Below are 63199 nucleotides of genomic sequence, written 5' to 3' on the forward strand. Positions count from 1 at the left end.
ATGAATCTTCCTGCAGGTCTTTTGATTTGCCTTTCTAACAATCCTACAAGCAGCTGTCACAAAGTTTTCAGCTTGACCTCCACAGTTCCTGTTAACGTCCATTTCTTAATGACATGACCAACTGAGGAAACAGCTCCCTGAAGACACTTTGCTATCTTCTTATAGTCTTCATCAGGTCTTTTAGTTTTCAGAGTGCTAGACAGCTGTTTAGAGGAGCCTATGGCTGCTGATTGCTGGGACAAGGTTTCAGGAGTCAGTTGAAATTAGCATCACCTGGCCTTTCCTAACGATGACTGTGAACAAGCCAGACCCTAACAAGCTCATTAAGGTCTAAGACCCTGGGAAAAGCTGTCTGAGAGCTCAGATGTCTCGGGGTGCCCAGACTTTTTCATGGTGCTTGTTTAATTTTTTCACTCTCAACTGTACAAAACAAAAATAAAACACTGATCTTGCTGCATGTTTCATCTTTAACTTTATGTCTCTGGGAGATCAGTTCATCTTCTACTTTCTTAACTATTCACTGTAAATTAAATTTCGATCAGGGGTGTCCAAGCAAGCAATCTTCCAAATGACGTCACGTCTTCATCATGGAAAAACACCACAAAGTATAAATCAAAGTCCAGAGAGACAAACAGCTGTGGGAGGGGGCGGGGTCTGGAGCAGTAGCTGGATGTTTTTCAGTTCTCCATCTTTATTGATCTGGTGGTTGTTGATTTATAGGGTGAGTTTATGACTGAGCTTTGGGACTGTTTCTCACTCTTTAACCTGTTTCCCAATGCAACAGATACATTATTATTTTGGCACACTGACGATCAGATGAATCTGAATCACTCATTAATTTCACAGGAGAAAAAACAGACAAAACTCACAACATGAACTCAAAGCTCAAAGTCTACATCTGGATGGCCAAGAAGTCCTCGGGGGTCCTGGGTTTAGTGGCCTGTCGGACTCTGGCCAGTATCAGATCCCCCAGACACCTCTCCAGACTGCACTTCCCTGTCAAGAAGACAACAGCAGAGGACAGGAAAATGTTTTCTCTGGTCTATTTGATAGTGAACTGTAAAATTTATCCAACTAAACTATTTCCAACTGTAAAACTAAATTAAGGGTGGTAATAAACTGACTTGAGTCCATGTAAGACCTTGTTGGGTTCACCTCTCATAAAGTCCACATTTACAGGTACCGGTCTTGGGAAGTTGTGATGAAGATGTTTTCATATCAGTCTTGGACTGATATGAAAACTAACCACCAACAAAAGAAGGAGACCATGAGAAACACCACCACCAAGGCACTGGACTGCCGCCCTGCGCCCGCAGCACAAAGAGGGAAAGAGGGCAGTTAAAACACAGCCATGAGGTGCTAATGATTATTAGTTTATCACTGATTAGTGTTCTTGACATTTTAGTCATTTTATTTTTATTTTGCTAAATAAATCCTTTGGTTAACACGTCTTTGACCCTGTGGTTGCATTTGAACTTGTGTGACCTCAGTAGCCCAGAGCAGTCTTAATAACTTCCATGGGTGAAATTCCCAGGGTGGCGTAACAGCAACTTTCCATGCTCCCCCACTGTGGATATCTCCTGAGGCATTCATATATATATATATATATATATATCCACTAATTAACCCTGATAAGGCACACCTGTGAAGTGGAAACCATTTCAGGTGACTACCTCTTGAAGCTCATGGAGAGAATGCCAAGAGTGTGCAAAGCAGTAATCAGAGCAAAGGGTGGCTATTTTGAAGAAACTAGAATATAAAACATGTTTTCAGTTATTTCACCTTTTTTTGTTAAGTACATAACTCCACATGTGTTCATTCATAGTTTTGATGCCTTCAGTGAGAATCTACAATGTAAATAGTCATGAAAATAAAGAAAACGCATTGAATGAGAAGGTGTGTCCAAACTTTTGGCCTGTACTGTATATATATATATTACTACAAAATTCAATACATCTTGTGGCTTAATTTCATAAGTTGTTTATTATAATTTGCTGTCATCTTTAGGATCTGGAGAGGACTACAAATAAAGATGACTTTTATTGTTATTGACCTCACTAATCTTACAGATGTTTAAATTTAATGAAGTGCTCCTCTGGTCTGAAAAAAAGAGAGCAAACAAACTAAAAAACTGCACGTCAGAGAGTAAAGATACATCATGCTGGTGGAGAGTGGCACATGACCAGTGATGTGTGTGTCGTACTTGGCAAAGGTTTGTAAGTCTGGTGTGATCATAAAGTCATTCACCATTCTCAGGGAGGAAAAAAAACACATGCAGTCATTAGAAAAGAGCTGCAGTGCAGAGAGACTGCCCTCTGCTGCTGCAGGTGTGCTATTACAACTACAGTCTGCTGCAACCTGTCAGTCTTTAGTCTGTATTCAGGATACACATCAGTTGATACCACAGTGACGACTGCTCCTCCTGGGGTCCACACAAAACGTAAAAAATAAGACATTAAGGGGCAGTTTACATGACAGTTATCACATTATAGATAATTTACTACAGTTCCCACCAAACCCTTTCAGTCCAGTCCCTCTGGAGCCAGCAGTAAGCCTTCAGACATGGTACCTAGACCCTCGGTGTGTTCAGACAGTCCTCTTAAATGTGGGCGGGGTTGTTGTCACTCACTGCTCCGTCCAGCACTCGCTGTATTTCCTCATCAGCGGTGACACAGATGGAAGTCTGCACCTGGTTTATCGTCCACAGAACGAGGCCAGTGTTGCCAAGTCCGCTCATTATAAGCGACTTTGGGCTTGTTTTTCTGTAAAGTTGCTTACAAATATTGGTAGTCGCGGGTCACAGTTTTTTTGGGCTTGTTTCTAAAGCGTAGTTGCTTATTTGGGCTTGTTCCCAGCTCCATAATAAGTTGTCAAGCAGATATTTTCGATATGTTATTTAAACGTAGGATAGTTTGTCTTGCCTGTTCCCTCTGTCCCTCCCCTTTCTCCATACACACAGGAGACAGCAGAGTTTTTTCCCACCCGCATCCTGCTTCTAATTGGCTCTGACCCTGATGGCAACGAGTACCAGCCAATCAGAGGCAGAGCAGGGCAATGTGTTTTTTTTTCTGGTTAGGAAAACGTCCCAAGATGAGTGCATAAAAAGCAATAATAAATAAAGAATTTGTGAATTCAGGGTGATATTTATTTGTGTGTGCAAATCTTAATTATCAGAGGTTTACTGTGTATATAATGTACTTGGTACATCAGTCTATATTTGATATCCCATCTGTTTTCTAATGTTAAATAATGTTAAAAGGTGGTTTAACTCCCTCTTGTGGTCATTGTCCTGAAGCTCAGGGGGGAGAAAAATAAATAAACTGTGTACCGTGGGTACAGTTTTGCAAAACTGCGCACAGTTTACTTATCTGACCACATGGATGTAAATTGACAATCTGTACCCACAGTTTAAAATCCGTCCCCACGGACTGTAAAACCGTGCACACAGTTTATTTATTTTTCCCGGAACCTCGGGGGGCTCCGTAGAAAAAGTTGCTTGTTTTGGGCTTGTTTTCACAGGCCTCTGTGGGGTATTCCATTAACGTAGCTGAGAATATCCAGACTAAGGTGTAATCTTTAAATTTGACTAAACGCCAACTCCCAATCTAGCTCCAACCCGTTCCATCAAGTGAAATCAGCTGGCTCCAACTGACGCTAATTCAAGCCTCACCTGTTAAGCCTCAACTCATGCACGCGCCCAAACTAGTCGAGTGCCGAAAATGTTACAAAATGTCAAAAAGCAAAGGAAAGGAGTGAGTGGAGGCTTTTTCTACGGCGGAGCAAACGCTCCTTATGGAAGTGTATGAGGACTATAAGGACATGATTAGGAACAAAGGCAATACTGCAGCAATTAATAAAGCAAGGCAGGTGGCGTGGCAGACTATTGCCGACAGGCTAAATGTGTAAGTGACAAAGAAAATTCAGCATAATATCATGTTCTATAAATCCCACATCAAAGGGACAAAATATATGTAGATAAGAACACCTGTTAAATCTGACAGTTCAAGTCTGCCTAATGAAATTAACCACATGTGTAAATTAATATTAGTGACAGACTGTTAATCACATTTATCTACTGATTCCTATGTACATTTCAGATGATGCACTTAGTCAAACTATTTTATGTGAATCATCACATTTATCACATCACTGATTGTAGATTATGACATTTCTGAAATGATCAGTTTATAGGAAATAATCACATTACATTTATCTATTGATTGTAGAAAATTCCATTTAGCAAATCCATCAGTTCAGTGGAGATGAGGAAAACTATTAAGTGAATGCAGGTGATAGTGAATCAATGATCTATTTCTCATCATGTGGGAGTCACCTGTGAGCTCTATCTCTTATTATATCAAAATAAGGAAAATCCCCTTAAATGTATGGAGTGTGCTATAGGATGAGGAACAGACAGAACACAATGGTGTGTGTCCCATTTTAATGTGGTTGCTTTGTGTCATGGTTAATTCATAAATAAAAAAAAGATAACCATATGTTAATGTGAACAAATCAAGCCCTATGCATGATGTATGGTGATGCTAGAAATAATCAAAATGAATAGAAAATACACCTTTTTACCTCTCTGCAAACAGTTGCCTTACTTAGCCTCTCAGCATCACCAACACTATACAGGAATGTACCGCTAGCAAAGAACCTCAGTGCAGTACAGACTGACTGCACAGTGGTCAGAGACTGGCTGCAGCATGTGACCTTTATAGTGTGTGGTTCCAGCAAACTGCATAGATACACTATGCTCTGCCTGCTGAACCGGTACCTCTCCCACAGACAGGAGTCTGTCTGTATCAATGGGCTGGTCCTGTCCTGGAAGACCCTTGGGGCTGGTGGTGGTTGGAAGGCCCTCTGAACAATGTGGGCCTCCTCATCAACAGGATCCTCGATGAAGGGTCATGCCATTATTTCCTAATTTACTCTCTCTTGCTCTGTCTCTGTGTCTCTGGGTGTGTCCCTCTCCTTCTCTGGCCGTTGTCAGTTGACCTTAATTGGCTGTGAATTTGCTAATCAATTGGAAACAGAGTGTGGTGGGGATGGAGGGCAATCACATATTCATGTACAATCTTTTTTTAATGCCTCAGTTTCATTTTATTATAGTTTTGTTTTTATTAAACTGATTTTGGCTTTACTGTTGTGTTTTTTTTAATTATCTTATTTTTGTTACATTTTAATTTGTTTTTTAATAGTTATTTTTTTTTATTAATGATGTTATATATTTTATGATCTACATATTATTTTATCATCACATGACAGTTGTGAGTGTGTAAAGCACTGGCAGCACTGTCTTTTAGGTGTCTGTTCTTGTCTATTGAACATTTGTTGATCATAGATGGAGCTAATCCTCACCTTAATCCTGCTACACACCAGGATTGCCCGGCAGCATAAATTACCATGGTTACTAGGCTGGGATTCAGGTTAACCACCTTGATGGAACGGAGTTGTGGCTCAGTTTGATGGAACGGAAACCGGAGTTTAGCTCGATGTATCAGGCTTAGCCAGAACCATGGTTTCCATGGTTACCAATGTGAGGCTAATCTTAGCCAGTTTGATGGAACAGAACTCTGGCTCACATTAACCAGACTTGGCCATTTAAGCCTGGATTTGCCTTTAGCCTGCTTGATGGAATATCCCCCTGGTTGCTTATTTGTCTCGCGAGATCTGGCAACACAGAACGAGGCTGCACGCCCACATTTTCACAACAAAATAGAACAGGCTGCAGTGAGAGTCTCTCTCCATGGGATATTTAAAAATAGCAGCTTTGTGCATTTAGTCCTTCTCAGGCAAGCTCAGGGGTTTAGTGTTGCTGTAGCCCACAGGAAGTGAGGATTAGAATATATGACCTTCACATAATCCGCTCCAAATTCATCTATATTTTTAAAGTCATTACTAAAAGTGTGTGTCATATAAAAACTAAAGTGATGGTCAAAGTTGTCACAGTGAAATTTAAGGTGTGCTGATGGATTCACGTCATCAACTCATGCATTGAGTAACATTACAAGTTAACGTTCCACCTTAAAAGTTGCCGGCAGTCGGCCCAGTGAATGAAGTTATTTTTTTCTCTTTCATTTTATAGTTGTAGTTTACTGATGTATGAACAGAGGTTACATAAAACCAGAGTGACCGTCCTCTACTGACCAATCAGACTGCAGGGTTTCTAGCTCCACCTTTTAGTACCAGATCTGTGTGCTAGGTACCCCAACAGAGGGGGGACCAAACATGGGGACACTAAGGAACGCTTCTGTTGGTACCATCCACAACTTTTCACTGTGGGAACGGGGAAAAATGTGTACCGAACTATATTCGTGCCGGACCGGACTGCACAGTGGAAATGACAAAAGTCCTTTCAAGTCATGAATTCCAAGTCAAAGTCACGTCGAGTCTTTCATCAGTGTTAAACAAGCAAGTCTCAAGCCCATAAATCTGTGACTTGAGTCAGACGGGAGTCAAGTACGTGACTCCAGTTCCCCACCTCTGAGTACAAATACTCCCAAAGAATACTTAAGTACTGTAACAAAGTAGTTTTACTTCTACTTTATAAAAAAACAGATCATTCATGCTGCATCCCCCTGACATGATTTTAAAGCTTTTGTTTTCCAGGTTTTGCTCTCCAAACATCTTAAAATGCACATATTTAGATCAGGGAAATCAGACATTTTCAGGGGATCATGCCCCCGAAGCCCCCTCAGAGCTCAGGCTCTGTATTCCTGAACCCTGCGTACGGCCCTGTCTATAACTCCAGCTTCCTGGGTGCAGGTCTAAGTCACTGTGATATGGAGAGATCTCCTCAGGTTATCCATTAATCTGAGTCCCAGCACACACACATTTCACACAACTGGAGAGTTTAACCATTAAATCAGGATGCCTTATGTTTTCAGCCGCTCCCTTTTGGCCTTATTTCTTCATAAAACCCATTAAATATATAATCTCCTGCGCTGCACCTGATAGGACATTAAAGGACAGCCCACTGAAGATTACAGAGCTGTATCCCTCTGACAGCTCTGTAACTGTGATTAGCTTTTCCCCAGCCGGCTATGGGCAGACCGACAGACTGTGGGGTGGAGGAGAGACCCAAATGGGACAACAAGACTCAGTACCTGCTGACATGTATCGGCTTTGCAGTGGGAGTTGGAAACGTGTGGCGTTTTCCCTACCTGTGCCAAATCTATGGAGGAGGTGAGCTGAGATTATGTGATGCTGTCAGACAACATTAACACCAGCCTGTGTGTTTGTGCTCTACATGTACTCCAGTTTAAACTCATTCAGCCTGAAGTCTTTCTTATCATAGCTTAATGCAGGTGATAAAACATAGGTATCATTTGTTTTATTAACGTGGTTCAAACATTATCTCTGCAGAGTCTGTTGATAATGAAACTCTGTGAGGTTAACATTAACTTCATGTCTCCAGGTGCGTTCCTCATCCCCTACCTGATAGCGCTGGTGTTCCAGGGCCTCCCCCTGCTCTACCTGGAGCTGGCCATAGGACAGAGGCTCCGCCTGGGAAGCATCAGCGTCTGGAACACCATCTCACCGCTGCTGGGTGGAGTCGGTGGGTGGCCAAGAATTATTAGTGACATTTATTATCTGTCATATTCATCATTATCTGTGGTATTGAACATGTTGTTTATCATCTATTTCCTGTGTGAAGGCATCGCCTCCATGTGGGTGTCACTGCTGGTGAGCATTTTCTACAACACCCTGCTGGCCTGGGTGCTCTGGTACTTCTTTAACTCTTTCCAGAACCCTCTGCCGTGGAGCCAGTGTCCGCTGAATGACAACCTGACAGGTAATAAGAACCACCAGTCGTCCTGTCTGCACCTGAGACATGCATCACAGTGACAGTAATTAAAGACGTGTTGACTAACAGGAGCCTAAAATTGAAACAACTCTGGTTTGAGCAATTAGTATGGTTACAGTCAAGCTGTAAGATACAAGAGGACCTTTAACTCTGAGGCTCGTCGTGGCATGTCAGATCAGATTTAATAGGGAAACTGGATTTTTATTGTTTTATGGCTCAAAGAGATCCTCCTGACCTCGACACCATTCAGCAGACGGTGATTTGAACCCTGCTACAACACCACATTGTACGTGGTATGCCACGACCGTACTGTTTGTACCTGCAGGCAGTGAATCACATCAGCAACAGAGGGCAGGAGGACAGAGATAACAGTGTCCGAAAAGGAGTCGATAGAATTAAGACTTATATGTCCCTACGCCTCTCTTACATTTCTTTTAACTCCTATATTTTTTCAACAAATTCCGAAATTTATCGACAACAAATATACATGTGCAGAGTTTGCATGTTTTCCCCGTGTCAGTGTGGGTTTCCTCCAGGTGCTCTGACATGTTCTCCCTGTGTCAGCGTGGGTTTCCTCCAGGTGCTCTGACATGTTCTCCCCGTGTCAGCGTGGGTTTCCTCCAGGTGCTCCGACTTGTTCTCCGTGTCAGCGTGGGTTTCCTCCAGGTGCTCCGACATGTTCTCCCTGTGTCAGCGTTGGTTTCCTCCAGTTGCTCCGACATATTCTCCCTGTGTCAGTGTGGGTTTCCTCCAGGTGCTCTGACATGTTCTCCCTGTGTCAGCATGGGTTTCCTCCAGGTGCTTCGACATGTTCTCCTCGTGTCAGTATGGATTTCCTCCAGGTGCTCTGACATGTTCTCCCCGTGTCAGCGTGGGTTTCCTCCAGGTGCACTGACATGTTCTCCCCGTGTCAGCGTGGGTTTCCTCCAGGTGCACTGACATGTTCTCCCTGTGTCAGCGTGGGTTTCCTCCAGGTGCTCTGACATGTTCTCCCCTTGTCAGCGTGGGTTTCCTCCAGGTGCTCTGACATGTTCTGCTCTGACATGTTCTCCCCTTGTCAGCGTGGGTTTCCTCCAGGTGCTCTGACATGTTCTCCCCTTGTCAGCGTGGGTTTCCTCCAGGTGCTCTGACATGTTCTCCCTGTGTCAGCGTGGGTTTCCTCCAGGTGCTCTGACATGTTCTCCCTGCGTCAGCGTGGGTTTCCTCCAGGTGCTCTGACATGTTCTCCCCGTGTCAGCGTGGGTTTCCTCCAGGTGCTCCAACTTGTTCTCCCCGTGTCAGCGTGGGTTTCCTCCAGGTGCTCCGACATGTTCTCCTCGTGTCAGTGTGGGTTTCCTCCAGGTGCTCCGACATGTTCTCCCTGTGTCAGCGTGGGTTTCCTCCAGGTGCTCTGACATGTTCTCCCTGTGTCAGCGTGGGTTTCCTCCAGGTGCTCTGACATGTTCTCCCTGTGTCAGCGTGGGTTTCCTCCAGGTGCTCCGACATGTTCTTTCTGTGTCAGCGTGGGTTTCCTTCAGGTGCTTCGACATGTTCTCCTCGTGTCAGTGTGGATTTCCTCCAGGTGCTCCGACATGTTCTCCCCGTGTCAGCGTGGGTTTCCTCCAGGTGCTCCGACATGTTCTCCCCGTGTCAGCGTGGGTTTCCTCCAGGTGCTCCGACATGTTCTCCCCGTGTCAGCGTGGGTTTCCTCCAGGTGCTCCGACATGTTCTCCCCGTGTCAGCGTGGGTTTCCTCCAGGTGCTCTGACATGTTCTCCCCGTGTCAGCGTGGGTTTCCTCCAGGTGCTCCGACATGTTCTCCCTGTGTCAGTGTGGGTTTCCTCCAGGTGCTCTGACATGTTCTCCCCGTGTCAGCGTGGGTTTCCTCCAGGTGCTCTGACATGTTCTCCCCGTGTCAGCGTGGGTTTCCTCCAGGTGCTCTGACATGTTCTCCCCGTGTCAGCGTGGGTTTCCTCCAGGTGCTCCGACATGTTCTCCCCGTGTCAGCGTGGGTTTCCTCCAGGTGCTCCGACATGTTCTTTCTGTGTCAGCGTGGGTTTCCTCCAGGTGCTCCGACATGTTCTTTCTGTGTCAGCGTGGGTTTCCTCCAGGTGCTCCGACATGTTCTCCCCGTGTCAGCGTGGGTTTCCTCCAGGTGCTCCGACATGTTCTTTCTGTGTCAGCGTGGGTTTCCTCCAGGTGCTCCGACATGTTCTCCCCGTGTCAGCGTGGGTTTCCTCCAGGTGCTCCGACATGTTCTCCCCGTGTCAGCGTGGGTTTCCTCCAGGTGCTCCGACATGTTCTTTCTGTGTCAGCGTGGGTTTCCTCCAGGTGCTCCGACATGTTCTTTCTGTGTCAGCGTGGGTTTCCTCCAGGTGCTCCGACATGTTCTTTCTGTGTCAGCGTGGGTTTCCTCCAGGTGCTCCGACTTGTTCTTTCTGTGTCAGCGTGGGTTTCCTCCAGGTGCTCCGACTTGTTCTTTCTGTGTCAGCGTGGGTTTCCTCCATCTGCTCTGACAAGTTCGAAATTCTTAATAAAACCACAGTGATTCAGTTCAGTGTGCCGTGGTTTGTGTTGAAGATTTTATTAAAATATTTCATTTTAATCCTGTTTTGAACATATTCTGTTCTGTTTAACACTGTGTGTAAAATTCTTATGTGTCAAACGTGGTTGAGAAATTCGTTTAATTACAGTAAGGTTGCAAAATGTAAAATAAATTTTAACTATCAGGCTCTGCGTGACATTTCAGGTGAAAGTAGATTTTTATTGTTTTATGGCTCAAAGGGATCCTGCTGTGTGACATGAGATAAAAACAACATGCTTTGCACGGTGACAGATAGAAGAGTGAACGACAGGTAAAGGGCACAAATAGTTTGTTTTCAGTCATCATACAAAGATATTAAATCTATTTCATTTTTAGATGCAACATATTTTGGTTAAGGCGTCACAGCCCCCAGTGCTCTGCTGATAGTTTGTATTTTCATTATGAATATGGGTAACAGGTGTGGCATGTCACATGACTGACTCAGGCACTATGGATATTTAAGATGGCGACTTTCTGTCATGTGTCAAAATTCTGAGGAAGACTCATAGGCTTGAAACGTCACTCTGCATTATAACCCAAAATTAACACCAGTAAGTTTTGGTCGTTGTAGAGTTTTATAGATCTCATGTTTGGATGGACGATGACAATAAAAGGCATTCTGATTCTGATACAAATTAACCCAAACATCAGTTCAAACAGGTGTGTCTTTATCTGGCTTTCATAAGAAACCACACAGTCAGCAGACCGTCAGGAAGCAAGCAGAGCTTTCCAACATTTAGGCGTGACGGCTGCAAAAGCTCGATCGCCACAGGTCTGAAGGTGAGTGGAGGGACAGACAACAAATTTATTTGATCAAAGAGAGTGAACTGAAGAATATGAGTAAAGTAGTTCAGCCACATAAGAGAAAGTCTGACTTCGAGAATGAGAATTTTGAATTGGATCCTGAACTCAACAGGGAGCCAGTGGAGGCAACTTGAACTCAGTTACAAAGGTTGACGCACCCAAAATAAACACCAATAACTTTAAGTCTCGGTCGCTGTAGAGTTTTATAGATCTCATGTTTGTCTCTTGTGTCTGCATCCATACAGGTTATAATGACGAGTGTGTGAAGAGCACTCCAGTGAACTACTTCTGGTACCGTGAGACCCTGAACATCACACCAGACATCGAGATCAGCGGCTCCCTGCAGTGGTGGCTGGTCATCTGTCTGGCCAGCGCCTGGTTAGTGGTCTACATCTGCTTCATCAAAGGCATCGAGTCCATGGGAAAGGTCCGTTTACCTGGAGACATCACTGCTGACAGTGACAGTGAGCTGCAGACAGACAGAGCTGCAGACAGACAGACAGACAGAGTTAATGATGGCTGTATGGTGTGTTTGCATATTTCAGGCTGTGTATGTGACGTCCACATTTCCCTACCTGGTGCTGACTATCTTCCTGATCCGTGGCCTCACTCTGCCCGGAGCTACTGACGGACTGGTGTACCTCTTCACTCCTGATGTGAGTTTGTTGCTGCTACAGCTGATATGAGATGTTATTTCCTGACACAATGACCTGATGTGTTTCTGCTGGCTGCAGTGGGAGATTCTGAAGAACCCTCAGGTGTGGCTGGACGCTGCCACTCAGATCTTCTTCTCTCTGTCTCTGGCGTTTGGAGGTCTCATAGCTTTCTCCAGCTACAACGCTGAGAAGTAAGTTTTATTTCCCCTTACTGACCACCAGAGGCAGCGTTTTAACACTGAATGTCTTTTAGTCTTGAACACGAGCAGCTCGAGTATCTATAGCAAAGTCATGTGTGACCTCGGATGACCCCGGCTAAGGTATAATTTCCGGTTTCATCTTCTTGCTTATGCAGGTTACCCACTGTGGTGGCATTAAACTATCTACGATTATTCGGAGCTCGTCAATTGTAGCCTTGTGATCGCACCATCCAAATTACTCGCCCTCGAAAGGCTGCAACAAGCTGCTCCTCTCCAAGGGAGGAGAGGTGTGTTCACCATTCGACTCTTCACCCTGTCGTCCATCCTCAGTCGTCACCAGCATAATAAGAACCAATTTATCCTATAAACATTAATTTATAAGAACAGTTATCAGAGTGCCCTTGCTTGAGCCTCTCAGAGGTTTCATGCCTCACACCGTGCAGGCTGGTAGAGGTGGAAGTTGTGATGGGTACTGATGGCCTCCCTGTGATGGAGCAGGTGAAACTAGCCTAACCTACTCATCCCAAACATTGATGGTTATCTGACAAGCAGTCTTCCAGCTCAACACATTCTCACTACGACCTCATCACATATTGACGTTTGGTCAAACTGTACACTGCCAAAGGCCATCTCAGGATGGGACGTTGTATGTGGACCACATCCACCACCCCTCCCGCCTGCCCCAGTTGGACTTTTCTTGTCCTGCCGTGTTTCCTCCTGATGCCACTGGGCACTGTTAAACTACAACGGCAACCGGCTGCGTATCATGCCGACACTGAAGGACCGCTTTTGTTTAATTGGTTTCTGACGCCACAAGTCACTGCCCAGACAGTGACGCTCTCCCCTCCTGTCCGTCCATTCTGGTGTCGGCTCAGAGGATGCTGGTGCACCCAATCCACCTATAGCTGAACTGATTTTCGAGGAAGATGTTGTCTCAGCAGCAGCTTCAGGCGCTCTCTTTAATGTAGAGGAGTCCTCCGATGCCTCCGGGCCTGGCTCCCGTTCCTCAGCTCATAGTTCTTTAGACGGGGCAGACGATGGCGCTGTGGGGTCCGTCATTCGCACGGCAGAGGCTCACCTGCAGCTGGTTGTATTGCTGTCAGGATTAAGGCCTGATAGTGTTTTCTGAAGACGCAATCGCGATTTTTCATGGACTTAAGCACTTCCAGCACTTTAATGCATATCATGTAGCATCCTTTTAATTGTCTATGTTGTCTTGTCAATTGTCTGTATGTGTTGTTGTGCTACTCTATGTGCCTTTTAATTGCCCCTCGGGGACAAATAAAATGTTTTGAATTGAACTGAACTGAATCCAGCCGTTTTTCTTTTCTTTTTTTGAGGCCAGCCTATCTTATTTAATGCTTTGCAATGGGGGCTCCACATATTGACACTGCACTACAAACTGCTCAACTACCAAAATGCACTGTGAAATATCAGACCAATAAAAGAGCCTTCTGGGTACTGGGTAATGTAATGTGATCACAATGGTGATTAATGTTTTATTCTGAAAAATAAAAAAATAGATTTTTTGTTCTCACCCACTGCACGCCTGTGTGTAGTTAATTTTTACTCGTGAATTTATGTATATACATATTTATACCTGTTATGCAGCAGCTTTTTGCAGGTTACCAGCAGGTACCCGACCCAGTGCAGGACACTAGACAATGTTCTTTTCTGACAAATCCTGCCCCCTCAGTCGTACCCGTGAATGCCTGACTCGGTGCAGGACAGGCAGAGACAGCATGTCCAACTGTGAAATACTCCTTATACTCCCTTAGTAAAATAGGTATGATGTGGTTGATTACTTACAGAGCTGTGTTTCTGCTTCTGTCTTCATCAGAAATAACTGTGAGAGGGACGCTCTTATCGTAGGAATAATAAACAGTGCCACGTCTCTTTACGGCTCCATTTCCATCTTCTCCATCCTGGGATTTAAAGCAAACAACGCCTACAACTCCTGTATGGAGGAGTACGTATGCACACATTATTCCATAAAATTCTAAAGCTTTTATTTTCCTTTATGAAACCAATGAGGCTGATTTTTTATCCCGTCTGCAGAAACATCTTGGCTGTGACCAACCACTTTGAGTTCTCAGACCACAACATCACAGTGGAGAACTACGATCACTGGATTGAGTATCTAAATCAAACATCTCCAGGTGAGCTGGCCAAAGTGGACCTGAGGCCCTGTGACCTGCAGACATTCCTCGACCAGGTATCGTATCTTTGAAAACACTCAATCGCTCACTTATATCCTGAATGTTTTCCGCTCTCACCCTGCCTCTCTTTCCCTGTAGTACAGAACATCATGTGCAGGTCAAACATGTACAGTCAGTTCCTGATTACTCTCTGGCCTCTCTCTCATCTTCCTCCCACAGAGCGCCTCAGGAACCGGCCTGGCTTTCATTGTGTTTAGCGAAGCAGTGATCGAGATGCCAGGCTCGCAGGTATGGGCCATACTGTTCTTCGTCATGCTCCTCAGCCTGGGCCTCTCCTCCATGTTTGGCAACCTAGAGGGAGTCCTCAATCCCATTAGGGACCTCAAACTGGTGCCTGAGTGGATCCCTGATGAGCTTGTAACAGGTACCTGCAAATCAGCTGAAGCTTTTCTGAAATCTTTGATGAATAATAGAACAAACTTGAGTTGACCTTGCTTGATTATAGGTTTAATACAAAACAAATCTGACGTCAGAGCAGAGACATCATACAGAGTCATATATGTATGTTATATACTATGTATAATCTAGGGCTGTACCCAAATATTATTCGGATATTCGAATATTCATTTCTATGGGTAGGTATTCGTTATGAAAATTTGGTATTCGATATTCGTTTGTTTGTTTGTTTGTTTGTTTTTTAACATTTTTTTTGGTGCTAAATGTAGCCTTTTTGTTGTTGGTAAATGTAGGTTATCAATAAAAATCAAAACTTTTAAATTGCATTGTTAAAAATGTGAAAATATAGTATCGCCTACCAACTGAGCTTGTGTGCACGGCAGGCATGAGCGCATCCGTCTGAGGCTGTGGATCAATGCCAAGTTTTACCACTTTATCACTATTCCCTCTAATTTGTAGCTGTTTTTTCGTTATCTTTTGAATTTAATATGAATTATGGAACCGTTTTTGTCAATGTTTGTTTCCCCTGTTTTGTACAATAAATTATTGTTTAAAGTTTCAACAAGTTTCTTTTGGAGTGCGTGACACAAGTGTGTTTTGAAAACGACCGCGGACTGTCACCTGCTCAACGCATCAGTACCTTTGGATGCCATGACAGTAATAGCCAGTAATGTCAAAATATCATTTACAGACTGATTTAACAGACGATCACTGCTGCCCGACCCGCAGGTCCATTTGCAGGTCCCGCGGGTTACGGGTCGACCCGCGCATCACTACTCAGCTCAGTCTATAAGGCTGTACACAACAGTAAGGCTATAGACATTATATTCTATTCAGGCCGGCAGAACCAGCAGCGCATTGGCTCTACAGTGCACGGCACTGCTGATTAACCATTTTATTGCAGCACAGTGTCCCGGAGTCGTTATAAATTCTGCCAAAGGTCCGAATGTTAAAAAATGGTATTCAGGACAGCCCTAGTATAATCACGCAACCTTTAAGGAGTTAAAAGAACGTTGTGTAACTCTCTGTCCAGACTATTTATCTCCTACAATCTTAACCTCCAGACACCTTCAGCCTCCTCACATAAATCCAGGTGTGACGGACTTTGAGGCCTCTGAAAATATCAGACCATCATATCTTACATTCCTTCATTCCAACATTGTTCTACCAAAGTTCATTCCTTTTTGATCATAAATCACTTTTGTCAAATATTTAGTTCATTGTTTAGAACAGTGTTCTCCTCTTCTATGATTCCTGACACACAGGAAATAATAAAGCCCAGTGTCCATCTCTGCAGATAATGCCATAATATCATATCATACATTCCTTCATTTCAAATATTTTTCTAATCCCCTCTCTGACAACCTTTTTTTTTTCCTCCCACAGCGGTCATCTGCCTGATCTCCTTCTCCATAGGCCTCATCTTCACCCTGGGGTCGGGGAACTACTGGATGGAGATCTTCAACAGCTACGTGGGCTCAGTACCTCTGCTCATCGTTGCATTGTTTGAGATCATTGGAGTCATTTATGTCCATGGAATGAAAAAGTACTGATTTCTCCTCTTCTGTGATACTCTGCAGTCTCATGAGATTCATATACATGAAACATTTCTCTCTGGTCTCTTTATCCTTTGACAGTTTCAGCGAAGATATCTACTTCATGACTGGGAAGAGGCCCAACATCTTCTGGAAGGCGTGCTGGATGGTCATCAGTCCTTTGATGCTCCTGGTGGTGTTGATTTCCTACGTGGTCGTCCAGGCACAGAAACACCCCACCTATCCCGCATGGAACCCAGACTATGTAAGCAAGTCAAAGGCACTGACACAGAGACATATACATACTGTAGAACAGAATTATCACCACCATTACCCTACGCTCTACAGTGTTTGAGCATCTTTAAGCTCACCTCAGTTTTGGTTTTAATGCCCACAAATTCACTTTTTGACTTCACTCTCATCGACCTTGTTAGAGTTTTCAGCCTCAGAGGAACATTTGTTTTATAACCACCTGTACACTACCTGCATGGCACCAAACAACATACAAAAGTTAGAGACTGGCTGGTGAAGAGTCTGGTTTCTGCTTTAAACACAGCACTGATTAAAGTCACTAACAACCTTCTGTCATCGTCCGACTCTCGTTTCATCACCATCCTCATCCTTCTCGACCTCAGCACTGCTTTTGACACCGTGAATCATCCCACACTCATCACATGCCTCAAATCCACCATTGGTATCACTGGCACTGCCCTCACCTGGTTCCAGTCCCACCTCTCAGACATCAAGACATCAATTCATCTCTGTCAACAACTGCAGTTCATCTATAGTTCCTGTCACCCACAGTGTCCTCCAAGGTTCTGTGCTTGGTCCCCTTCTCTTCATCCTCTGCATGCTCCAACTTGGACAGATCCTCCGTCTCCATGACCTCCAGTTTGACTGTTACGCAGAAGATACACAACTCTACCTCTCCTCCAAGACCATGACTGCACTGCTCACTTCACTGTCACCAACTGCCTGACAGATATTAAAACATGGATGCAAAAAATGTTCTGAAACTCAACTGCAGTGGGTCAGAAATCTTTATCATTAGCCCAGACTCCCTTTCGAGGGATTGAAACTCATGCGGCACGTCGCCTACACCATTGTGAGCATTTATACTTGTGTGGTGGTGTGTCTGTGTCACTCTGCAGTTACACCTCCAAAACACTGGTTGTTGGTGGGTTTTCTGTGAAGTGCTGTAAAGTTTAGTTGATTCAAAACACACAGTAAACACACATTAAACATGGCTTAATAGAGACAGTTTCAAACACAAATCAACTTCAGTATAAATCGCAGCATTCACAGACAAACACTTGTCTTTATGTGGACACATTTTCCCCACAAATACAACATGCTAAGGTTATTAGCACAAGCCTATGGCATTTTACATTGTATAAATTAGCCTAGCAGCTAGCAGAGATTTGCTCTGCTCATATGAAGCCAGGATAAATCACACACAAGACTTAAAATGCTATTTTTGTGGAGGCTTTATTGTCTTCACAATTTATTGTTTCTTATCTGTGAAATTAAAGTAAATCAAAGCTTTGTTTCCACTGAGGGAAATGGTTTCAGCTCACAGAGACAGACAGGAGGTCTGCATCACTGTGACACTGTGGAGTTACATTTCTGGGGAGGTGCACGTCAGGTTACAGAGTAGGGTACGGCGCCAATTGACACAGAAGTATAAATCCCGCATTACCCACCCCACTCAGGATTTCACACTCAACACTGATGGCTCTATCATCTGCAAGTCTGCAACCTCGAACTTGTCTTTGACCCCACCCTCTCCCTCCTGTGTCATGTCAGCCACATCACCAAAACAGCCTTCTTTCACCTCCGTAACAAAAGAGGCAGAGCACCCTGAAAAGAGACACTGAGCGTGAAGCATTTTCTCCAGGCGGCCACATATACCCGCTCCTCACAGAAACCTGAAAAAAGACGACGGTGCTGAGAAAATAAAGAGAATCTGCTGATTTCACAAAATGTCAAAGTATTGTTCAACTTTATTTTTTAAATGAAATCCTTTTACAATATTCTGTACATTATATTTTACACTGTGTTGTCTTTGTCTGCAGGAACTGTTCCCAAAAACTGAAACCAAGTCCCACCCAGACTGGGTGTTTGCCATCATCATCCTCCTCTCTGTAGTACCTGTGATTTCCATCCCTCTGGTGGCTCTCTACAGACTCATCTGCTGTGGACTCAAGAAGTCGTCTGCTCGCGCCGACCTAACTCCCTACTACAACAACAGCTTTGAGGCTGAAACACCGCATGAGAACCAGAGAGCTTAAAAATGTTTGCAAGAAACAACGTTACTGAACGGAAAAGGACCTCTGACAGATAATCAGTCACACTGACTTTACTACTGATTTATGTTGTTTACATTTATCAGCAATAAACAGAACCTGAAAACTGGATTAATTTCACAGAGAAATTCTACTCTTTGGAGATGATCAAACACATCACACTGAAACACACAGCCATGTCACAAACCATCACTGCAGAAATCTGAACGATCCTCCAGGTGACGTCAAGTCTTCTTTGTGGAAAACTACCACAAAGTATAAATCAAAGTCCAGAGAGACAAACAGCTGTACGAGGGGGCGGGGTCTGCAACAGTAGCTGGATGTTTCAGTTATCCATCTTTACTAATCTGGTGGTTGTTGATTTATAGGGTGTGTTTATGATTAAGCTTTATCACTTAAGTGTTTTATATCAGATGACTAAAGACTGTTTTCTTCTTTCCCAATGCTATATAATGGATGCCATTTTTGGCACACTGACGATCAGATAAATCTGAATCACTGCAGGTAAAGTTTAGTACTGAGTTTTTGTACATGAACATTTGAAAGAAGCAGGAGTAAGTGCTCTTGTCTACCTTACAGCTGCTGAGGTTTCATGGTTGAGGTGGGGGCTGTAATCTGTACGAGCTCAAAGTCTACATCTGGATGGCCAAGAAGTCCTCCGGGGTCCTGGGTTTAGCGGCCTGTCGGACTCTGGCCAGTCTCAGATCCCCCAGACGCCTCTCCAGACTGCGCTTTCCTGTCAACAGGACGACAGCAGAGGGTTGTTTTTTTTTAACCATTTTGATAGTGAACAATAAAATTCGTCCACCTGAAGTATTTCAAATCGTAAAATCAAATTAAAGGTGGTAATAAACTGAGTTGTGTGAGATGTCTGGATTCATTGGGTGCACCGCACACAAAGTCCACATTTAAAGGGGTTGGTCTTCTTGAAAAGTTATGATGATGATTGTTTTCATACTGTTAATTTATGGAGTCTTTTCACCAGAGAACCGAGGCTCTACTTTCCTGCAGGTGAATCATTTCCTGGTACTAAACAAACACACTTGCAGTAATTACAGCACTCATTTTGCAGAGGCTGCAGTCAGTGTCAAAGTGCATGAGCCAGTTTGAACAGGTGGGTTTTGAGATGGGATTTGGGGATGTTATGCTGTCGGAATGTCGAATGTGTGGAGGCAGAGTTCAGAGCTTGGGGCAGTGCAGCTGAAAGCACCCATGGTGCTGAGGCATGAGGTGGGGATGGTCAGGAGACCAGCAGTGGAAGAAACCAGGGAGCGGGAGGGGTGTACTCCTGGAGGAGGTCAGAGAGGTGGGGGCTGGGCTGTGGAGGGCTTTGAAAGTGAGCAGAAGGTTTTTGTAATCAATCCCATACTGAACAGGGACCCAGTGCAGTTGGATGAGAATGGGGGTGATGTGGTCGGATGATTTGGTGCGGTAATGATTCAGGCAGCAGAGTTTTAAATGATTTGAATCCTGTTGATGAGTTTGGTGAGAAGGCCAGAGAGAACTGTGTTACAATAGTCAATTTGAGATGTGACAAATGTGTGGACCAAGACTTCAGTTACCATGTGAGTGTGTGTTTGAATGCAGTTGAGTCGGGACATGAAATACCCAGAGAGTAAATATCACTTGTTAAAGTCAGAGCGTGTTTAGCATCTGTGTTGTGACATGCCCCCCATGAAAACAGAATATTTAAGCAATGTATCATTTTGCCTTTGATTGGACTGCTAAAAAGTGGGCGGGCTTAGAGTTTAGTGCGTACAGAGCTACAGCACACTGTTGTCTCCTCACACACCTCCAACAGGAGGAGATGAATGAATTAACCCTCACTGGTCACATTATTTTGTTAATGAAAACAAAGGTTTTGCCCACTGATATCCAACACATATCTTCCTGTCTCTCTCCATATTGCTCTGATCACTACCACAACCCACAGATGGTGAAGTGTGTATTATATGATTGATGTGGCGAACAATTTGCCGAAAGTCTTGTTTGATTGGATGAACTTTTGTGAACACCACTGAATGCAGGATGAGTTTTAAACTGTTTTACAGGAAGACAGAAGATGTGGATCTTTATGTAGAAATACTTTACTCATACTTGTTTTGACATATATTTGGCAGCTAGCAAGATAGAAATGATCAGTAACATGGACACAGGATTAAAACTGGCAAAATATATTTCTTACTTCATGGGGACTTTAACTTTTATTTGGTGAGTTGTTGTCATGTTTGTAGGATCATGTGCATTGTTCATGATCCACAGCGCAGCCCTGTGGTGGAGTCGTGTTTTACCTCCAGCTATTGAAATGATGTCATCGTGACATCATCCCTTAAAGGGTCAATATAAACGTTATTAATATATTAATTGGAAGAATATGTGATAACAACAGTGCTTGTCATCGTGTGCTGCCACAGGGTAGTTAGTGTGCATGTGTTTCCTGAAGATACCTACGTTTGTGCAGGTGTGGGAGCAGATCCTTGTAGAGGGGACGATGTTGTGACATCACCAGCAGGAAGGACAGACAGAAGAGCAGCTCCACTGCTTCGTACTGCACGACGCCGCTCTGAGCCTTACTGCCTAAAATCTGTCCTGCACAGAGGGAAAACATTAAAAGATGAGAATCAAGTTTGAACTCGATATTGCTCAAATTGTTATTTCCCAGATGTATGAAGGGGAACTGTTGCCTTTGTTGCTGAGCCTGATGAGCTGATTGGCGTATTCGGCCATATCCAGAATCATCTGCAGGAAGAACATGGGGTTCTTAGCAACCGTCTGACCAAAGGGCAAACTCTGGACACACACGTGGAACCTAAAAACATGAAACAAAAGAGAACACAAAAGACGCCCTGCCCCGTCAGATGTTTACACTGAGATAACAGACGCGACAATTAGTCCTCAGCTCGGTGCAGTCATTGATTAATAACCCTCACTGAGCTCATCTTAATGGATGTTTAACATTTACAGACCCATTTATTAAGCTACAGCCACTGAGCACATACGAGGGGAGGGGGCGGGGGGGGGGCGGTCAGGACTGTGTAAAGATTTCTAAACTGTTTGTGCTTCAGGTGGGTGATGGAAACAAATCATGTGCAGACCAATTGACCTATGGCTAAGCCACGCCCCCTCCACTCACTCAGACAAACTATCAACGTTCAGTGAGCGGCGCTATGGCAGGTGTCACAGTACACGGCATTTCACAGGAGGCAACTGATGATTTTTGGGGACATAACGATCAGATGTCATTGAGAAGTAACCAAAAGGGCCTAAACTACGCATTGGAGGGATATATTCATCATTTTATTGTTGAGAAGGTCGATGAAAAGCTTAAATTACAAGCCAAAATTTACAGGTCACAGTGTACGCTTGTGAACCGCATCTGGTTGCCGTCACCATCAAAGACAACAAGTTAAAGTGCCACTGAAGTTAAGGTTTTTGGCTCAGAATATGAGAAAAGGATAACGGCCTTTTTACCATCTTTACCAAGAGTGTCTCTCCGTTAGTTTGGTGCTACAGTATTTACACTGAATCATTCAGCATAACGTTTGCCAACCTTTGTTATCTCTGCCATTACAGATAAGTTAATGAAGCTAAGCTCCAGAAGTTAACGTTAGCTTAACTAGAGCCCTTTGGACAACAGCTAACAATGATGTACGATCACCAAAGTACAAAACTAGAACAAAATAGGCTAATGAACTCCCAGCAAACAAGGTGACATGATGAACAACGCAGCTAGGAGCTAACGTTAGGCTAACTTTAGCTAACGTTAGCTAGAGATGTTAAAGATAACTTTATATTTCTTTCCAGCAAAGTGACAATATGTTGCCTCAAACACAATGTTGACTTACCTTAGAACAGATGTAGACATCATTGTTAATCTTATTCACGTTGAGTTGATGTTGTGGTCTAACGTTACCACACAACTTTATCCAAAGGAGACACTTTTCTCGGTTGAGATGTGGTTTAAAGTGTAAAAAATACACCTGGTCGCCCAGCCTCTCAGGATACCTTGTGTCAGAGTTGCATGTACCCCATGCACACCGTTTGACCATTTTTAAACTTCAAATCTCAGAAAAAGCTCATAAAACCGAACAAACTGACTTTCTGTAATGCATTTCAATGGACGTCCAGACAGAGAATGTCCCAGTGTATGGGAATGGCTATACGCACTGTGATTGGCTCATTGCGTTTGAGGGCGGGGCTTAGACATAGGTCAATTAATTTATTCAATCTGAATACAGGACAATGGAATCTAAGCATATCATGTGACAACAGTAACAGATCTAAGTACATGATTAAGACTGCACTTCAGTCTTGGGGAAAAAGAGGTAAAAGCAACATCACTGTCTTTACCTGCGTGCATGAAGCAGCACCAGCTTGTAGATGTTCTTGTAGACCGCCTCAAGAGAATTAGTCTGAAAAAGTTAAAACTGGTATCAGCGCCCTGTGGTTGTATGACTCCGCCCACCAGTCCACCCTGTGGTTGTATGACTCCGCCCACCAGTCCACCCTGTGGTTGTATGACTCCGCCCACCAGTCCACTGTGGTTGTATGACTCCGCCCACCAGTCCAGTGTCTCTGACAGTCTCCATCCATGTCAGTGAAAACATGGATGCTTCACACACAGAAGATCTATACAATCAGCACAGTTTCAAGATTAGAGTCGCCAATTCAGTATCTGACCAAATGTCTCCCCTTCTGTTCCTGAGATATGACGTTAAAACATGATGATGTCACAGTCAAGCTGACCTTTGACCTTTTGACCTTCATTATTTTATCCTGTTAGACATTTGTGTCAAGTTTGGTCAGAATTAGTGCATGAATTCCTAAATTATGTCCAGAAACATGTTTTGTGAGGTCACACTGACCTTTGACCTTTGACCACACCACTCTAATCAGTTTATTCTTCAGTCTAAGTGGACGTTTGTGCCAAATTTGAAGAAATTCCCTCAAAGTATTCTTGAGATAGTTTTCACAAGGATGGGTTGGACAGACGGATGGACGTACGTGGACAGACAAACCGAGACATAATGCTCCGGTCACCGCTATAGCAGCAGCAGCAGCGACCCACCGTCTGACACCGGCACACCGTGAGGATGGAAACAGAGGGCTCTGTGGGGATGGAGCACCTGCTGCAGCAAGCCAACACGTCTGCGGTCATTTTGACTTGACCAGCAGACTTCACTACAAGCTGATTGGCTGTTGAAACAGGTGACGTGCTTTAAAACCAGCCGCCGGCCATTTGACCAGCTGAGTGTCAGGTGACACCATCAGCCGGCTTGAGTCCAGCTCAGACCGGCCAGTTCACAGCGCTGACTCTTTTCTCTGCAACATTCTAAAATGGTTTCGTCTCGTCGTGAATCTTTGGTCTAAACTGGCGTTTACAAGACAAACTTGTATTTAATTTCATTCCTAACGCAGGAAGCGTTACTCTCCTGACCTTCAGGTCCAAGAACAGGGCGTGGCACTTGAGTCTGAGGATAGCCATCAGTTTCCTCCTCATCTGCTGTCCAGCTGAGTGGAATGACCCCAGTGTGAGGCTGTAGCGCAGAGACAGACCTGCGTAGCTGCCAGAAATGGGGGAAAAAGCAAATATTAAAAGGAGTTAACTAGAAAAACTACAGGGAACTAAATAATGCACATGTGGCTCATCCATGCCTGACTAACATTTATGAGTACAAAGTTCAGCAGAGGGCAGCGGGTCTCACTCAGATGACAGGAAATCATACAGACAGCCTAAAGCCTCATCACCAACACAGTGAAGTTACTTTAGACAATAATTGTACCGTCTAACTGCAGCTGACGAGACGCCTCACCTGGAGTAGTCTTTGTAGACGTCCAGAGAGTGTGTGTCCAGCAGCAGCCCACACCAGGGGAAGAGGCAGTGGGGGGGCAGCACACGAATCCCAGGACAAGAGCCAACACTTCCTAACATCTGAAAGTTGACTGCCACCTTCTGCGGGTTGACCACCAGACCGTACTGTGGTACGCCCGCCAGCAGGATCCTACACACACACACACACACACACACACACACACACACACACACACACACACACACACGTAATCATCAGCTGTGAGATATAAAATTCAATATGTGATGTTGAACCTGAGGCTGAGACCAGACGAAGCTGAGGGATTTTTAAAAATATAAATGTTTAATATTTTACTGACAGCGAGTACGAAAGCTCTCACGAGTCAATAGATGTCAACAGACGCACCCTCGGTTGAGGACTGGAGTGATGCAATACATGACTTTTTTGTGATGGAAAAACTTATTGATTTATTTTATGATTGGAACAAAAGAAGTTTAATAATTGTCAGACATCCTGGATTAAACATGAACCAATAGCATCTGACTTTAACTGGTCATGAATGATTGAATTAATACACCACTCCCCTCAAAGTTTATGTTGAGCTACTCAACTAATACCTGTAGATACACTAACAGGCCACTTTATTAGGTACACCTGTTCAACAGCCAATCAGGTGTCAGCAGCTCATTATCATTTAGTCATGTAGACATGATGAAGACGAGCTGCTGAAGTTCAAACGGAGCATCAAAATGATGAAGAAAGGTGATTTAAGTGACTTTTAACGTGGCATGGTTGTTGGTGCCAGACAGGCTGCTCTGAGTATTTCAGAGTCATATTTTTTCCCATTTTATTTTAATTAATTAATTTGTTTATTTCTTTCTGCCCAACATTTTTTCCCAGTAACAGTTTACTCAAAGGTCTAAATATCATTTTTAATTTTATTTGCATTTATTACACCACTAATACCCTCTCTGAATGTTTTATCTTCATTTGATAGCTTTATTAATTTATTTAAAAAAGAAAACAACAGAAAACTTTGTAATTATGATGTACTGTAAGACTTGCTCCAACTTTGACAAATATTTATTTGTATGGATCTGCTGATACAGATACTACCACCTGTATACGAGCTGATCACAAAGCTCATAAAATCAGATCGTATTAGTCCATACCCATTGAGTACAGCATACCATACCATGACTTAGTCATACCAAAAATTAGGAAATTTTTTTTTTTTTAGCCATTTTGAAGCATTTTTCTGTTGTTATAGCACCACCCAGTTGCCAATTAGAGTTAAATTTCTCCAGTCACCTTGAGGCGTCCTGTTCTACATATCTACCAAGTTTAGTAAAAATCCATATGGCGGTTAGGCCTAGATAAGAAATGAGCTCTCTAGCGCCCCCATTTTGTTTGATGGGCTCAATAATGGAGGGGTCCCCTCAGATTATGTGTGGTCATATGCCTACAAAGTTGCGTGGTGATGGGTGAAACCCTTGAGATGTTATACACCTTTATGTGATGAGCCACGCCCTCCGCAATATTCATTGCCTTATAGAAGCTCAGTTTTAGTAAGTTTTCCAACTTTTGCCAAGAGGGAACTTTAGATATTGGTCCCTAGATTATGTTCACCCAGTTTCATGCAGATCGCTCAAACTTCCTAGGGAGAGATCCATTTGAAGTGTTTTTCAAAAAATTCAAAATGGTGGAAAATCTATATAAGCGGAAGTTATGGGTTCTTGAGGCAAATGTGTTCCTCATGAGGAGAGGCATCTCTGTGCAAAGTTTCATGTCTCTACCACATACGGGGCATGAGATATGCCCATTCAAAGTTTGACATTTCAATGGGTTGCTATAGCGCCCCCCTTTGGCCAATTGATGTAATATTGCTTCATTGGCATCCTCCCATGACCCTCTACCACTGTGCCAAATTTCACATGGATTGACCAAGTCAGTGAGGAGAAAAACGTGGAACACACACACACACACACACACACAGAGTTTTCATCATTATATAGTAAAGATATAGATTTGCTGAAATTAACTGGAGCTACTCACTCTGAAGCTTCAGCACTAAACATGTTTATGCATCACGTGTTATGTTCTTGTTTTCCATCAACAGACACTGTTCACAGATCAGATCTGGATTAACTGCAAAAGAGAATAACAAATACGCTTCATGACGAGTCTCAGCACATTAATTCTGCCATCGACAGGTTGTTTATAAGAACAGATCCAACATGTTGCTGATACAAGCTCGGAGCTGCAGACAATAAAGCTCATACAATCATGTTTAATCTTATATTATATTTATTATATTAAATATTTCAAAAATACTTTTTAGAACACTACTTTTATTGGTGTTTTCAGGTCAATGAGAAAATAAAATTTTCCAATATTTTATATATTGATTGAGTCGCAGTCTTAAAGAAAAGGTGATTTTCTCCCCACAGTGAATTCTGTTAATCCAGTCGTCATTTGGAGGGCGGCTTGTCTGTAGCCACTTCTGTGTGATGGCTTTCTCTGTTTTAAATATGAGTCCATTTTACGTCCTCATATCGCTGCACTCTCTGATTACTGCAGCCTCGTCTTAACCTGTTGATGGCCGACAGCTGCCGGGCTGTGGAGCAGAAGTAATCAGTGTGGCCACATCACTTCTGTTTCAGCCTCCTGACACAGACCCAGCATGTTTGAGGAGTGATTTTATGATCTTATTGATCAGCTTTCAGGCTCTCTGTGGCCTCCAGAGTCACTGCTTGTGGCTGTATTGATCATGAACTTCATTTAGTCCAACAGATGTTTAAACTAAAAGGAAACACGCTGCTGACAGCCCTCGTGTCACATGAACAGCAGCGTGTGTGAAAACCTGACGTGTGTCGTACCTGAGAAAGCTCTGTGCTTCCTGTAAGTCTGGAGTGATCAGCAGGAAGTCGTCCACCAGTCTCATCAAACATCTACAGGACACACAGGGAGGAAAATAACAGAGTGATGAGTAGAGACGAGCGCCAGTGAAGACAGAGCGCCCCCTGCTGCTGCAGGTGTGATATTACCTTTTCTTTTCAGTGATGTCTTTGAACAGGACGTTCTCCATGTGACCGTAGCAGAGACAGCAGAGCAGGCTGGACACCACCGAACCCTGAGGAATCCCTCGGCACTGACGGTATGTTCTGAAACACACAGCCAGAATCTGACTGTAGCTACAACAGGGCAAAATGAGTGTGTGTGGTCTGTTTAATGTTTGTAAGTCTTACTTCTTCCCAAACTGAACAACGCTGCCAGTTAGCATCTGGGTGAAGAACTGCAGCGCCTCTCTGCCATGAAGATCTGAGGAGAAGTGCTGAAAGAAAGAGACTTTCAGAATAAAAGAAGGAACAAACACTCTCCTGTAAAGAAAAATCTGAGGACGTCACTCTCACCTGCTCCACCAGAATGGCGTGATGAACTTTTCCTCTTTTCTGCAGTGACGTCACAAACCCTTTCATGTTGGTGGACCCCATGTTGTCCTCCAGGAAATCTGCCTGTGTTAACAAACATCATCAGAATATACATACACACACGAGCATATACAACATGTGTGTGTATGAAAGTACCTGTCGAACAAAGGACTTCTTCAGGCCCTCGTGGGAGTCGGCCCAGATCTTGGCGTAGTGGCGGATGGTGAAGAGTTCGTCCTGGACAGGTGACAGAGCCTGGCCAATCACCTCAATGAGTTTATCATGAGGCAGACTCTCATAGGCTCCACTCACATCCACCTTAAACACACACAAAGACACACCAACAGTGTTTAACAAAAGACTGAAAACTCAGTTCAGTTAACAGACCCGCAGACAAAAACCAACCTTGACGAAGTAAAGAGGTTGTGGCTTGTCCTTCTGAGCTGGAGCTCGAGAGCGCAGCACCCTGTGGATATCTGTCATGCCCCACACTGTGGAGCCCAGCAGGGACGGAGTGGAGCGCACACAGGCACGCAGCATGTCCAGCAGGTCCCGCACACGCCCTCTGTAGACCTGCAGGGGAAAGAAAATGCCACTAAAAAGAAATTCACGTGTTCACAGCATGTAAAAACACACAACTCATGGAATGTAAGGAAGAACTTTAATGTCATTATCAAAACGTACCCTTGTTTTGGCATCTGCTCCTACGACTCGTGTGATTGGCCGCATGCCATCAGTCTTGGGAATGAAGCGAAGGCGGGAGATGACGGTGGTCTTGGGGAGGGACGCCACCTGAGCTGGAGTCAACTCCTCCATCTGCCCCTTGGAGAGGTGACCTCTGAACCACAGAAACGCTTTGTGAGCTTGTGTCTCATGGCTGCAGGAGTGTGAACCAGGTGTGTGTGTGTGTGTGTGTGTGTTTGTACCTGAAGGCCAAGTCCTGCAGTTTTGCCCACACTTCCTGTCTGTAGAACCGGACGGCGTTCTTCTGGCCGACGCTCTCAGTGACATAGAAACAGGCTCGAACCAGGCTTACGACGTAACCGTCCAGAAGCCAAGCCAGGAACTGACCCAGGATCTGCGTCCGATATGAGAGCTCACTGGGCGGGAACCTGCCTGAGGACGAGAGAGGTTAGCTTAAAACTGAATTCACACCAGATCAGAGATCAGTCTTCCCGTTTATTTGAATGTGGGTAGTGCGTCAAGACCACGGCGGTGAGGTGACCAGAAAAAAAACGCACCGGCATGCGTTGAAAAACTGAAACGAAATCAACTTTTGGACAAATGCAAACCAGCTACACGCCAATGGCCAATCAAATAACCAGCAATCAGACCAGAAGGCGCCCCAAGTCCACAGGAACGATGAGTAGAGAGAGCTGTGGAGAGAGTGCTGGACGGAGCAGTGGGTGACAACAACACCACCAACATTTAAGACGGGCCGAGGGTCTAGGTACCATGTCTGAAGGGTTACTGTTGGTTCCAAAGGTACTGGACTGAAAGGGTTTGGTGGACACGGGGCTTTATGCGCTCGGCACATGGTAGACGTTTCAGTTCTGCAACCTCACCACTAGATGTCACTAAATCCTACAAAGTGGACCTTTAAGCTAACTTAAATAAACTTATCAAAGTCTAATACTTAGTTACTGAGATGATGAGAGTAGCTTTCTGTATTTGGTTTTCTCCCTCCACTCCCCCGCAAATGGGCCATTTGGGCCACTTACCTGTTTTACTGATCTTCAGCCAATCACAGTCATTCACCTTCATCTTCCACATCAGTTCAGCCAATGAGAGCCTCTCAAACTTGCCACTGCGCAGGAAGCCCCTGACCCGAGAGAAGAAATGAAGGCGGTTGTGGTCGGAGCCCCACAGCTCCGGAGGGATCACGGCGGTGAGGCACTCCCTGACGAACAGGTAGACCCGGTGAGGTGCACAGTGTCGAGGCAGGAGGGAGCTCAGGTCCTCCTGTTGTGTGTTTCTGTCCTCCACCACCGGACACATCCTCTGCAGTATCCTGCTGTAGGGACACCTCCTGTGCTGCCGCAGCAGCCGGCTGAACACAGGGACCATGGTAAAAAAGCGCCGTGGGAGTTTCTTTGGTTTCCTCTCCAGCCCGTTTAGATACGCCAGCCCCTCAAAGAAGACTATTCGCACCAGATCTGGTCCTTGCAGCCTTCTGCATCCATCAGGAGTCTTCTTCTTCCTGTTGAGGAGGAAGCCACGCATGCCTCTTCCTCCATACAGGAACCCCAGTGTGCGGATGAAACACTGTGAGGGAGGCAAAGGAGGGAACATCCCTGATCTCCAGCTGGGTCCTCCCTCCAAGGGAAGGGTGGTAGTTTGCATTTCAGCAGGCTGTTTGGAAACAGTGGCGCCATTTTCCAAAGTCTTCAGAGTCAGTGACGGTTCCACAGACGTGGGCTGCCCCTCCCCCACTGATTCACTGCACACCTGGACTTCCTGTGTGGGTTCATGCTGTCCGACCCGCCTCCTCTTTCCTGGACAAGTCATAACCTCCTCCTCGTCCTTCTCATCAGCTTGTCTCTGTCTTTTCTTCACCCTTCTGTTCCTCTTGTCGTTCTCAACCTTGTGTTTCCTTCTCACAGTCACTGCACCTCGATTCCTCCCAGCCTGAGCACCGTTAAGCGTCCTCGCACGAGACTGGAGACAAAACCCAGCGGGGGCTGTAGTCATGGACACCCTGTCATAGACGGGGGCGCCGCACACCTGGAAAACACATGAAGGAGGGACCGCCACAAACACAGAGCAGCTCTCCAACAGGTAGCGTGTGATATCTGTGCCGAGGCGTATGGTGACTTTCTTCCACAAATCGCTGCCGTGGATGTACGCGGCGCTTTGAGTGATATCTCCTTGGAACTTGAAGTGGTCTGCGTCCCGCTCCTCCTGAGCCAGCGACAGAAAACTGTAGCCGTGTGCCAGGATGTTTCTTTTTCTTTTTCTCTTCAGACTGTTGAGAACGAAGGCCAGCAGCTCAGGCAGAGTGCAGATCTGTGGAAATATAAAATACATCAGAATGAAAATGAGCTTTTACAGGAAGTGTCTGTCATTTAGGTTTCATTATTAAATCCTGATATGTTCAAAGTGACACAGTGTTTGTCCTGAGCCTTGTTATTGGTTGTCACTGTTGTGTAGTCTCTATATACAGACTCTACATTCAGTGAATGCATTTTATAGTTCTGCGTTGAATCGACGCCGTAGCTACACCGTAGGCTCCACGTTGACATAGAGCCTACACCATAACCTACACTGTAGCCTGACGTGCACCTCCCCAGAAATGTAACTCCACGTCACAGTGACGCAGACCTCCTGTCTGTCTCTGTAAGCTGATTCTGTAACGTTACCTTTGTTAAATGTTGCTGTTGTCCCTGGCTTCATATGAGAAGAGGAAAACTCTACTAGCTGCTAAGCTAATTTATACAATGTAAAATGCCATAGGCTTGTGCTAATAACGTTAGCATGTTGTATTTGTGGGGAAAATGTGTCCAGATAAAGACAAGTGTTTGTCTGTGAATGCTGCGAGTTATAGTGAAGCTGATTTGTGTTTGAAACTGTCTCTATTAAGCCATGTTTAATGTGTGTTTCATGTGTGTTTACTGTGTGTTTACTGTGTGTTTATTGTGTGTTTACTGTGTGTTTATTCTGTGTTTACTGTGTGTTTAATGTGTGTTTATTGTGTGTTTATTGTGTGTTTACTGTGTGTTTAATGTGTGTTTATTGTGTGTTTACTGTGTGTTTATTCTGTGTTTACTGTGTGTTTAATGTGTGTTTATTGTGTGTTTACTGTGTGTTTATTCTGTGTTTAATGTGTGTTTTGAATCAACTAAACTTTACAGCACTTCACAGAAACTCCACCGCAAACTAGTGTTTTGGAGTTGTAACTGCAGAGTGACACAGACACACCACCACAGAAGTATAAATGCTCACAATGGCGTAGGCCACGTGTGTAGTGTCTACGCCAAGATAGTCTGGTGTAAAAACACACCGTCTCCCTCCAGATTCAGCTTCACCAGCTGCCAGATGTGAGCAGAGACAAACGCTGAAATGCTTTCTCACTTCCACATCCCAACATCAAATAAAGTTAAGTTTGTCTCCAGCGTTGCATCTCTGAAAATGAATTGACGTGACATGCAGGTTGGAGCTGTGCTGTGTAGAGAGCGCAGAGGAGGAGTGCAGGGCTTAAAGAGAGGAGTGGAGGGGAGAGAGGTTAACTTGTTACCTTCTTTATTTTATCAGGGTTTTTAGGTTCACAGCCCTCTTTCCATCTTTTATTTACTGAATTTAACTTAACATTTTGATCTTATGAGCAACAAAATTAAGACATTTTTAGAATATCACAAAAAAATATTTGATGAAACCCCTGATGTGAAATGAACTGTTTTTTGGTTTTTTTTTTTATTTAGTTTGTCTATTATTTGTTCATCTGTCATTGCAGTGTGTTTCAGCTCTCATGTGTTGTTGTGTTTGTTTAATACCTTTTTGTGCACTGTATTGTTGAATAAAGTTTTTAATAAAAGGCTAACAGTACCTGGTTGCAGCTCGGCACCTGCTGGAGCTCCTTGTCGAAACACACGAACACTCCTCTGACGAAGGACTTGAAGCGGTTGGTGTCTGTGTGCTCAGTGAGCTGAGCTCTGTGTCCCTCTCTGAACACGATGCTGTCCGTGAACTGCTCCAGAGTCTGCACGTGCTGGTACACAGACCGGAGGATGTCCAGGGTCGGGGACAGGTCAGCCGTGGACATAGTGACGGTGTGGACCCGCTGTGTCGTCAGTCAGGACCGCAGGAGACATGACAAGTCCCATAACTATCTTAACAAGAGATTTATTTGGCATTAAAGGGGCCGCGTCGTCTTTAACCAATCAGAGATCAGTTTAATGGAAGTGTCCAATCAAAAAGCCTCATACTTAAATGACGACATCCCAGTTGACCAATTGCAGACAAGAAAGGGCATGTTGTCCCTTTAATGAGCAGAAATAACTTGATATGTTTGAGCTGACCGAGATAAATATGGTGGACACTGATGGCTGTATATTAAACCATTATTTTCTATGATTAATATAAACAAATACACATTTATACGGAGAAGAAGAAGAGAAGGTAGTAGAAGAAGAAGGAGCAGCTCGTGCTGCCCTCTGCTGGTCACCAGGCGCCGCTGCGCTCTGGGTGGGGGGGTGGGGGCGGCCCCTCCCGCTCGCTCAGAGCGCGCGAATGCACCCACGTCTCTCACAATCGGCTCCGCAGCTAGCCGTTAGCTTAGCATCGTTCACCCAGTGCATCTGACAGCACTGAGGTCTGCTGGCACACGAGAGGAAGACCCGGGACAAAGCTGTTCGGCTCCACATCTCCATTATCCGAAAGTCTCTGTGGACCACCAGCTGCTTGAGATACGAGCAATGGCGGACAAGGAAGGTAACGATAAAGGGATTTTAGGTTTTTATTCCGTGTTATCTGACATGTCTTAGCTAGCGTTAGCTGTTCGGCTAGCTTGGGTAGCAGCTAGCTGCCGTAGCGCCTGACCTCAAATCATTCATAACAAAAGCCGGGTGCGTGTTCATCGTGTAAACTGTAGTAATATCCCTGTGTTTTTATTGTTACTGTCTTTACGCCATTTTGCGTTTCCTCCTTCATCCCGTACTAACGTGATACAGTGAGCCCGCAGCGCCTCCCTATTGTTACAGTAATCTACGTTATGATAATACTAGCAATAATCATGTTAGCCTGGTGAGCTAACGGCGGTGTGTTTCTGATAACACACTCTCATACTGCTACACACTGGAGTCAATTACTTCTAATACAAAGACAACCTGAAACAGCTGCTGATTAATGCCTCAGTATCGGTTATCATTAACACGGAAACACTAAATAGTTTCTCAGATATTAATCTGCCACCCTCAGTGAAAGCTACAGGAAGGAGGATCAGGGTCATGTTAGAGAAAACTTAGATTTCGAGAATTAAGTGGTAAACCTACATGAATTAAGTCATAATATTACCAGAATAAAGTCATGAATCTACGAGAATGAAGTTGTAATATTATAACAATAATATTGTAAATTTTCTGTAATAAAGTCGCATTATTAAGAGAATAAAGTTATAGTATTACTAGAATAAAGTCGTAAATCTGCGAGAATAAGGCAATAATTTTACGAGAATAATTTCATAATATCACGAGAATAATATTGTAAATATTCTATTATAAAGTCGTAGTATTAAGAGAATTAAGTTGTAATATTACCAGAATGAAAGTCATAAATCTACGAGAATAATGTTGAAATATTACGAGATTAAACTCGCAATTTAAGGAGGAAAAGAAGTCAAAGTTTGTGACATGGTATAAAAAGCAACTAAGTGTGTTCTTACAGTGTTGGGTGACAGTAATACACATTTCAGCGTTACCAAAGAAATATAACAAGTTACCAACAAGATTTCAGGTGATGTTATTACATTTACAATGTCACCTACTGTGTTATTACCCGAAAACTGTTCTCAATTTTTCACTGATCCACACCACTCCACTTCTGCCAGGGCGCCACCAGAGAAGAATCCCCTGAAGGTGGTTGTGTGATGTTACAGAGTATGTCAGCACCTCTGGGTGATGCCACACTGTGCGTTATCGTGTATGAGTTGCGTCCTAAGGCTGCCTGAAAGCAGCGGGGACAGTGTATTTTTTGTCATCCTGGTGATCAACACGTCTGGGTGATGCCATGTTTTCTCTAACGTGTCCCTAATCCTCCTCTGTAATTAATGCATCATGCAAGCGTCACAGAAGTTTCGGTCTCCATTGACCTCCCTCTGCGTTCTGTCTCTCAGCAGGAGCATTTGATGATGCGGTTGAAGAGAGGGTGATAAACGAGGAGTACAAGATCTGGAAGAAGAACACTCCCTTCCTGTACGACCTGGTGATGACCCACGCTCTGGAGTGGCCCAGCCTGACTGCTCAGTGGCTGCCTGACGTCTCCAGGTGCACGCCGTTACACATCTTACCAGCAGTAATTCTCTCACACACCATCGTGCACTCTGTCATCTCTGAACAACATTAATGATAATTATTTTCCTCACCAGGCCGGAGGGGAAGGATTACAGCGTGCACCGGCTGGTGTTGGGCACTCACACATCTGATGAGCAGAATCACCTGGTCATCGCCAGCGTTCAGCTGCCCAACGATGACGCCCAGTTTGAAGCCTCACATTATGACAGTGAGAAAGGAGGTGGGTGACCAGCTCAGTCACACGCCAAAGACGTGTGAATATTAAGCCAGGCAGACTTTTCACATCCTGTATATCTATAGTATATCTATAGTAAGTCCTTGCAGTGGTGGGCGGTATGTCAAATGGTAAATAAAGTTAACCTTGGCGTCTTTTTCTTGGCTGCTCATCATCCACCTGCCGCTGTTTGACAGTCACAAGAATGTCAAAATAAGGGCATAACCTGAAGATGATGATGATGTGGATCAGTGTTTTCACTTTGTGTCGATGATACTGGATTGTCATTCTGCCCATTAGACAGAAAATGTTCTGTTGCCTCTGTGATGTGTCTGTTTACTACGAACATGTTTCCTTGCAGAGTTCGGAGGCTTTGGCTCAGTGAGCGGCAAGATCGAGATAGAAATCAAGATCAACCATGAAGGAGAGGTGAATCGTGCTCGCTACATGCCCCAAAACCCCTGCATCATCGCCACCAAGACCCCCACCTCAGAGGTGCTGGTGTTTGACTACACCAAACACCCCTCCAAGCCAGGTACACACGTCACACACAACTCAAGACGATGCTAATGGTTGAAAGTGAAGTAGGCTAATTGATTTTTGTGGAACACATTCTCATTACTGCGTATCTGCTTTTGATGTTCGTGTGAAAGAAATGGACCATGTGTGTTATTTTCATCATCCACAGATGCTTCTGGAGAGTGTCACCCTGATCTGCGTCTCAGAGGTCACCAGAAGGAAGGCTACGGTCTCTCCTGGAATCCAAATCTGTCCGGCTCTCTCCTCAGTGCGTCAGATGACCATGTAAGAAAATATTTCATTGCTGTATTTAAGTATCTTCCCATATTTAATTTTACTGGGTCACCATTATCATCTTTTATCATCTCCAGACCATTTGTCTGTGGGACATCAGTGCTGTGCCCAAAGAGGGCAAGATAGTCGAGGCAAAGACGATCTTCACCGGTCACACTGCTGTGGTGGAGGACGTCTCCTGGCACTTGCTTCACGAGTCGCTCTTTGGATCTGTAGCAGATGACCAGAAGCTCATGATGTAAGAAGCTTCATTATAACTCATGTCTAACAACAGTTCACCTGTAATGTTATGTGACCTCACACCTTCATGAATATTTGTCTCACCTCAGCTGGGACACTCGTTCAAACAACACCTCCAAACCCAGCCACGCAGTGGATGCCCACACAGCAGAGGTCAACTGTTTGTCATTCAACCCTTACAGCGAGTTCATTCTGGCCTCTGGCTCTGCAGACAAGGTAACGACATGTTCCACGTTTCATTTGTTTCATTCACAACTGTGATATCATGTGCAGGAATACCTAATCTCTCTTCATCTTTGACTTACAGACTGTCGCTCTTTGGGACTTGAGAAACCTGAAATTGAAGCTGCATTCCTTCGAGTCACACAAGGATGAGATTTTCCAGGTAAAATATTTATCACTAAAGCCCCAGCTCCACCAAACCCTTTAAGTCCAGTACCTGTGGAACCAGCAGTAAGCCTTCAGACATGGTACCTAGACCCTCGGTGTGTTCAGACAGTCCTCTTAAATGTGGGCGGGGTTGTTGTCACTCACTGCTCCGTCCAGCACTCGCTGTATTTCCTCATCAGCGGTGACACAGATGGAAGTCTGCACCTGGTTTATCGTCCACAGAACGAGGCTGCACGCCCACATTTTCACAACAAAATAGAACAGGCTGCAGTGAGAGTCTCTCTCCATGGGATATTTAAAAATAGCAGCTTTGTGCATTTAGTCCTTCTCAGGCAAGCTCAGGGGTTTAGTGTTGCTGTAGCCCACAGGAAGTGAGGATTGACCGTCCTCTACTTACCAATCAGATTGCAGTATTCACAGCTCCATCTTTTAGCACACTGAGATAAATGTTCCTGACAAAATCTTTGTGATGAAGTTTCAGTATTGACCTAATCTGACTTCTCTGATTGGCTGTTCCAGGTTCAGTGGTCACCACATAACGAGACCATCCTGGCATCCAGTGGAACAGACCGCCGCCTCAATGTCTGGGACCTCAGGTAAACAGTTTAACATCTAACCCCTCAGTGTCCACTGAATACGGCTCCACTGGAGTTGCCAGAGATGATTCCCTGCAGTTCTAGCCAGTTTTGAATGTCCACTGGACACTGAACGTAACGTCTTCCCCACGTAGACTCGTGGGGTCATATTGTAACATAAGTTTAACGCTTCTGTTCCCTGTTTTTCTTTTCCAGTAAAATCGGAGAGGAGCAGTCACCAGAGGATGCAGAGGACGGCCCGCCTGAGCTTCTGGTGAGTCTCAGTGAATCCTGTTGAACTTGGGAGTTGAGATGATCGAGGGGTGGACGTTATATATCGAATATACTGGATGTATTGTGGCTTGTTCCACACTTTGGTTCTCACAGACACTCACAAACATGATACCTCACACACACTCCTCCACCATCCAGAACACTTTATCCTGAGCAGGAGAGGTGTGTTTCTCACCTGTAGGGCTCTAGACTGCAAACATTAATATTTAGTTGCATTTCGTGACCATGGAGCACCAGAAGGACTTGTGAACATTAGTAATATATGAAGTGGACAGCTGCTAGTTTGTTTCCAGCTTACAGAGAATAAATCATCATGTTTAACGGCAGTGTGAGCAGACGAAACGTGTCTTTGCAGGGCCCCAAACCACAACTACTTAGTAGCATTTTGTGACCATGGAGCACCATACTTTTAATATATGAACTGGAGAGCTGTTAGTTTGTTTCCAGCTCACAGTGAATAAATCGTCATGTTTAAAGACGCAGTGGCAACAGTTTAACTTTGTGCTAACGGCTAAGAACAACTGTTGCCTGGAAACTTCAACTTCACAACAAAAACATCAACATTTCAGGCTTGAGATGAGCTGAGTGCTTCAAAATAAAAGCACCAGTTGTTCCACTTTGAGGTATTAAATTATTTTTCATTTAACCTTTATTTCAACAGGGAGGTCCATTGAGAGCGAGCTCTCTTTTTCAAGGACGCCCTGCATGCAATACATAACACACACAATTACAAAATTACAAGGTACATAAACATGAGAGTACAGAATACAAAAAATACAGTCTTTACAATGTAAAAGTGAAAAAACTAAACATAGTAGATACAGACAAGACTAAAAATAACAGGAGCAAGACTGATCTCTATGTAAAGCCTCATCAGGTAGCACCTTGAAGGACTCAATGGAAACCAGATTATCTAATTTAAGTGACTCCTGGAGTCTATTCCATCTGTCAGGGGCATAAAAACTGAAGGCGGTCTTTCCTCTCTCTCTCTCTCTCTCTCTCTCTCTCTCTCTCTCTCTCTCTTGCAAGGAGCACCTGTAACATAAATAATTTCCCCTTGGGGATCAATAAAGTATTTCTGATTCTGATTCCTAGTTCACTTTTCGTACGTGGGATGTGAAGTCTAAGCTGTGTCTGTGAACGTGTTTTATAACCAGGGGTACAAAGTTTTAAAAGTGAGGTTAAGTATAAGGGAAGCTTTCCACACAAGGCTTTATAAATGAATAAAAGACAGCGCTGTTCTCTGCGAACTTCGAGAGAGGGACAGCCCACTTTTTCATATAAAATGCAGTGGTGGGTAAGATACCGATCCCCAGTGATAAAACGCACTGTGAAAAACTGCATTAAGAGGTTTCAATGTGGAAGCTGAGGCATGCATGTATATGACATCACCAAAATCAAAAACAGACATTGTACAATGGTCTTCCTGCTGGGTGAGGTGAAACATGACTTATTTCTGTATAAAAAAACAATTCTTACTCTTAATTTCTTTGAAAGGTGTTCCACATGGGTTTATTATAACAACATTTCAACCTTATTGTAACAGTACTTTATTTAAATTAATTGTAACTGAAGTTAATTTAATAATTTTGCATTTTAGTAGTCTACAGTACTTTGGAGATTTCAGAATATCGCAAAATAAGATAAATACATTGCGGTATTATTTTAAGGCTGTATCACTCAGCCCTGACGATGATCCATTATTGGTAACACTAGCTCGTTTCATTATAATAAAAATGGTGTCTTCTCTTCTGTCCATTAGTTTATCCATGGAGGCCACACAGCCAAGATCTCCGACTTCTCCTGGAACCCCAACGAGCCCTGGGTCATCTGCTCTGTGTCTGAAGACAACATTATGCAAGTCTGGCAAATGGTAAGACAACTGAGACCACATTTTATTAAAGTGTGTTCGCTTTGGACAGGCAGACACCAGGATACGGTATTATATTGTCTTATAGGGAAGTATTCCCTGTAGGATGTTATAGAGGATGATGAATTTGCAACACCATGTTGAGGTGAGAGACAGAAGGCGACTCTGCTCTGTGGATCACATGCTACCAAAACTATAAAGTGGATCAGAGCAGGTAGCAGGGAAAGGCCGACATCCCAGCTAACGACTGCAAAGAGAAAATCTCAGTCAAGATGGATTTTGATATTTCATTTGGAGGGACTCAGTCAGGGCAAAGTGAGGAGACAGTCGAGAGGAATGGTGAGTGTCCTGACCCAGCTGGGTGTTTACTTACTTCACTTTAATACTGTTTGTACTGCTGAAGCCTTTTCTGTAACACTGCACTGTGATAGATGTCAGAAAGTAGCAGTTAATAATGTAGTCGTCCTTTATTGGTAAAATTTGGCTCCTCTCAGTTATGCCGGGTTCAGACTACAAGTCATTTTTGTCTATTTCTGTCACTATGTCAGTTTATAATGGGACTAACATCGTGTAGTCTGAACCTGACATTAGTCTTTACTCTGGTTGTCTTTGAATCATAAAATGCTACCCACTCATAAATACATCCTAACTAGGGATGCACCGAAATGAAAATTTGTGGCCAAAGCTGAGTAATATTAAACGCTTGGCCGAATACCGAGTACCGAATACAGAATATCGTTGTTTAGTTTTTCATTAGTTTTTGCAGATGAACCCTCCAGATTAGTGTTGTCACGGTACCAAAACTGGGACCCACTGTACGATACCAGTGAAAGTATCATGGTTCTGAGTAGTATCACGATACCACAGCAAAAATGAGGCAGATGTGCCTTTTGTCATTTATGAAAAGATAAATCACTTTTCTATAATACATCAATGATATTTCAATGGAATAAATTACTTACTGACTTATTCATACTTCAAAAACAGCAGCAATGAGTGATGTACATAGAGGTGATCAAAATAAAATAAATAAATAAATAAATAAAATAAGAATCAACCAGCCACCCTCCTCCCCTGACAAGTAAAGAACAGTCCCTAAAGTGCGGTGAGGTTTGTTGGCCGTGAACGGCTCGTTTCTCCTCTGACACGTCACATACCTGTGTTCGGCTGGCTCAGCTGTCCAGGTACTTCTGGGCAGTCCGCACGCCAAGAAGAGGATATTATTGGAGCCGACTTCTCCTTGCCGGTAAGCCGATGGCCGCCGTATTTGACAGGCATACATTACTGTCTGTGTCTGTGACCCCCGTTCAACCCACAATCGGTGGGATTCGCTTCTCGTTTCTGCTGGTGGTTGAAATCTGTAGGCTGCTCGCACAGCGTGCTGAATGATTTGACGCCAGGGCCACACTGCCTGCGAAGCGCAGCACACCGAAATTCTCACACGAGCCGGAGCACCTCCGTTCACATCAGAAGCGCATTTCTCCACGCCGGTCGTCAAGCGATTCTGCTCCCAGCTGTTGTCTTTCCATGATGGGTAACTGCCCGGCTTGACACATTCGCTCGCGGCTCGCGCAGAAAATAGACCAGACGCCGAATTGATCGCTGCAGGGGCGGCGGCGGAGCTGCGGCGGAGCTGCGCGGCGCGGCTGGTGTGGATGACACAATCAGTTAACATGGGTGCCGAAAGGAAACTAGCTTCACTTCGAGGCTATTCGCGGCGCTTCCGCAGGTGGTGTGGCCCTGGCGTAAGCCTTTTTTGCTCGCTCAAAACTATTTTTAGTCACAAATGCGAGTGCGGTGACGGACGGATCGCCACACTGCCGACATTTTATTCCGCCCGTCACGGCACGCTGTTGGATTGCGTTATCAAAATGGCGCTGCTATTATTCGGCCTTGCTTTTAACTTATTCCACCGAATACCGAATGTGTGGGTTTTTTTGCAATATTCGGCCGAATATATTCGGTTACCGAATATTCTGTGCATCCCTAATCCTAACCTGTCTGTATGCGGCTGAATGACTGACACACCGATTCTCCTTTCAGGCTGAGAACATCTACAACGATGAAGACCCAGAGGGTTCGACAGACCCCGAGGCCACAGCGTAACTCCTCTGCCCGCTGTGCGTCTTTACCTACAACCTCATCACAAACTGCCAAACTGCCACCTCTGTACTTCCATGCAGCTACTTCCCTTCTTGACTCTACCGGTGGGACACTGTACGCTGTAAATCACTGTAAATACAAGACAGAATAATCAAGACATCCTTTTTTTTTTGTAACAGTGAAGAACTTCGACTGAGTAACTTATTGCCTGAAGACTCTTACTCATGTTTTTGCGCACTGCGTATAAAAGATATATTTTTGTAATCAAATTGGCTCTCCCTCGTACACTGAAGTGTTTTAGCAGATGCTCTTTCTTTAATGAATAAATGCGTTTCTAGAACTTAAGATGCTGATCATACTGACAGCCCACGACAAGTTATGATTCATGATAACCTGCTGTTTGAAGCCCAGTTCAGACCAAAGATTGGCATCGAGACGAGTTGAAACGGGCAACTACTGTCAATGCAGCGTTTGACTTGACCAGCTGACTTCACTACAAGCTAATTGGCTGTTGAAACAGGTGATGTGCTTAAAAACCAGCCGCCGGCCATTTGACCAGTGAGTGTCAGGTGACATCATCAGCTGGCTTGAGTCCAGCTCAGACCGGCCAGTTCACATCACGAATCTTTGGTCTGAACTGGTCTTTAGAGATTAAACAGCTCCGTCTGCACACGTTGAAAATGTTGCAGAGGAAACAAACTTTGAGTAAAATGCAGCCCAGTCTTTTGATAAGATGCAGAGCATAGCGAGTTACTTCCTCTGGTTTTAAAACTGTCTCATATTTTCCTGCTTCAGTCTGGTCATTATCTGATCGTTCTGGACACTGATTTTCACACCAGCTGCTTCTAAACAAAATGACCATTTTAAAGAAACTCAGTTTGAAATGTCCATGTGTGGTCCACGTCCCCTCACCCCACATTACTCATTTAAATGTTGTTGTGAAATAGAGTAGTGACTGAGCTTTTTCTATGTTCAATATTTTGTAATTGTACAGTGAGTGCATTCTTAATAAAATGTGTTTCATTGTTCTTTGGGTCCACACGCTGAACATTTCTCAGTATGAATGTGTTACTTACATATTTTATTAATAGGATCAGCACCTTACTGAGCTCTGAAGTATTTTTAAACAACCTTAAATAATCCTTTTAGTGAAAGAGCAAGTTATGCCTCACGACACTGGTGTGACGCCTTGGTGCTTTCCCGTCAGCCGAACTTACTCTCACTCTATTACTCTGTGTCCCAGTGTTTAGTGCCTCGGCCGTGTTGCCCTTATAAGTACATGAAGCCCTCTGCGCTCTTCATGCAGATACATTAACTCATCAGTCGCACTTGGATTACAACGAACACAGTCTTTATTCATAGCAAAAACCTTTCTACAAGCTGCAGTGTAGTTCATCTTCACAGACTTCTAAAAATAACCTTTGTTTTAACACCAGCGTGTCTCTTAATGTGTGTAAAGTGCATTCAATTAATCTATGAGTTCATCATGTCGCAGATTATGATCAGTTTGTTATGAAATCACAGAACTCAGAGTTAAAGTCAATCATGTTGTCTCCTCATCGTCACACTGCTTATGGTCCTTGATGGCAGCCCTGTAAGACAAACGTCCCGATTAGAGCTGTTCCCGAGAGATATGTTAAAGTGTGACACAGATCAACAACTCTTACCTGTAGAGGAGAAGTTGTTTGGTGAGGCTGTCTTTCAGCTCCTCGATTTCTTTGGTTTTTCTTTTCTGAATCTTCAACTCTGTCTTCAACTCTCTGCTGCTGTCCTCCAGAAAGTACACCGTCTCCTGTAAGACATAGCTTTATTGGTTTTTGTATCATGTGACCAGACTTTTACTGATGCACAGTTAAAGGACAGTTAAGCCCTGTTTCCGCCAAGCAGTTCGGAACAGTTCTGTTCAGGAGCTTTTAAGGTGGAACGTTAACTTGTAATGTTACTCAATGCATGAGTTGATGACGTGAATCCATCAGCACACCTTAAATTTCACTGTGACAACTTTGACCATCACTTTAGTTTTTATATGACACACACTTTTAGTAATGACTTTAAAAATATAGATGAATTTGGAGCGGATTATGTGAAGGTCATATATTCTAATCCTCACTTCCTGTGGGCTACAGCAACACTAAACCCCTGAGCTTGCCTGAGAAGGACTAAATGCACAAAGCTGCTATTTTTAAATATCCCATGGAGAGAGACTCTCACTGCAGCCTGTTCTATTTTGTTGTGAAAATGTGGGCGTGCAGCCTCGTTCTGTGGACGATAAACCAGGTGCAGACTTCCATCTGTGTCACCGCTGATGAGGAAATACAGCGAGTGCTGGACGGAGCAGTGAGTGACAACAACCCCGCCCACATTTAAGAGGACTGTCTGAACACACCGAGGGTCTAGGTACCATGTCTGAAGGGTCACTGCTGGTGGAAACTCAGACTAAGGACCTTCTGGCTCTACCTTCATCTTATGTCCCCCCGCCCCATACTTGCCGTCTTGCTTACCTTGTACTGCCCCGCATCTTCTCTCCTCTGTATGTGAATCAATTTGAGTTTCTCCTCCAAACAAGCCCTCTGGAGAATCAGCTTCTGGATCTCCTCCTTCAGGGGCCTCAGCTGGGCCTTCAGCTCCTGGGCTTGCTCTTTAGCTTTTGCCAGCGCTCCGGCTGTTGTCTCCCTTCTCTTCAGCAGTGTCAGCAAAATGGGTTCATACCTGGCCATGGCAACAGTTTACACTTTAATCACACACAGCATTAGCAAATAAAAACTTGTAAAAACATGATTTTTAGACCGTGACAGCACCTCTCCTCCAGGGCCTTCAGCCCCCCCTGCAGGTACTGCTGGATGTCCCCACAAGAGTGCCTCCTGTACTCGGTCAGCTCCTCCTGGGTGTTGGACGTCTGACTGGAGCTCTGGGCATGAAGCTGTGCCTGAAGCTCTAAGAGCTGTTGTGTTTGAGCCGCCCTGAGCTGGGAGCCCTCCTCCGTCAGCTGGAGCACCAGCGACTGCAGCTTCTCCTGGAAGAGAGAGAGGTTTTTATGTCGTGGTTTCCTCTGAAATCAGGTGGACAGATTCTTGAGTTGGGTTTCTTACCTCTTCTCTCTTCAGCAGCTCCACCTCCCGGCGCTGGGTGTTCAGGGCGGCCTGGTTGTGAGCGCAGTCCCTCGCCATCCCAAACAGCCTCCTCTTCAGCTTCCTCAGCTCCTCATACAGCCCCTGTCTCTCCAGGTTCACCCTCCACAGCGTCCTCTCCTCCTCTGCCCTCTCCTCCCTGAGGCTCTGAATCTCTTTCTTCCTCTCCTCTCTCCTCACCTCCTCCTCCCTCTTCAGCGCATTCATCAGCTCTGCCGCCTTGCTTTCAATTTGCTCCTCCGTCTCCTCCTCATTGCTCCCCTCTGCCTCCTCTCTGTTTTTATCCCCTCTTAACTCCAGCACCTCCGTCAGCAGCTCCCTCCTCCTCTTCTCTAACCGCTGTACCTCCTCGATGCACTCCTCCATCTGACACCCCAGGGCACTGAGTTCGTTTATGCCGGATCCCGAATTAATGGTGTCCATCTCGAGCTCCTGTCTCTCCTCAGCCGGTGATTCAGCGTCATCTACTTCAGTTACGTCTCCCTTCATGCATGTGTCTTTGTTAGTAGACATATATCCTGCCTTTGTCACCTCACAGTACATCGGATCATTTCCTGTACTGTCTAATGAAGACCTGAGCTGAGGACCAAGAACCACCTGCTCTTTCCATTCCAGTGTTTCCATTGAGCAGCCGCCCATGTTGTCACGGCTAAGCACAGAACTCTGCTGGCTTTCATTTGCTGCTGAGCTCTCCATTGCCTCATTTCTGCTTTCCTTGGAAACTTCATCTTCTGGATGCTGACCAGCCCAGGACTCTGATTGCATCATCTGGGTCTCCAACTTCCTTGGCTGTACTTGCTGAATGGGCACCAGCGTCGTCCCCCGGTGAAGCTGAGGATTCTTACTGATGTGTACGTACTCTTGGCTCTCATCTGTCGCCCATCCCTGTGGCTCAAAGTCCATCCCAGTCTCTTCCATGCAGCTCTCCAGCATGGCCAACATCCCCAACAGCTGACCCTCGTACTCCACCATGGTGTCACTCAGTTTGCTTCCTGCTGAGGTCAGCGGCATGTCTCTTTGGCGTGAAGCTTCTGTGGTCGCTCCACACCTGTTGATGATGGTGCCCAAGCCTTGCGACCGACCTTGTGCCGGCTGGTCTTCCGTTCCAGCCCTGTCCATGTGTGTGTCGATGTAGCTTGTGGAAAGATGGGGAGAAACACTTGTCTCTCTATCGCTCTCCATCGTGTCTTCCTTCTTGATGTGGCTGTAAGTTGATTCAGTCAGACTTGTTTCCTTGTAACTGTCTGAGAAGTGAGAGCCAAACTGGATCCCAGTGAGCTCCTCGCAGCTTTTCAGTAACTCATCCATCTCCTGTAAGTATGGCCTGATTAAAGCTGATTGGTTCAGTGCTGTTGCTGTGAAGGCTAACCCAGACTGTGTGGTGTTACACTCGCTTTGCTCCATCAGGGTACTGTCCGGATCTGCGACCTCCTCTTTAATGAAGAGAGGCTCAAACCCAGAAGATAAAACGTTATCGTCGTCCATTGGTTCAGACTGATTCTTGTAGACACTTGTGTTGTGAAAGTCTCTTTCACAGAACTCTCATCCCTGGACAGAAGCACACAGATATGTTAGATAGCTTATTGAGCGTGATAGCTGGAGTGTTGTGGTAACAAATAATACGCCCGACTAGGGATGGGTACTGAAACCTGGTATTAAACAGGCCCAGGGGCTGAATTATGAAACACTGCAGTATTGATAAGCTCCAACGTTAACGGAGAAATTCAGAAGATATATCTCCCCTACTCCGTTTCTAATTTGCAATAAGATTAAGACATTCGTCACTGATGCATTTTTGCCATTCAATCCAGAGGAGAGCTCTCTGTGCGTCGGAGCCTCACAGCCTGCTGTATGTGCGAGGGGCGGGGCCAGCTCTGTGTCACACACACACACACACACACAGAGGCCCTGCTCTCAGTGACAACAGCAGAGAGAGCACAACGCTGTGACGTATGGTTATACTTCACAAGAGCTGATGCAGACACTCAGGGCAGCCGTTAGGAAATATTGGCGGAGGGACAACATTTTAAAAAGTTGGCGCCTCATCCACACCCGTCAAAGGGGAGGGGTTACTGTACATATCACTATGGAAAATTTTATACTTCCTGCGTATATGATCCAATTATAATTCCCATGTATTTTGTCTCTACTGTGTGTTAAGACCTAATTTTCTTACTCTGAAAATCAGAGGTAGTCACATGTGGCCCAGGGGCTGAAAAAATCCCCTCCAATGACTGATTAGAGAGAAGTAAAATCAAACATTGATTGAAGAAATTACTGCAGGGTATTAAATCACAAGATCAAATCAGGAGCGTACATGGGTATTAATTAAATCTTAAGGCAACTATAATCAAATGTTGTTTAAATTGTGTGCAGATCTCGAAGACAGTTCAGGGACCCCAGTGTGCAGAAATATCTAAATACAACATTTTGAACAAATGCAATGTTCCTTTTCCCCCCCTCGCCAAAATGTAGCCTAAATTTGGAGCACCAGTTGCCCCCCTTTCTGATAAGATATCACAACATGGCTGGTATCAATAGATGCCTTAGGTCCTGTAGTTTAATATGATATCTGTCTTCACTGTGGCTTTAAATCCGAACCCGACAGAGCAGGTTTTCTTACTAACTCGCTCACTTCTTCTATCAGCTTTGTCTGTCATACATGTTGCTTCTTCACGTTTTATTTTGGGTTTTTTTGCCTCTCTCCTCCTTTTATTGTCTTGTTCTTTCTTTACCCTGGATTTCTTTTAGAAGCTCCTGATTTTTGGCGAGGCATTCTGACCTAGCTGCTCAGGCTATAGTCCGCCTCACATGTTTACATCAACGGCACTTGGGAGTTTGCTCATTGCACACCCGACCCCCTCCGTCAGGTGAACGGCATCATTTCACGGTACTTGTGGGGTGGGAGCATCTAATGGCACGTGGAAATATGTTGTAATCATAAAACTACATGTACATCAGCTGTAACATTAACTTGTACCATCAGTGATTTAAGTCAGTAAGACCCCTTGGCCATGGGCCGGGGTCATCTGCACCCTTTGACCCTTTTTTCTTATTTTTCTGTTTTTAATTTTCTCTTTTCTACAGATTTCTTGCTAATTTTTTTGGGTCATTTCCTCTTTCATTGCTCATTGCCTTTTTCCCATGTTTAAAAAGAAAAAAAAAAAACGAACAAAAAAAAAATACAGCCAGTTTGCTCAGGTTTCAAAGGGTTAATGTGTTAAATTTTTTCCCTTAACCCTGAACAAAAAGCAGTGTTTGTAAGGGTAGTAGTATTGTTAAAATCTTAATGATGCCCATCCCTAGCCCTGACCTGCATTGGCGACATGTCAGCAGAGTTCATATTTTGGCCAGACGTCTGGTTGAGTTATGCTGATGTCATTAACACATGCAGACATGTAGAGCGGGGCAATGGGGGCAGTTCAGCAGAGGGTATGGTACCAGCAGCTGTCCTGTGAGGCTCGATGGGCCAGGGACCTACTGTCCTCTTGGCAGTGACCAGAGACACACCTCAAACAACAACCAACACCACCGATACAGACACAAACGTACAGACGTCTTTCGTCTGAAGCTCCAACAAGTGGCATTACACAGATTACATTATGGAGCAGATTATTATAACATGTCACCGTGCCGATGGATGGGCATCTGCACTCTCCCCTGCTGAATAATGTAGCTGTAATTTCACCCTCTGAGGTGTTTGCCAAGACTGCCCAGAGACTCCGCGAGGGTAAATTGATCAAATTGACCTAATAGTGTCATCAGTGGAGATTAGTAATGTAGAAAGGCCATGGGAGACAAATGTGTCGTTCAACCAATAGCTGCCGTTTCCCCGCCAAAACTTTGGAGAGCAAATTTCAAGACGCAGCAGTTCCAAGGTCAGATCACAAGTGCGGTACATGAGCAGTAAAACTCCAGGGCTGCAGTGTTGTGCCATGCATGGATGAATAAAGCCCTGGGGAAGACATGACAGTCACCAGCTGTCTCGCTGCAGGACAGGCGTGGGCAAAAGCCAAATTCCTTCAGACCTCCACCACTCAAAGACGGCACTGGCCTATATACGCTCGGCTGTCTGAACACTCACTTTTCATCTTATATTAAACATAAAATAAGTTTCATGTGAGGCGCGTTTTGCTTTTTTAACTGCTAAATTAGTTCAGCACGTTATTTGAAAGTTGGAGCAGAATGAATGGTTGAATTTTTTATTTTCTTTCACTCAGTTGATCAACACAAATATGGAAACATGAAACATAAATGTACTCACTTCTCTGTGAAAGCTTGCTCCTCTGCTCCTCTGCAGTATCCTCAGGATGAATCCATTAGACATGAGTTAAGTTTCATGTGACAAAGCAAAGTGAGCTGCAGAGAGTGAGCAGGAGCAGTGTGTGCAGATGAACTTAGACAGGAGGGGGGTGTAAAGACAGTTGACCCAGCCTCCTTTCTCTCTCTCAGGCAGTGTGCTGCTATGTGTGACCATGACTACCTCAACTCTGTTTAGGTTTATTAATAAACACTGGGTCGGGAGAAAGAGGAGCCTCTGCAGGCTGTTTCCACCCGAGAGACAAAAGGGATTTAGCCAAAATGGACCTCGAAGAATTAAACTAAACACCTGGTCGTCATATGTTCAGTTTGTGTCATGTCATGTTCATTGGAAGATGTTAAGGGACCTGAAAACCTCTGCAAAAGGTGACATGTATTTATTATCAGGAAAGTTGCATCTTTGTGAATCAAGTTATTTCAGGTTAAGCTGAATATGAAACCATCTTAGAAGCTTCAGTTGAATAATTAAATGGAAACTGGTACTTTTTAACCTGGGCCCTTTTTTGCCAAGTTTTTGTGTCTAAGCGACGAATGGAGACAACTTTATTTAAAACTGGTCCAGTGTTGAGAGAGACTGCTGCAGCCACGACGACAAAAGAGGCCAATCCCTATGGGCAATTGACCCTTCGCTAAGTCCCGCCCCCGGACGCAGACTGGCCAATCATAACGTAACATCGAGCCAGCTCAGACCAGGGTCCAACAAAAACATAGCTGTGCTCCATTGACTAATGCAATAATTTCCATCAAACACTTTCAGTATCGTACGTTTGGAACCAACAGTAACCCTTCAGACGTGGTACGGAAACGGAAAAAAGCGTACCGAACTGAACTGAACCGGACTGCTCGGTGGGAACAGGACTTAATGGTTTTGTGGATTTGGAGCTAAATGTTGTGCCTGGGGCATGTCGTGTATTAATGATACTCGTTACCTGGAGAGGTTGGAAACAGATATACGTTTCTTCCCTGTTCCAAAACCAAAATCAGACCCTGAAAAGTGTAGGGTTAGCTAGCTAGCTACTGAAGATATAGCCTACTGAATGCATACACATGCTGCTTTTGCTTTGTAATGATTATAACAGTGAAACAAAGAGCGACCCTGCTGTACAGGAACCAGTGAAGGGAAGCAGGGAGACTTTCCCTTTATATTCATTGTCTTGTGTGGCAATCAGCAGTGATGTGGTGGTTCACTTTTACACTGTGATCTGTAGCCTATAGTTCGGCTTTAGCTTCTAACTATCTTTGTCTTTTTAACCTGTTGTTGCTGCTGAGTCAGTTTGACATCCTGGATATATCCTTCAAACACAGACTGTAGACCCCTCTGTCTGCTGCTCTGTCTGCTGCTCTCTGACATCACTATTTCATTTCTCCAAAAATATGATCATATTTCTTCAGGGAGTGCAGTTAGTGACAGTGTGGGCTCCATGTTTACTGCGACAGCTTGTCAAACCATCACAAAGTGGCACAAACTGTGCACCATTAGTTGTAGCCCATTAAAAATTCTTGTTTTTGTTGCTGACAGACTCAGATTGTTATTAAAAGTGCCTGATAACTCATGGAAACATTCTTGTGAATGTGATATCTCAAGAACACCTTAAAGCAGAGATGTCAGATGCGTTTTAGTTCATGGGCTACGTAAAGACCAATTTTTTTCTCAAGTGGGCAAGACCAATAAAACCATTGCATAATAACTTATAAATAAATTGGTATGGTATGGTATTCACAGACAAACACTTGGCTTTATCTGGACACATTTTCCAAACAAATACAACATGCTAACGTTATTAGCACAAGCCTATGGCATTTTACATTGTATAAATTAGCCTAGCAGCTAGCAGAGATTTCCTCTGCTCATATGAAGCCAGGATAAATCACACACAGGACTTAAAATGCTATTTTAGTGGAGGCTTTATTGTCTTCACAATTTATTGTTTCTTATCTGTGAAATTAAAGTAAATCAAAGCTTTGTTTCCACTGAGGGAAATGGTTTCAGCTTACAGAGACAGACAGGAGGTCTGCGTCACTGTGACACTGTGGAGTTACATTTCTGGGGAGGTGCACGTCAGGCTACGACGTAGGTTCTATGTACTACGGCGTTGATTCACCGCAGAAGTATAAATTCCACCTCAGCCTTCACAAGTCCATCAACATTAGGAGTGCAATGTCATCCAGTGGGCCAGACTGGACCCTCTGGTGGGCCAGTAAAAGATACCAACATGCCCCATTAAAATCACCTCTTACTGCAACAGCAGAATTTGTTGCACACAGACGTGTCTTAGTTTTTACGTCTCTAAAGCCGGATTAACTGGTGGTGTTACAGCTGGGTGCATTTATTATGGCTGGTGAGAGGTGTGTGTGTGTGTGTTGTGTGTGTTTGTGTGTGAGAGTGCACAGGGTTTATGGTGTGAGTGTTTACGATGAAAGAGAACATGGCTCCAAGATTCCACCCGTGCCTCCTCATTATCGCTGAGTCTTTAAATAGCAGCCCTCGCTTTTCTGGACACTTCCCGTGGGAGGGTTGGTTTTCACCTGAACTTCTGACCCCAACAGTGGAGCACAGGTGGTGTCCTGCAGTCTGAGGAGAGGGCACCGAGGATGGGACAGGACTCTGAGACATGAAATGATGGGACAGATGCAGAAGAAGGAGAGGAGACGATGGAGATGGTGAAAAGTTGAGAAAAACAGGTCCATTAGTAGATTTTATAGGACACTTTTATTTTTAAGTTTTACTCCCTAAACAGACTCTCTTTTAGGTAATGACAATTAATCATTAATTTGACATCCCTGTAATGGGTTATATTTTATGTTTTTGCCTTACTTTACATTTGTCATACCTTTCATTACACAGTATTTTTGAATATTGTTCAGTATGTGGGAACACATGTAACAGATAGACACCACTAGATGGCGTCAGAGTTTAATTTTAACTCCCCTCTTCTAAAGGGAAACATAGAAGGAAATGTTGACTGTCTGACTTTGAACAGCCAGATAAGTTAAGACGGTTTTATCCTCTCAGCCCAGTCTGTCTGCAGACTTTTCTATAAATACAGAAATTATATGACATATATTATATAAAATGACATTGATGCTGTGATATATTTTCAATTCATTCATTATTGACGGCTGCTTCCTCCTTTACAAAGTCTTACAGAGGCTGAGAGAGAGCAACTGATGCCTCTTTATCCTGTTTATTGCTATAAAATGACCAAAACCACTTAAGATAAATTAACTGCAAACCCCACTTCAGAGTACGTGCATGACCTTTTTTACTAAATATACTTTTATTTGCAGTTAACACCCTGTTAAATAATGACAGCAGCTCCATTGAGATTCTGATTCAGTGTTTCCGTGACAAGATTTTGTCCCTCGAGCTGAAGATGTAATGTTGATCTAATTCACTGGTGTCGACCGCCATGACTCTGTGTTTTGGCAAGTCGAGGCTTTGGGAGACAGACGGTGATTTACATGAAGTTATGTCCAGGAATTAACTGTTTCAACACACTGTTCAACCCTGTTGTGCTGATTCACACCCACACAGTCACTGGGGTCCAGAGAGAGAGACATTGAGGCTCTCCTTCATTTGCCTGCCATAAAAATCATCATCCTTTTCTCTATCGTCTCCTTCCTAGAGGATGGAGAGCTCATCAGTGTGTGTGTGTGTGTGTGTGTGTGTGTGTGTTAGTGTGTGTGTGTGTGTGTGTGTGTGTGTGTGTGTGTGTGTGTGTGTGTGTGTGTGTGTGTGTGTGTAGGACGAGGGGAAAACCAAATATTTCAGGGGGCGTTGTGGTTGAGGACTGAACGTCCCACTGAGACAGGCCATATGCCGGACATTGTTTTGGACCAGTCTGTAAGTGTCTGCTCCAATCTGCAGTACTGTCCAAACTCACCAGAACATCCTGTCAGTGTGTCCTCCTCTTCCTCCTGTTCCTCCTCTCTGTCCATCCTTCAATCTGTCTCACACACAGGAGGAAGCCATCACCGTCCAGACAAAGCTCAACTCTTTACTGTTCTTTTTTTAATACAAATTTTCTGAGACGTGAAACACGCAGGGTTTCTTATGTTTGTATTGTTAAAGTTTCAAACCTTTAATGCCACTCAGGGCTGCTAGCTCAGTGTTTCTTGGCTCAAACTTGGACTCTGGTGGAGGACCACCTCTGCAGAGCACTGTATTGTTCTCTAAATCTGTTCTTGGATTGGTTCAAGCTTCCTGACTGGTGGACACATAAGTGCATCTTCATAACATGCACCCCATTTAATAGGGGTGGGTGATATGTCAAAATTTGGTTTCTATCTAATATCGAGTAACAGAGGACCAGAATCACTAGCCCCTTTTACACTGCCAGATTTTCGGCGATTTTTGGGCCGTGTGGCCAACAAGCTGCAAGCGTTTAGACACACAGAGCCGGATTGGCGAGTTGATCCGAGGTGCCCAATTTTCCGCCTCGTAGGGTAGACATATTGGTGGAACCTTTTTAGTTTAAACAGACCGAGGCGGCCTTCTGCCACGCGAGGGGCTGATGATGACTTGTGGGAGGAGCTGTTGATGACGCCGCACGTGCGAGCCACTGGCGGTGGATAAACAGGAAACAGCTGATAGCAGGAATTAGCGAGCAGCTAGTAGCAAGAGGGAAACACAAACCTGACAGACACTGTAAAGATGAGCAACTGGGGAGACAAGGAATTGCGCGCCCTCCTTGTCCTCGCAAACGAAGAGGCCATTAACCGTCAGATGACGGGGACGGTGAAGAACGGGCCGACTTACGAGAGAATCGCTGAAGGACTGACCAGCCGCGGCTTCCCTCCCGCGTCACTGTTTACGTCACACGCTGAGCTACACGTTTTGTTACTTGCTCACGCCCCCCATTGCCCCGAAAAAGGCACATTCTGTATAAACAAAAGTAGGTAGGTGGCATTTTGCTGCACTCCCCGATTTTGTTTTTATACTGCCAATGCTGAAAAAAGACTGATTGGGCTTTCCTGCAAATTTGCACAATTCCTGTTTAAAAAGGGCTAGAGATATCGATACTGATACTTTTTATTATTAACAATGGTTTTATTAATGTAGGGGAAATCAGTATGTCTTAAGTAACAGCAAATGATGACCAACTACAGTTTGAAAATGTGACATCAACCAATGCTTAAGATCAGATTTGACCTAAACATCAATGTCCCTAGGCCTCTGTGTACCTGGATATTCCTCGTCTGAGCCTCTGAACAGACTCTGTCACTAAACTCTGTCTCTGTGTCAGAGGGCTGGATGCTGAGGCTTTTCCATCTGTCCTTGTTTCCATTGTTCTCTTCCTCATTCATTCATGTGTTGGATAAAACTAGTCAGGTTCAGACATACTATCTGCACTGAATGTCCACAGATAGCTTCGGTAACCTGGGTGCACACACGGTTCTGTTCATAGTACAATTAAGGGTCCATGTCGGCCCACAGCAGTAAACAGGGCTGAGAGGTGAGCTTACCGTTCTCCTACTGCCGACATCAGGTGAAAGTGAAACTAAGAAGACACTGCTGGGTGTGGAGTAAGTTGATTGAGTGGAGTGGAGAAGCAAAGAGAACATGCACTACATGTGTTCATGATAACGAAACTTTGTTTTGTACAGACATCTGTCCAAGAATAGTTTAGAGGAAGTAACTCTTGTGTTTCACCTGAATGTGTCCCTTATGGGTGGTTCCCTTCTAGTTGTGCTCATGGATTTATTCAGTTTAGTCAGCCGTCAGTGACTCATATTTTCTCCGCTTGGGTAAGGCTGAGACATTGCTGTGAAATGGTAGCAATAAAGAAATAGCACATATCTAACTGGGGCTGACTGTTGAAGGTCGGAGATTGGGATCATCAGTCAGATTCCCCTCGGTCGACTGAGGTTACTTCAAGTCGAGCAGTGGTTTTTACTTCAGGGGACGTTTTGGTCCCCAGATTTTGCTGCAGAGTGAGCGCTCATGACTTTCACGATACTCCTTGGTACAGACAGCAGCACAGAGGAGGAGAAACTTTCCATCTTAAGTCTCAGAGATAACAGTATTGTCTCTCTTCTGCTTGGACGTGGTGAATTTACAGCTCACAGATACTTAATACGACACAGTCTCTGGCTTTTGTTTGGTATTTTCGATCCGTCGTTAGCGCCTTTAGCTTGTCTACTATATTACATGAATACTGCTGTCACACTGAATAGCATGGACGCCATTTTCACTTAGTCATAATCTTATTTTGGCACCAGTTTCACCCATTAAAACTAGTCTTCTACTGCCGAGATAACAGATAAAATCCTTGTTCAATTGCACTTATGACACCTTATTGTGGTACGAGAGAACATCGCTCCTTCAATTTCCCGGCACATTATCTCAGTGGGTCTTTCAATAACAAACCCACTTCTGTTCCCTCTCTTTGTTGTTCCCTATCGTCTGTCACGTCGTGCATCACACAGCATCGTCTCGCTGTGGCTAAGTGTGTTTTAATGACAGTGACCTTATCGGTGTTTATTTTACAGAGAGTGTCTCTGCTACATAATTGTCAGCCGCCATCTTCTTACTGTCGCCAGCCACTCAGTGTTTGTACCAGTTGGCTTTTCATGGTCTTAAGGGATCACTTTATATAATGAATGTGTGTTTTCCACGGTTCTGGATTAAGACCGTCCTCTATTATAGATGACAGACACGCTCGCCCTTAAAAAGACACAGAGCAGCTCCGGTTTGTTCCCACAGCACTTTGATTAGCTTTTTTTAATCTCACCCAGAACTCTTTACAAACTTTCTCACAATATCAAAATCTTTGTTGGGAGGTTTCACAGCGTCGGGACGGGGCCCAGGTTTCTTTGTGTTGCATCAACCTTTCCTGACAATCGCTTATTGTTCGTTGACTCACCTTTATAACCGTAGCACAGTCACAAGCAGTTCCCATGAAGGGACGCTGTAGATGGAAACAGCTGATGTGGAGAGAGGAGATGACAGAAATGAGATCACATGCTCACTCAGTGCGGATCATACCGTGGGTTCAGTCTGTGGTTTCAATCTGTGGTGACAACCTTCCTCTACAGAGTGAACAGAGTCAGCAGTGAAATCATTAGGAGATATTCATATCTTTAACTGTGGAGACTCGATTTCCTCCAGTGTTTAGGTGTTGATGTGTTGAACGGGCTGTTTGACTCTGTGCATGTGCAGAAATAATTCCTTACATCAGTATGGGTGGGAGGATTCAGTGTCTGCAGAGTCAGTGTTGCAAGAGCCAGATGAGTTCACTTGTTTCAGGAAATGTTTTTAAAAATTTAAGCCAGCTAGCTGCACTGCTCTCGTCCACACTGATATATCTGATATATCTCAACAACTGCTGGATGGAGTAAGATGAAATGTTGTGCTAACATTCATGGTTCCTGGAGGATGAAGCCCTCTGAGTTTTGGTTAATCTCCTGACTCCTTCTGACTCTTCCACCACCCTGGCACTCACAGTTTTTGTTTTATTGATGGGTGCAGCTTTGACGTAGACATAATGACAGGTAACGGGTCGGTTCTGGTGCCAGGGGCGCCGCCAGGGATTTTGGGCCTATGAAAAGAATTTTTACTGGCTCTTATACACAGCTGGCCGGGAGGCCGCCGAAAATTTTTGATGCTATTTAACATAAACCTATGCATTTTGATGGTATTTTTGACTATCATTCCCACATTTGTGAAAAAAGAACAATCTCTTCCTCCACTTCCACGTTCCTCCCTGACAAACTTGAAGAGGATCCTGGACCTGGCTCTGTAGAGTGTACATTATAGGGCTGACCCAAAAAAAAATCAAAGCTTCGAAGCTTCGTTTGATGGCACGGGATTCGATTGTGAAAAAAAAAAAAAAAATCGAATATTCAGCCTTTTTTTTTTTCTCCCATTTTTTGGGGGACCTTGAACACAACACCATCTCCTACAAGGAAATATAAAGCCCGACGTGCAGTGAATGGAGACCTATTATCCTGCTTGAACACAGATGACTAAATTCTTTCAACAATGTGACTCAAAATAATGATAAAATAGATTTTATTGATGTAAAATAATATGCTGATGGTGACATTTTCCACCGGTCCACTGCGCTCTGAGTCTGGTGTCAGTGACACATGCTGCTCTGAGTCGCGCATCTGTCTGCTTGCGCTGCAGTGCGCGCAGAGGGTTTTGATTTTTAGTGTTAAATCAAAAGTTAAACACTACTTATCAGCAACCAGAAGTGTTTTTTCGTTTGTGAATATTTTTATCTTAATTCTAGGGTTGCAAGAAACTACCTTTTCGCCATAAGTTATTAGTTAGTTTTCACTCAGCAAAAAAATAAAAAATAAAATAAAAAAAGTTGTTTGCTTGCTCATCCCTAACTAAAACGATCACCTTCTTCTGAATATTAACTTTGTCCCTGGTCTATAAGCTGCTGGGGGGTGTTCATGTTTCCAAAACAAATAAAGTTATTGTTATCAGTACATTGTAAATAAAATATATTTGTGATTATAAGTTAGTTAATAACTTAGTCTCATATTATTTTTTGTCAGTATTATAATTTTATTAGGGCCCTCTCTGGGCCCCTCTTAATCATGGGCCCCTAGAATCCTTCTCCTTTTCCCCCCCCTTTTCGGTGCCACAGTCTGGTGCTGGGGCAAAAAATGGACCCGTGCAGGACTCTGACACCAGGTGAAAACAAAACCAGCCGTCGCAACGTCACTGCAGCTTCTAAACATTTGAAACTTATTACTGTACCAGTTATTAGCATGTTTAACACACCAAAATAAGATGTGGTGTTGCCTGTAGAGCCTGACAGAGTTGCTAGCTCGGCTGCAGACTCACAGTCTTGTTCCAGCATTACTATGCATGAATCTCACTTGTTTCCAGTAAGTACACCAACTTCTTATCCACCACACTGGTCAGTATAAATTGCAGCATTCCTCTAGTCTTACTCATCAGTCTCCAGTAGAGGTTCACCCAGCTCTTACTGGTGCCACTTTTAGCACAACCATGTATCATAAGGGCTCTGAGAGGACACTCTGTTCACCTGAAACTGTCTCGAAACCAAAACACTGAAAGCTTCAATGTCAAGTTAATATTGTTATAGCCTGGTGTGTGTGTGTAAAGGTACGTGTAGATGTGTGTTTAAGAAGCTTATTCTCATGCTGCACAGATTGATGATGAATTAAAGGAAAAACTAACATCAATTCTCAGTATGTGTCATAGCCTCTGAGGTGTCAGGCCACCACGAGCCTCTGAGTCTAAGTCTGTGGTGTTCTATTGAAATGATGAACACCCAGATAATCAGATAATGTCATTAAAGGCAACATCTCTTTTGCAATAAAGAGCTGAGCACAGCAGAGAGAAAGAAAAACAAACACAGCCAGACATAACAATTTATAGACGTCACTAAACAGATTTGAAGATAAAAGTTCAGCACTACCTATGTGTTAGCCTGACATGCACCTCCCTAGAAATGTAACGACATGTCACAGCCTTAAGGCGGATTTATACTTGTGCGTCAACTCTATGCAGAGACTACGCTGCTGTGAGCATTTATACTTGTGCGGTGGTCTCTGTCACTCTGCAGTTACACCTCCAAAACACTAGGTGGCGGTGGGGTTTCTGTGAAGTGCTGTAAAGTTTAGTTGATTCAAAACACACATTAAACACACATAAACACACATTGAACAAACACATTAAACACACACATTAAACACACATTAAACACACATAAACACATTAAACAAACACACAAACACATTAAACACACATTAAACAAACACACATTAAACACACATTAAACAAACACACATTAAACACACATTAAACATGGCTTAATAGAGACAATTTCAAACACAAATCAGCTTCACTATAACTCGCAGCATTCACAGACAAACACTTGTCTTTATCTGGACACATTTTCCCCACAAATACAACATGCTAACGTTATTAGCACAAGCCCATAGATATATACAGTACAGGCCAAAAGTTTGGACACACCTTTCCTCTGATTACTGCTTTGCACACTCTTGGCATTCTCTCCATGAGCTTCAAGAGGTAGTCACCTGAAATGGTTTTCCAACAGTCTTGAAGGAGTTCCCAGAGGTGTTTAGCACTTGTTGGCCCCTTTGCCTTCACTCTGCGGTCCAGCTCACCCCAAACCATCTGGATTGGGTTCAGGTCCGGTGACTGTGGAGGCCAGGTCATCTGCCGCAGCACTCCATCACTCTCCTTCTTGGTCAAATAGCCCTTACACAGCCTGGAGGTGTGTTTGGGGTCATTGTCCTGTTGAAAAATAAATGATCGTCCAACTAAACGCAAACCGGATGGGATGGCATGTCGCTGCAGGATGCTGTGGTAGCCATGCTGGTTCAGTGTGCCTTCAATTTTGAATAAATCCCCAACAGTGTCACCAGCAAAACACCCCCACACCATCACACCTCCTCCTCCATGCTTCACAGTGGGAACCAGGCATGTGGAATCCATCCGTTCACCTTTTCTGCGTCTCACAAAGACACGGCGGTTGGAACCAAAGATCTCAAATTTGGACTCATCAGACCAAAGCACAGATTTCCACTGGTCTAATGTCCATTCCTTGTGTTTCTTGGCCCAAACAAATCTCTTCTGCTTGTTGCCTCTCCTTAGCAGTGGTTTCCTAGCAGCTATTTGACCATGAAGGCCTGATTGGCGCAGTCTCCTCTTAACAGTTGTTCTAGAGATGGGTCTGCTGCTAGAACTCTGTGTGGCATTCATCTGGTCTCTGATCTGAGCTGCTGTTAACTTGCCATTTCTGAGGCTGGTGACTCGGATGAACTTATCCTCAGAAGCAGAGGTGACTCTTGGTCTTCCTTTCCTGGGTCGGTCCTCATGTGTGCCAGTTTCGTTGTAGCGCTTGATGGTTTTTGCGACTCCACTTGGGGACACATTTAAAGTTTTTGCAATTTTCCGGACTGACTGACCTTCATTTCTTAAAGTAATGATGGCCACTGGTTTTTCTTTAGTTAGCTGATTGGTTCTTGCCATAATATGAATTTTAACAGTTGTCCAATAGGGCTGTCGGCTGTGTATTAACCTGACTTCTGCACAACACAACTGATGGTCCCAACCCCATTGATAAAGCAAGAAATTCCACTAATTAACCCTGATAAGGCACACCTGTGAAGTGGAAACCATTTCAGGTGACTACCTCTTGAAGCTCATGGAGAGAATGCCAAGAGTGTGCAAAGCAGTAATCAGAGCAAAGGGTGGCTATTTTGAAGAAACTAGAATATAAAACATGTTTTCAGTTATTTCACCTTTTTTTGTTAAGTACATAACTCCACATGTGTTCATTCATAGTTTTGATGCCTTCAGTGAGAATCTACAATGTAAATAGTCATGAAAATAAAGAAAACGCATTGAATGAGAAGGTGTGTCCAAACTTTTGGCCTGTACTGTATACGTAGATGCTGCATTCAACGGTGCTCCTCATTGGAGCGATACGTCAACGCGGCCGCCATCTTGCCCAGGTGGAGCCGCGCTGCCTAATGCATGTATGTCTATTGAGGCAGGAGATTATTTATGATTAAAATCATCATTACTCGCTGAATTCTCAACCGATTTTCATGCGGTTTGGTTTGTTACAATTGTCAGACATGTAGTTATGATACAGGATACTTGGTTAAATACAAAATGCAGCTTTTCATACCAAAATATTTGATCTTATGTAGATAAAGTAACAGTAATAGTTCTACAACACATTTAAACTAAACTTTCCCCATGTAATAAATATTCTTTTTTCTTACTAGATGTACAATGCCCACCATGATGTCATTTAATTATTAATTTTGACTATAAATGTTTATTCACATTTCACACAATGTGCAAAAAATAGTGTATCAGCAGGGCTGTGCCGAGCTGCAGTGTAGATTCTGATTAACAAATGTTGGTTTTGTACAAGTGAAAATAAATGACTTAGAGCTGCATGTTTACACAACATTTTGCTTTAATCTCATATGTATAACACCACAGCGCTCATGGGAGCCTGGACACAGAACTGTTTACGTTATTAGGTCATATTTACAAAAAATACAGTGTACAGTAGCTGGTATTATTTTTAGGAGTCTGCCCAGTCCTGTCGAAGTCCTCAGGTCTGAAGTGACAGCTGCAGATGACTGAGGAGTCACTGGGACAAAGTCCTTTCTCCTCACTGCTGCTACCCATGCCCGTCTCCTATCTGTGTTTTTTGGGAAACTACACACAAAATAAGTGTGTCAGAAAAACGCAGTTCCACATAATTTGTAGTTACAATTCAGGCCACAAGTTAACTACTAATGTTATACTGCGTTATGTCACGTTGGTGCCATGAAACAGGTAGTTGACAATTTGGAATAACACATACACCGACATAGCTGTTTGACAAAGCATCATAATTTTATAAGTAATATTATATAAATGTTAACCTTTTTTCTTTAAGTTGTGTAACATAGCGTTAGCTTAATTTGGCATTAGGACCAGATCAGGACAGTTACTTTACTTGATTAGCTTAAAAGAAGGATCACTTTTTGAGATATATATCTCATTAAACATGTTCGTAACAGTAAAATATTGTAAAACAACTTCTTACCTGTGGAATGTTATTCCCTTCTGCTTGGTTTTAACACTTCTTTCGTTCGTACACCCAAATGCAGAGCAAAAATGTGGCATTTTTGCCGAGTCTGACACGGGTCTGAACCGGTCAGAGCACCTAGGCAAGATGGCGGCGGTGTTGACGCATCCCACAAGCCAGGGTGCGGCATCTATGTATATATATCTATGGCACAAGCCTATGGCATTTTACATTGTATAAATTAGCCTAGCATCTAGCAGAGATTTCCTCTTCTCATATGAAACCAGGGACAACAGCAACATTTAACAAAGGTAACATTACAAAATTTGGCTCTATTACAACTCACAAGGTTCACTGACAGAACAACTGTCTTATACTAAACACATTTTCCAAATAAATACAACATGCTAACGTTATTAGCACAAGCCTATAGCATTTTACATTGTATAAATTAATTAAATCCACTGAGGGAAATGGTTTCAGCTTACAGAGACAGGCAGGAGGTCTGTGTCACTGTGACATGGAGTTACATTTCTGGGGAGGTGCACGTCAGGCTACAGTGTCGAAATTGACACAGAAGTATAAATTTTGCTTTAAACCAATGGACAACCTCTTTTATTTTACATTATTGTCTTTAATAAAGAGAACCAGTTTTATTTGGATACCCTACTCTGTGTAAAGCGTCTTCAAGAACTCTGAAACGTGCTGTGAAGTCCGGTGTATAGGTGGTATTATTATATTATCTGTCAGTTGGTGTTATGGTGATGGTGGTGGGGAGCACTGTCTTACATGTTGGTCCAAAGTTTTCCATAGATAATTTACTGGGTAAAGGCTGTAGCATTTTATTCTGATCACTCTCACATTCACCAAACCGTTCAGTGAGCCCTGCTGCACGAAGCGTCTGCATCTCATACGTTTCTCCACTCTGTTATTAAGGTTTTTCCTTTAATTTGTCCTGTCTGTAAATGTTACTCTGAGGTACTACAGTAAATATTAAGATTGCTTCCTCCAATAAAACACTTTTTATGACTTCTCAGAAGTTAACAAACATGTTCTTACACTCGCTCAAAAGCCTTAAAGTCTGACTGCACAACTGTGTTTCTAATCCCTGTTGTTTTCAGCTCAGAATCAGCACTCTGCTTTCAGCTGGCTTAATTAGATGTTGTGCGAGAGCCAATCCTGTTATTTTAATAAAGGTTCGACAGAGGTCACCTCAGGTTTCCTGGCTGTGACGTCAGTGCCTCATTTAAACGACCCCCCAGAGAGAGTGAAAACAGGCAGACAGAGAGAGACAAAGGAAGAAAGAAAGAACGAGATGGTTGGATGGATGGATGGAAACTTGTGGCCTGTTTTTGTCCAGTCCCAAACAAGCCAGCAGCAACCACACCCTCTCTGGAATTCCTGCTGCAAAAATATTTCATGTCATGTTTTTAAAGGAGTAGTTCCCCCTCATGACCACATGTTCAGAGTTTTCTCTCTGTGAGAAGCTGCTGTGTTGCATAAAAGGGCGTAAATGGAGGTTAATGCAACTGTAGACTGTGTGTGCAAATGTTTCTTTAGCAGCAGAGAACAGTGGTTTGGTTGACTCATGTTGTTTGTAGAGTAGTTACAGTGTTGAATAGTTCTATAAAAAGTACAAGATGAATAAATATTCAGTTTCATTTTCAGCTGCTTATCTGAGGTAGCTAGGCTGAGCAAAGCATGTTGAACCACCTCAACTGACCCCTTTCGATGGTGTCTGTGACGATGCAGAACAACCTCCGCTCCACCTGGATTGGTCTTGGCCAGGTGCTGGAAACATCAGTAAGTCCAAACTGGTAGAAAAAGATTTCAGCACACCTACATCTGTGGAGCTTTCGGTCTATTTGATCTTCATCCGAGCGAACATAAGGCAGCAATGGCCCCGCCCCTACCTGCTGCCCAGCACACAATGCACCTGGCTCCCGACGCCAATTCCTGCAGGTG

The 63199-nt window shown here is 44.0% G+C and overlaps 5 protein-coding genes across 6 annotated transcripts in view; 3 read left to right on the top strand and 2 right to left on the bottom strand.

Moving 5' to 3' along the window:
* slc6a18 (solute carrier family 6 member 18) overlaps window positions 1-1141 on the top strand; it is a 20000-nt gene extending 18859 nt beyond the window's left edge. Inside the window, exon 12 of the mRNA XM_033637521.2 lies at window positions 1-1141. This exon is cut by the window's left edge and continues 2451 nt beyond it. The gene's annotated coding sequence lies outside the window, so the exon portion shown is untranslated.
* A 5721-nt stretch (window positions 1142-6862) lies between these two features.
* Window positions 6863-19345, top strand: LOC117263894 (sodium-dependent neutral amino acid transporter B(0)AT3-like). Its single transcript, XM_033637610.2, has 12 exons — window positions 6863-7188; window positions 7421-7561; window positions 7661-7798; window positions 11422-11603; window positions 11722-11832; window positions 11911-12023; window positions 13873-14001; window positions 14091-14247; window positions 14411-14615; window positions 16034-16193; window positions 16285-16447; window positions 18258-19345. The coding sequence occupies exons 1-12, from the start codon at window positions 7047-7049 to the stop codon at window positions 18471-18473; spliced, it is 1857 nt and encodes a 618-aa protein (XP_033493501.2). The 5' UTR covers window positions 6863-7046; the 3' UTR covers window positions 18474-19345.
* tert (telomerase reverse transcriptase) lies at window positions 18170-32591 on the bottom strand. 2 transcript variants are annotated; one of them, XM_033637609.2, is made up of 16 exons: window positions 32276-32591; window positions 29454-30738; window positions 28659-28848; window positions 28417-28570; window positions 28138-28305; window positions 27889-28050; window positions 27715-27816; window positions 27550-27635; window positions 27349-27465; window positions 27181-27252; window positions 24302-24490; window positions 23926-24052; window positions 22839-22900; window positions 21173-21297; window positions 20940-21077; window positions 18170-19224 (listed from the first exon to the last, which is right to left on the bottom strand). In XM_033637609.2, exons 1-16 carry the CDS (start codon window positions 32489-32491, stop codon window positions 19121-19123), a joined length of 3297 nt encoding a protein of 1098 aa, XP_033493500.2. In that variant the 5' UTR covers window positions 32492-32591; the 3' UTR covers window positions 18170-19120. The 2 variants fall into 2 exon arrangements, 1 of the variants encoding a protein (XP_033493500.2); XR_013493560.1 differs by lacking the exons at window positions 18170-19224; window positions 22839-22900 and having other exon boundaries at window positions 20941-21077.
* A 313-nt stretch (window positions 32592-32904) lies between these two features.
* rbbp4 (retinoblastoma binding protein 4) lies at window positions 32905-42263 on the top strand. The gene is made up of 12 exons (XM_033637320.2): window positions 32905-33159; window positions 34559-34709; window positions 34811-34956; window positions 35312-35485; window positions 35639-35754; window positions 35841-36001; window positions 36093-36219; window positions 36311-36388; window positions 36913-36989; window positions 37185-37242; window positions 39025-39135; window positions 41176-42263. Exons 1-12 carry the CDS (start codon window positions 33144-33146, stop codon window positions 41236-41238), a joined length of 1278 nt encoding a protein of 425 aa, XP_033493211.1. The 5' UTR covers window positions 32905-33143; the 3' UTR covers window positions 41239-42263.
* Window positions 42264-42564: 301 nt separating this feature from the next.
* On the bottom strand, window positions 42565-48764 carry sync (syncoilin, intermediate filament protein). Its single transcript, XM_033637319.2, has 6 exons — window positions 48628-48764; window positions 44325-45911; window positions 44034-44248; window positions 43737-43944; window positions 42903-43027; window positions 42565-42827 (listed from the first exon to the last, which is right to left on the bottom strand). The coding sequence occupies exons 2-6, from the start codon at window positions 45846-45848 to the stop codon at window positions 42779-42781; spliced, it is 2121 nt and encodes a 706-aa protein (XP_033493210.2). The 5' UTR covers window positions 45849-45911; window positions 48628-48764; the 3' UTR covers window positions 42565-42778.
* Window positions 48765-63199: the final 14435 nt, after the last annotated feature.

This window comes from Epinephelus lanceolatus, chromosome 16, assembly GCF_041903045.1.
Source record: "Epinephelus lanceolatus isolate andai-2023 chromosome 16, ASM4190304v1, whole genome shotgun sequence".
Classification (NCBI taxonomy): Eukaryota; Metazoa; Chordata; class Actinopteri; order Perciformes; family Serranidae; genus Epinephelus; species Epinephelus lanceolatus.

What these genes read in the sequence shown, in the direction of transcription:
- LOC117263894 (XM_033637610.2), top strand. Translation starts at nt 7,047, where the DNA reads ATGGGCAGACCGACAGACTGTGGGGTGGAGGAGAGACCCAAATGGGAC. An exon ending in GTGCCAAATCTATGGAGGAG is followed by an intron (nt 7,189 to 7,420) that starts GTGAGCTGAGAT and finishes TCATGTCTCCAG; the next exon opens with GTGCGTTCCTCATCCCCTAC. An exon ending in GCATCGAGTCCATGGGAAAG is followed by an intron (nt 11,604 to 11,721) that starts GTCCGTTTACCT and finishes TGCATATTTCAG; the next exon opens with GCTGTGTATGTGACGTCCAC.
- sync (XM_033637319.2), bottom strand. Translation starts at nt 45,848, where the DNA reads ATGGACGACGATAACGTTTTATCTTCTGGGTTTGAGCCTCTCTTCATT. An exon ending in CTGAAGGCCCTGGAGGAGAG is followed by an intron (nt 43,945 to 44,033) that starts GTGCTGTCACGG and finishes TGCCATGGCCAG; the next exon opens with GTATGAACCCATTTTGCTGA. An exon ending in AAACAACTTCTCCTCTACAG is followed by an intron (nt 42,828 to 42,902) that starts GTAAGAGTTGTT and finishes TTTGTCTTACAG; the next exon opens with GGCTGCCATCAAGGACCATA.
- tert (XM_033637609.2), bottom strand. Translation starts at nt 32,491, where the DNA reads ATGTCCACGGCTGACCTGTCCCCGACCCTGGACATCCTCCGGTCTGTG. An exon ending in CTGCAGGACTTGGCCTTCAG is followed by an intron (nt 28,571 to 28,658) that starts GTACAAACACAC and finishes TCTGTGGTTCAG; the next exon opens with AGGTCACCTCTCCAAGGGGC. An exon ending in GTTGTTCAGTTTGGGAAGAA is followed by an intron (nt 27,466 to 27,549) that starts GTAAGACTTACA and finishes TGTGTGTTTCAG; the next exon opens with AACATACCGTCAGTGCCGAG.
- rbbp4 (XM_033637320.2), top strand. An exon ending in CAAACACCCCTCCAAGCCAG is followed by an intron (nt 35,486 to 35,638) that starts GTACACACGTCA and finishes CATCATCCACAG; the next exon opens with ATGCTTCTGGAGAGTGTCAC. An exon ending in GATGACCAGAAGCTCATGAT is followed by an intron (nt 36,002 to 36,092) that starts GTAAGAAGCTTC and finishes GTCTCACCTCAG; the next exon opens with CTGGGACACTCGTTCAAACA.